Source organism: Polyergus mexicanus, unplaced genomic scaffold (assembly GCF_030449975.1).
Source record: "Polyergus mexicanus isolate NDT 795.1 unplaced genomic scaffold, iyPolMexi1.0 SCAF_2, whole genome shotgun sequence".
Lineage (NCBI taxonomy): Eukaryota > Metazoa > Arthropoda > Insecta > Hymenoptera > Formicidae > Polyergus > Polyergus mexicanus.
The window spans coordinates 7,300,097-7,372,185 of NW_027223322.1; the positions used below are offsets into that span (position 1 = coordinate 7,300,097).

The 72,089-nt window shown below is 36.1% G+C and overlaps 3 protein-coding genes and 1 long non-coding RNA gene across 6 annotated transcripts; 1 reads left to right on the forward strand and 3 right to left on the reverse strand.

Annotated features, from left to right (window-relative positions):
* Positions 1 to 7,123: 7,123 nt before the first annotated feature.
* LOC138941694 (myb-like protein A) lies at positions 7,124 to 13,027 on the reverse strand. The gene is made up of 6 exons (XM_070311546.1): positions 12,994 to 13,027; positions 11,601 to 12,593; positions 10,723 to 10,883; positions 10,393 to 10,600; positions 9,899 to 10,009; positions 7,124 to 7,374 (listed from the first exon to the last, which is right to left on the reverse strand). Exons 1-6 carry the CDS (start codon positions 13,025 to 13,027, stop codon positions 7,124 to 7,126), a joined length of 1,758 nt encoding a protein of 585 aa, XP_070167647.1.
* Positions 13,028 to 18,221: 5,194 nt separating this feature from the next.
* On the reverse strand, positions 18,222 to 20,788 carry LOC138941948 (uncharacterized). Of its 3 annotated transcripts, XR_011448225.1 has the most exons (4): positions 20,707 to 20,788; positions 20,109 to 20,548; positions 19,878 to 20,045; positions 18,222 to 19,327 (listed from the first exon to the last, which is right to left on the reverse strand). It is a non-coding gene; the product is annotated as an uncharacterized lncRNA (long non-coding RNA). The 3 variants fall into 3 exon arrangements; XR_011448226.1 differs by lacking the exon at positions 20,707 to 20,788 and having other exon boundaries at positions 18,222 to 19,101; positions 20,109 to 20,626; XR_011448224.1 differs by lacking the exon at positions 20,707 to 20,788 and having other exon boundaries at positions 20,109 to 20,626.
* Positions 20,789 to 28,333: 7,545 nt separating this feature from the next.
* Positions 28,334 to 35,131, forward strand: LOC138941701 (uncharacterized). The gene is given in 6 exon segments (XM_070311559.1): positions 28,334 to 30,010; positions 30,013 to 30,198; positions 30,382 to 31,542; positions 32,230 to 32,984; positions 33,091 to 33,177; positions 34,835 to 35,131. Coding segments are annotated over 6 exon segments (3,819 nt in total). The 5' UTR covers positions 28,334 to 28,677.
* Positions 35,132 to 50,060: 14,929 nt separating this feature from the next.
* On the reverse strand, positions 50,061 to 50,694 carry LOC138941714 (uncharacterized protein DDB_G0274935-like). The gene is made up of 3 exons (XM_070311582.1): positions 50,688 to 50,694; positions 50,310 to 50,549; positions 50,061 to 50,221 (listed from the first exon to the last, which is right to left on the reverse strand). Exons 1-3 carry the CDS (start codon positions 50,692 to 50,694, stop codon positions 50,061 to 50,063), a joined length of 408 nt encoding a protein of 135 aa, XP_070167683.1.
* Positions 50,695 to 72,089: the final 21,395 nt, after the last annotated feature.

A 72,089-nucleotide genomic window follows, 5' to 3' on the forward strand; every position in this document is an offset into this window, starting at 1 on the left:
TTCATTTCCCCTACCGAATATAACGGATATATTAGATCAGCTGGGAAATGCCAAGTACTTTACAACCCTGGATTGAGCATCCGGATACCACCAAATTCCGATGGAAGAAGGCGACAAATGCAAAACTGCTTTTTCCACACCTCACGGGCATTACGAATACAATAGAATGCCCTTCGGATTAAAAAATGCGCCAGCCACATTTCAAAGGCTAATGAATTCAATACTGATAGGCATACAAGGAATAAAATGCTTGGTATACTTAGATGACATCGTAATCTACGGAGCGAGCTTATAAGATCATAACAAGAGACTCATCGAAGTCCTACGAAGATTGCGAGAAAATAATCTTAAACTACAGCCTGACAAATGCGAATTCCTACGAAAAGAAGTGACATATCTAGGTCATATAATTACGGAAAACGGAATATCGCCGGATTCATCTAAACTGGAAGCTGTAAGAAATTTCCCGATGCCTAGAAAAGTGAAAGATATCCAAGCTTTTATAGGATTAGCCGGATATTATAGAAAATTTATTGAAAATTTCTCAAAGATTGCGAAACCACTAACGAAGCTAACGAAAAAAGAAAATAAATTCGAGTGGACTCAGGAACAGCAACAAGCATTCGAAATGCTTAAAGAAAAATTAATGACGGCACCCTTACTAAAATATCCAGATTTTGAAAAGGAATTCATTGTAACAACCGATGCATCAGACTATGCAATCGGAGCGATATTATCGCAAGGAAAAATAAGCCAGGATCAACCAATAGCCTATGCCAGTCGAATACTAGCAAAAGCCGAACAAAACTATAATACGACCGAAAAGGAACTATTAGCAATAGTATGGGCCGTTAAACATTTTCGACCGTACTTATACGGGACAAAATTTACGATAGTCACAGACCACAAATCGCTCGTATGGTTATTTAATGTAACCGACCCTGGATCTCGATTAATTAGATGGAGGCTAAAATTAGCAGAATACGATTACGAGATCATGCACAAGGACGGGACAGTAAACAGAAACGCTGACGCACTAAGTCGACACGTGGCGGATATCAACAGCGTCGAGGAGGATGAGAGCCTCGACACGAAGATAACACGAGAATACACGGAAGACGAGAAGCGACGCATTCTATACGAATATCACGATGCACCTGTGGGAGGGCATCAAGGAAAAGAACGCACGATTAATCGAATTCGCCTAGTGCACAATTGGCGAGGATTGACAAAAGATGTCGAAGACTATATAACAAAATGCGAATTTTGTCAAAAAAAACAAATTATCGCGAAAAATTAAGGCACCGCTAATAATAACGGATACTGCCGACAAACCTTTTGAAAAATGTGCTTTAGATATCGTAGGTCCACTAACGATTACTAATAATGAAAATAAATATATTTTAACGTTCCAAGATAATCTAACAAAATTTAGTAAAGCAATTCCGATACCGAACCAGGAAGCCGCGACAATCGCAAAAGAATTCGCGACAAAAATAATCTTTGAACACGGTATCCCAGAAAATATATTAACGGATCAAGGAACAAATTTTTTAAGTGAAATATTTAAAAACACATGTAAACTATTAAAAATCGAAAAGATTCAAACAACCGCGTATCATCCGGAAAGCAACGGAGCGCTAGAACGATCTCACCGAACGCTAGCCGAATACCTCCGACATTATATAAATGCCGATCAAACGGATTGGGACGAATGAATTCCCTACGCGATGTTTACAATACAACACCGCACACGGCGACAAGGTTCACACTTTTCGAATTAATTTACGGGCACCGAGCAACATTACCGACGACATTGTCGCAACCGCCTAAGCCTACGTATACATACGATGGTTACGCGCAAGAATTAAAAGAAAAATTACGCGCCGCACAGCAAGTTGCAAAGGAGCATCTAAGAAATGAAAAAATAAAAACCAAAGAAAACTATGATAAAAAGACGAAAGAAATTAAACTTAAGGTAGGAGAAAAAGTCCTCTTGTATGACGAAACAGTTCGCCGAGGACGATCAAAGAAATTGGACTCCCTATGGACCGGACCTTACACAATAATCGAAAAGAATTCGGAAGTGAACTACACGATAAAAAAGGGAAGGCAAACCATACGCGTCCACATAAACCGATTGAAACCGTTCATCGAAAATTAAAAAAGCAGGAGGAAGAAGGATAAGAAAAAAGAAAAACGCATGAATAAAATAAAAATAGAATAGATGATAAGGAAAACAAAAAACAAAAAATTAAAGAAGTTCCTACCTTAATGTCCTCCACGACCACGTCCAGCACCGCGACCCAGATTCCACTCCCGCATAGCCTGAAGGAGGGCCTGACCACGACCCACAGGATGAGGCTCAGGGTTAAGGAAACGACCACGATCCACAAAACGAGGCGCCGGATCCCAACGGAACTGAAGTCCGCGATCTCGATTGATATGGGGCGGCGGCGCGTCCACAGGCACTTCCGGCACAAACGCAACGTCACGATCGACTACCAAATCTGGAAGACCCAGCAAGTCGACTTCGCGAACAAGCGCGGGCGCCGAGAGTTGATCGCGAAAGGAACGAGCAAAATGGTCCGACAAGTCTGGCACGTCCCCTAACAGAAGCCTGAGCAGCGCTAAAGAACAGCTCGTGGCAGGTAGGAGCCATAAAAAAAAAAAACTTCTGCACAACACCAATCGTATATAACGCTCGTAAAAAACGACAGGACGACGTCGACAGACAGACTGAATAAAAGAATGAATAAATAGCCTGGAGAGGGCTAGGTAAAACAAAAGTAGCTGCATATGCATCCAGAGAAAAAAGGAAGTGCACCGCATGATTCTAAGAAAATATAATATAATACAAAGCTTTCTATTACAGGAGTCTTATTGCATGGAGCACCTGCAAGGAAACCAAACCCGATACCCAAGGAGAAATAAAAGAATTTAAATATGGACCGGGTATCTATTTCGAAAAATTGGGCAAGATAAGCCAAATCGAATCCACATGGAAAATGGTGATAAAACTAGACATCGCCGCAATGGACCATCGACATGAACAATTGAAAAACTATATGGCACAGACGAGAACTCTATGTTACGATAAACCATTGCAAATAAAAATGAAAGAAACCTGCCACAACCTGCTACAGATAGCAGAAAAGGACAGAAAACAAGCAGAAAAACTGCTGAAATGTCTGAAAATCGCGTACCAAGCATCCAGGAAGACAAAACAAGGGTTAATCGACGGTCTAGGAACGATAGCCAAAACACTCTTCGGCACAATGGACGCAGACGACGAAAAAATTATAAAAGAGCAATTAAATCTCATGCAAAGAAATCAGCAAACGCTGTAACACGCGATGAAAAATCAGATTAAAATATTAAACGCAACAATTGCACATGTGGATAATGTTGAGAAAATTCTGCAAGAAAATGAAGAACAATTTCTAAATATAACAGAGAAGATGCGACAAGCCTGGATACAAGCAGAAGTCGGATATGGACAACGAGAAGATCTCGACGAACACTTTATAATATTAAATGCCATAATAAAAGACCTAACAAACGATCTTACGGACATTATCGCGCATCTGACCAACGCGAAAGGAGGAGTAATCGACATAAGATTACTACCCATAAAAAGCATCATAGAGAACCTCAAGGAAACAGCATCACAAATACCGCAGGGAACACACTTCCCATTTCAAATATCCGCGGAAAATTGGAGAACCATCGAAAAGTTCTTAACAATTAGCGCCTACTACGATAATACAAATATATTTACAATTATAAAGATTCCGCTAATCACATACCCCGAGTATGAAATAATAAAGGCAATCCCACCTAACCTACGTACAAATATAACAATACATTTATATTTATAGAGGTAAATCAACCACTAATAGCGATAGACGTAGATAGCCGAACATATTTTACGCCCGACGAAAACGATCTAAATAAATGCGTGCGAAACGATGATCAATACGTTTGCGAACAGAATTATCCCGTACATCATTTAGACGAAGGAGCGCTATGCGAAGTACAAGCATATGTACAATTAGAAACATACACAAACAATTGTAATATTCGACACATACACACGAATACAACAATATGGATAGCGCTGAGTAATGCGAACTCATGGTTATACTCTACACGAGCAAACCAACCGATCGAAATAAACGTGCAAAAACGACGCAACGCGAAAAATAGAAATAAAAGGAAGCGGACGAATCACATTAAAAGAAAAATGTAAATTAAAAAAACAAGACGTCATAATACGGACAAAAAAGCTCGCGATAATAACGATCGTATAGACAAAGCTACCAGACTACAATCTTACGATAACACACAACGAACGAAACGAAAAAACATTGGACAAAATTAGACTGATAAAATTGCGAAAAGTCATTAGAAACCCGACAGAATTAAGGGACCTAAGCGAAAGACTTGACGAAACAAACGAAGACTTAAATAACAATTATTTCCCTACTAACGGACACATTATATATCCCGTAGCTTCAAGTTGCACAGGAATAACAATAATAATAATAATTACCATAATAGCAATTATATACGCTAAGAAAAAATGTAAGACGGAAAAGAAAAAATTATCAGAAACTAACATAAATCCGATGTGCAAACCGAAAATAATTCAAGAGCACATCTACGGTACCGCAAGCGGATCGAATAGAACAGCTGAGATAGAAACCGACACCGCGATAACTAACACTGCGATGTTATATTAAAATAAAGTAAATATAAGAAACAATTGTAAAATGCGAAAATGTATAACGAAAAAATATGTAGGCGAAAATTCACGTATAGTTAATTTTCTTTTTCCAAAAGGGGAGGGATGTCGTAATCCGACCAATTTCTTAATATAATAAAGAATAAAACAATAAAGTGACACAGAAAAGTGTAAGAAAGAGCTGAGTAAAGCAAAGCATTAAAATTAGAAAAGAGATCAAGGAAAATTAGGAAAGAGTAAAGTAATAAAAGAATATTAATAAATTAAAAGTAAGATACGTGACTAAAGAGAAGGAAGTCACGGTCAAGTTCTTGGAAGCTGAGTAAGCAGCTGACGAGACAGACTGACAAGCGGAGCACGAGACATGCTCCGGTCAGGGACACCACACTCCTCCCCAATCAACGACCTAATTAATTAACAGATATAATAAGCGCGAGATGCACCTCGCGAAGCGACTCGCAGACTACTCGCTGACTACTCGCTCGCTCAATATTATCGAAGTACCGTACGTATCGCGCCCGACTATTATAATCTCGAATAAGTGAAAGTGTATTAAATCTTGCAAAATATACTAAATTATACCTAACGTCCGGGAGTGTCTTATTTCGAGCGTGGATCCTAATCCTTTGGGCGTACAAATCCCAAAAGACCTCTTTCTTAGCGGCTAGAGGCACAACACTTCTAAAATTTGTTTCCCAAGAATTTTAACTCTATTTGCATAATTAATTACATCTTCATCACTCTTTTGATATATGCAACCTAATTCTCTTTGTAATTGATAAACGTTTTTTACACGTCCATAAATTTGTTTTAAATATTTAGTTAAATGAGAAACGCTATCAAAATCTTGATCTTGTATAGTGCAACGAGCCTCACCTATTATCCTAGTTTTTATTATTTTAGTAAACTGTGATTCAGCCTCACTAGGCAACATGGATTTCGCTTCTTCACATCCTTCAATAAAATAATTTAGTGGAATATTTTGGCCGCGTATTTCAAAGTAGCCAAAGGATTATTTTGAGTCATGTTGCCGCTGGTACCGCTCGGGTCTTTCTTTTTTCGGATTTATTAAATTCAGGTATAATAGTCTTATCGCAGGAATCGGCAAAATGAGATTTGCAAATGAGAAACTTTTTTTCGAAATCTTTTTCAATTACAGTTTCGTCTAATGAAAAATTAATGTTTTTAGTGGTTTTGTTAGGAGTGGAAGTGTGATGTGTTTCTGATTTGTTAGATTTTGTTCGATTGTATGTTTCCTGAGCAAGCTGAAAATTTCGTTCTACTTCGTCTTTATCAGCTGTACCTCTTGTCCCTTTACTCATTCCAGTTTAAAAGATCGCACATTACTATCCCGGCTGAGCCCCCAAAATTTAAGAACAGTATGTTACGTCCAGACTCGAAAAAGGATGAGTCGATGGGAGGGCGCAACAACTATCTTAATTATCCCGAAATCAGACGCTTTGCGGCGTAAGAATCAGGTCGAACGAACTCTTGGGTCTGAAACCCAGGTAAACGACCGTTCGGGTCGCTATTACGCTGTTTATTCAGACGTTCGCTCGGTGGTCCCTTTTCGGTCAGGGAATTTAATCCCTTTTACGCGGGATGGGACCTAGTGCGATCTTCGTACTGGGAACGAGAGAGGGGTTAAGAATTGTTTATTTAGTTAAATAAAATATAATTTTATTTATTAGAAAAATAAAAGGTTCGAATACATGATATATATATATATATATTTGTAGAAAGTGATAACATTTATCGTGTGAGTGTGAGTATTTGTGTGTAGTTGAGTTTATCGCTCCGTGGGTGTTACAATGGTTCGGGGGACATCAGCCAGACTGAGTTGGAAAAGGCTCTATCGTTAAGATTAGAATTCTGGCTGGTAAATACAATATCTTCTATTATCTTTCAAAAAAAAAAATAAATACATAGTGTAAAAGTAGGTCAGTGAGGAAAATCGTAATCGTGATTGTTAATTCTGTTAATTATTTGCTTTGATTAAATTATGGTTGATTTTAGCGATATATTGTTTAACTATCCTAATCGTTTTTGAGTCAGCTTGCGCCAACGCCCTCCGAGTCCTGCGATAAACTCGATGTATGTACTTGGCTCGCGAATGAAGTCGCTTAATCGAAATACGCAAGGTGATCTTTCTCACTATAGAAAATTATAAGTGATGATTCCTGGTTGGAATTCGCGTAAGGAAAAATTGCTTGGTAGCGACTTACTCTTTTTAAGTAGAGGACGGACGGGCAGCTTAACTCGGAGATTGTCGTTCGTGGTCGAGAGAGATGCTGTTGAACAAGACGTGCCGGACTGATTCGTTAACCGGGTGACTCTGATAAAAACTGAGAGAGTGGAGTCTCGCGGGCTCCCTTTTTATAGTTCGTCGATTGGTCGAAGGTGAACATTTTCCGATGGACCTTTGCACACATGATTTTGAGGTGAATAGCAAAGGTCTATGATTTCTATCGATGATGATGTGGTTATTTTGTTAGATATTTCGTAAGATGATTTCATCGTCTCTTCGCTGTTTATTTGTTCTTTCGCTGGACAGTCTATATATGGAATATCTATTGATTGGCTTAATTTCTTCTTGTTTTTCTCGTTGTTACTCATAGATATATTTACTGATAAATGATGAAATGTATAAAGTTTAAAACATTATGTGGTGCAAGATGTTCTATTTACCGAAAGACTTATTTTTATTGTCAATCGACGATCCTTGCTGCAATTTCGCGGAAGGAAGGAATCGTGGAGTCGGCAGGACGTAACAATATGATAACAGCACAATATGAAAGAACCTCGAAAATTGTAGGCTTACTAGAAGCCTACTTAAAATAAAAATTTCTTAATGTAAAAGTCTTAATGTAAAATAATAAAAATCCAGTCAAATTAAAATCATTGATATCATTGTAATATCGAGAGAAAAGATAAATTAAGTTTCTAACTTATAATCTTGAAATCATTTTAGTTCAGAGATCAGCTCTTAACATCTAGTTATATAATTAAAATATCATGTTTCGAAGTAGTATTTATTAGATATGATTTAATACCTCAGGCTCATTATATTAACCAATAAAAACAGTGGAAGGCCTATTTGAGCTAAATAATTGGGTAGTTTATTATTAATTTATATAAAATAATATATTTAGTGAAAGTGCGTCTCAATTTTTTAATCATTATCATTAAAATTTGGCTAATACTGATTGTATTATTATATATAAATTAATGAATAACTGCCCAAACTGCTCGATTCAAAAACAGGCCTCTCATTGGATTAGTATTTATTAGAAACAGGATTTATACATATAGGAGGATAGAAGTAATGAAAACCCAGTCAAATTAAAATTGTTGATTTATTGTAATACTGAGAGAAGAAAGAAACAAACTTTCTAACTAATAATCTTAAGATCATTTTAATCCAAATATCAGCTCTTAACATCTAGTTATATAATTGCAATATCTTCCGAAGTAGTCTTTATTAGTTCAAAATTAAAATTTATACATATATTTAGAAAGATAGACTCCATAATTAAAAAAAAATTTTATCGGTCCCGGAACATGCCGTATGTTCAAAAATGCAAATAAACTTACTATATTTTAAAACATAAGAATATATCGCTTTAATATGATAACAGCACAATCTGAAAGAACCTCGAAAATTGTAGGCTTACTAGAAGCTTACTTAAAATAAAAATTTCTTAATGTAAAAGTCTTAATGTAAAATAATAAAAATCCAGTCAAATTAAAATCATTGATGTCATTGTAATATCGAGAGAAAAGATAAATTAACTTTCTAAGTTATAATCTTGAAATCATTTTAGTTCAGAGATCAGCTCTTAACATCTAGTTATATAATTAAAATATCATCTTTCGAAGTAGCATTTATTAGATATGATTTAATACCTCAAGCTCATTATATTAACCAATAAAAATAGTGGAAGGCCTATTTGAGCTAAATAATTGGGTAGTTTATTATTAATTTATATAAAATAATATATTTAGTGAAAGTGCGTCTCAATTTTTTAATCATTATCATTAAAATTTGGCTAATACTGATTGTATTATTATATATGAATTAATGATAAACTGCTCAAACTGCTCGATTCAAAAACAGGCCTCTCATTGGATTAATATTTATTAGAAACAGGATTTATACATATAAAAGGATAGAAGTAATGAAAACCCAGTCAAATTAAAATTGTTGATTTATTGTAATACTGAGAGAAGAAGGTAACAAACTTTCTAACTAATAATCTTAAGATCATTTTAATCCAGATATCAGCTCTTAACATCTAGTTATATGATTGAAATATCTTCCGAAGTAGTCTTTATTAGTTCGAAGTTAAAATTTATATATATAGAAAGATAAATACTATAATTTTTAAAATTTTACCACTACCGTATATTCAAGAATGTAAATAAACTTATTGTTATACCTTAAAACATAAGAATACATCGCTGTAATGTAAAAATAAGATAATATAAAAAAAAAACTCGAAATCCTTTTCTTCGTCAAGCTCTCTACACTATAGTTTTATTTATTATAACTTTTATAAAAATTATTTTATAAAAAAAACAAATATATTTGAATATTCAGTAATGTAATACAAAATAACAAATTAATAATAATTAATATTAATAATACACATAATACACATAATTACTGGAACAATTTAGAATTTAGAAATAAAAATGTAATGAATCTCAATCTTATATAACTTATTATCTTACGAAATATAATATATAATATTATATTGTATATATCACTTTACTTACAAGTTATAGTTTTTTTTAAATATAGTATTAACTATTATTACTACATAAAATATAAATGTTCTTGAATATTGAGCATTTTAGTAACAAGTTTTGTTTTTCTTTAACTGGTTGTGTAACCATGTTTTTATTACATCGGGTTTCCTATCTTTTAAGATGTTATATGTCATTTTAACCTTTTCTATTTCTGGTAACGGTGGCACTTTTCCTTTACGTATATATTTTGAAAAATATACTTTTGCATCTGTTATCTCTTTATCTGTCCACCGTTTTTTTTTATATATGTTTCACGGCCTGCAATGCAAATAGAATCTATGATGAAAAATGATTGAAGGAGAGCTTGATGTACATAACATCTATTTATCATATATTTACATGATTGATTTTTCTGTTTCCTTTTTTTGTTTTCATGTACTATACTCTCATTAGAACTACTTGAGCTCGTATTCATTGCATAATCTGATATGTCACTATCCGAATCTTTTCCTATTAAAAACGAAAAAAAGAAAGAAAAATTATAATATAAAAATAACCTGAAATCCAAGCGTAATATGAAAAATAAAGATAAAACTATATTTAAAAAAAAAAACATTTTGTTTAAGCTAATGTTCTCATTTAAATATGAATATTTAATAAAGAAATTTTTGACTGTCAATTTACACATGGGTAGAAATAATTGTGATATACACAATTGTGTACTTACGATAAATTAGACCTTTGTTTTTGGAATAAATATTTTGTTTTTTTCGTGGATTTAAGACCCGTTTGTTTTCTGTGTTTAATTTAAATATTATTAAAAAGTTCTTTAAAGGAGCACATGTTATATAGAACAAAAATATTAATAACAGAAAGCAATAAGCATAATTTACCTTTGCAAAATTTATCTTTGTCTTTATTCTTTTTTTGTACATTTTGCATTTTTTTTATTGTATTATTTTGTTTTTCTCTATTTTGTGTAATTTTCTTTCGCTTTACTTTCTGTTTCTTTTTTTTCCAAACTTCCTTTTTTTCCTTTGCTTCTATTGAAGTATCAGTAAATGCTTCATTTGTATCGACAAATGTCTGTGATACAAATGTCTGATAAACAAAAGTACAGATAATAAATTAATGATAATTTAACTCTTAATTAAAGTTAGTATAGTTGCTAACCTTGATTATATTGAAGAAAAGATTATTGTTTTCACTGTTCACATAATTACATCAGTTTCGTTGGAGGTTGTCGTCATATTCACGCCTTGAGCTTTTTCTAAAATCTTTGACATTTCTAGTATATCAACTTTAGCAACGGGTTGCTTATAAATCTCCTTGTGAATGTGTTCATGATGATCCATAAAGTTTGCTACCCTCGTTATTTGATTATCTGTCAAGTTTAAATCCACACATTTTGTTGCAACATGTTTGCGCAAGGTAGTACCACGCAGTGTGGAAATATTTTTTGCTCCACATTCACTTGCAAAATCTCGCATTAATCTACAAGCTCATAAATGTTTATAGTGTCTTTTATTAACACTAAATAATCCAAACAAAAAAGGATTTCTTGATGGCACCTTAGCATCCTTTCGAAATTGTAACAAGAGTTGAATACTTTTTAACATTTGCGTATCTAATAGCACTGGAACATAGTCTAACATAGTTATGAGTTTTGTCGGTTTGTTTGGAAGATTTACACATAGCATTTGTACCACAGGCGCATACATAGTTTTTATAGTCGTTAATTAAAATCCTTTCAGTTTCTCCGGCTCTGCGACGATTAAATACTTGAATGGCTATAAGAGTTACCTCGACTAATGCTTTCCATGCTTCGTATAAAAATTCTTTTGATAATATTTTACTATTCTCATTTATTTATTTATTTTTTTTTTTAAATAATCGCTTAGAATTTTAATATCACTTGTTCGAGGCAATACTATCTTTTTTTGTCGTTTCATTTTTGTTTGGGTTTCTATTACCACCTTATTTACAGTTCCACTAAAATCTACATCATAAATCTTTATAAAATCCTCAACATCTTTCCGCTTTATTAAATCATTGTCTACCATATATATAACATCTAAGATTTTGCCGATTTTTTTTATACAGGTACCAAGAGTAGATGCATTAGTTGGATGTTTATACATATTTGTATTATAATCAAATTCTGCAACATCATTGACTGCCTCAATGATCATTTTGTAAAATTGTGGAGCATATGCAGCAGCTAAAGTATTAATTTCAGAGTTTCGATTTCTCAAAGCTAATACTAAACGACCTAGGAGACATCGGTGAGCCCGTATATAGTTATTCTGATGTTCATGAACATGGCTTTTGCACATATTATTTCCATAGAGAATAATTGCATGATCATATCTTATAGCTTTGGTTATTTCATCTTCTTGTAAGATTGGCAATATTTCTACTCTCATTCTTCTGCTTATTTCTGGATGATATCTGCCAAGAGCTCTTTGAGCATTTTGTAAAGTTGTTCGAGAACTTGAATTTTCATCCTTATTACATTGTTGGACATGATGTCTTAAATTATTCTGCGCATAAAACCCATTACAGTAAGGGCAATTAACAAAATTCGTACCATTGTGTTTCGTTTTTTGTGTAGGTCTTCTAACAGTTATCAATCTACCATGATTAAACTCCTTTGTCGCATTGAAAATAAAATTTCCTTCTTTTCTTATACTTGCTATTTTATATAAATGTTCAGCACATCCTTTTGGTAAATTTAAGAAATCTTTGACTTGATCCTCATCGCGGTGTTTGTTTTCCAAATGACGCGCTATTTTACTTTGTAGAGTATGGCAAAATACACAAAAATTTTTGTTGTTGTTACCTTTAAGACCATTTGACATTTCAGCAGTTAATTCAAAATTATTACATGCACTATTTCCAGGAACATTAAATTTGAATTGACTATATTCATTGTTTTCGGGTGCACTGCTTATTTCATTAGTATTATTGTTCGAATTTGCCGTTATCTCTGTGTTATTAATTTCTGATGAACTTCGAGTTTCCTCATCAGTTGGTTTGTACTCACTGATATTTTCAGTTACATTTGTTTTTAAACTATCATTATTGCCATCATCTAAAATAGAAACAAAAGTATATATCTAAAAAATCTAGTACAGCTAAAAGATATTCAATTCAAGTATATTAATTTCTAAAATAAATTAATAAGTATAATTAATTTATGAGCATTAAAAAATATTGCTATCTATACTCAAAATCTTTGTATTTAAAATTATTCATTTTCTACTACTTACTATAGCTTGATAAATTTAAAAATGATATAGACTTCTTGTTAGATAATCTAAATTTCGAATATTTATTTTTTGCTGAAGATTTAAGTATTCCTTGTTCATTTTCTTTTTTAGCAATTTTTGTTGGTCTTACTTTTAAGACAGTATATGGTATATTGTATATAATGTCTTCAGTAATGATACATTTTGACACTATATTTTTTTAATTATTATTAGAATCATAACCATCAAAATGTGCAACGGTCTTTTCATGATGCATGTTTTTAGAAATAGAATGCGAAGAGCTTTTATCTTGAACGTTTTTCATTTTAATTAAATTTTCATCTTGATTTGTGATATCAGTTAATTGTTGGAAACAATTTTTATCTGATTGTTGAAAATTGCATGATTGTTTTTTTGATTCTTCACTCATGTCATTTCTCTGAATTTGACAGAGTGCTCTTTCAGCTTTATATATCTGTTTTGACTGTTCATCTATTTTATAAGTTTTACTTAAGGCTCCTGAGTAGTCGCCGCGGCCATATTGGAATGATGACGTCAGAAGCGAGAAATGACACGCTGAGAATTCTTGCGTGCCATTTTAAAATAAAAAGATATTTTTAAAAAACAAGACTACAGATCGCTTTAGTATACTCGTAAAATTGTCCGAAAACTAAGCTTTTCTTTTGACAAGTAATAAATAACTGTAAAATGAGTGTCAAAGTAAGCCTAGTCATACGGGAAAACATGTAGTTTGACAGCTGTCGAAAGAAGTGGAAAATGTTCTTTTTACATAATACTTAACTTACTAAGCTTAGTTTTCGGACAATTTTATAAGTTTCACAAATACGTTACACATCACAGCATTAACATAAAGTGAATAATTACGAAATGGTACGCAAGAATAATTTGGGCTGCCAAAACGTCACTTTTCACGCCTCATAGTTCATCGATTTGCAACGTGAGGCGCTGCATAAAAATTCTGACATATGGGTAACACGCTGGTAACTTGTAGCTAACACGTAACATATATATAGTATATATCTTTTATATATCTATTATATAGTGTAGTACTCTATTAGAAAAATACTTGAGCAAAGGAAGGGCACAATGCTCAGCCATTTCCCAAAAAATTTGATTTTAATAATATTTAAATAATATATTTTCTTATATACAGCTCTGTTAGGTCGATTATTGAGAAGGCGACATAGCTCGGACATTAAAGCGGGTGACTACCACGCATCAGATCCGGGTTCAATTCTTGTCCCTGGCACTTTTTTTCTCATTCTTTTTTATACAATCTAGCAACGAATATTTATTCATGTAAAATAAAGTTAATTAAATTAAATTTTTTTTAATTGCACTTTTGGAAGGCAATTTTTTTTTAATTTATTCAATTTAATTTATTCAATTTTAATTTATTATTTTATACATTCTATCCGATACAAAACGAAGTAAATAAAACGCCACTTTTTGAACATAATTATAATTTTATACAAAATTACAACAAGTAATTACGACAAGTATATCATCCGAATAATTGTAATCGATCTGTAGAGAATGTTGATGTTACTGATAATAAGGATGAATAAGTTTTGACACATTTGTTTGTGATTTTGTATTAAATTATAACTATGTTCAAATAGTGGCGTTTTATTTGCTTTATTTTATATTGAGTAGAATGCATAAAATAATAAGGTTGTAAGTTTAACAAAAATTATGCTCAGTTTCATGAATAAATTAAAAGAAAATTGCCTTCCGAAAGTGCAAATTAAAAAAAATTTAATTTAATTAACTTTATTTTATATGAATAAATATTCGTTGTTAGATTGTATGAAAAAAGAATGAGAAAAAGAGTGGCAGGGATAAGAATTAGGGGAAAGCCATATTGTTTAAATAATGTTCTTGGAAATGGCTAAGCATTGCGCTCTATTCCTTTGCTCAAGTATTTTTCTAATAGAGTACTACATTATAAAAGCCTTTTTCAATTCGGTAATCCTAAAGTCGCATTGATTATAGATATCAACAAATCCTTTTCCACAATTAAGGTACACATAATAACGGAGTGCGGAGTTTAACATTTCATATGAAAAGTTAAAAAAAATGAGAAAATTACAGTTTTGTTATCGGCTTCTGCCGTCAACATTTACTTAATATAACAAATTTGTAATCTGTACGTGCCTAATCAGTAAACTCCGCACTCGGCATTTCATCAAAGAGTATAAGTGAACTTAGAAAAGTGAGTTTAGAAGCTTTATAAAAAAGAGTTTGCAAAATAAAATTTTCGTGCATATGTGTGTGTGCGAGATGGAGGCTCAAGAATAAAACAGAGCAGTAGATTAGTTGCGTGATGTCGCGATAGACGGAGCTGTAATCTTACACGACAAGGACAGACATAATCGTACTACCTTTGTCTCTTTTATGCGTGGGAGAGTAATATACATGTACGCACTAACATTATTGCAGTATCTTTTTTCTCTCGATCATACGCTCTGTCTCTTTCTAATCGCTTGCTCGCTCGCTATGTACTACGTATCGCTTAGCTTCATGTTCCTCGCATATTTACTTACGCGTTCACTCGCGCTTCTCTCTCTCTCTCTCTGTCTCTCTCTCTCTCTCTCTCTCTCTCTCTCTCTCTCTCTCTCTCTCTCTCTCTCTCTCTCTCTCTCTCTCTCTCTCTCTCTCTCTCTCTCTCTCTCTCTTTCTGCTCGTTCATTATTGTATTCTTTTATTTCCATTATTATATTCTTTTATTTGCTCAATTTTTATTCTTTCTATTCTCGCCTCCCTACATGAAAATAAATAAATTTATTTATTTATGTTTATTTGATACATCATAAATGAGAGACACAAGTTATTTTCTTTTTCTATTTAACTATAGTTAAATACAACACATGTACATACAAAAATACACAAAATTAAATACTTTTTCTATTTATGACATACACAATATCTCATTTATGTTGTATAAAATAGAGACGAATAAATTAATGTATTATTATGTAGGAAGACGAGAATATAGAAAGAATAAAAGTCGAAGAAATAAAAGAATATAATAATGGGGATGAAAGAATACAATAAAGAACGAGGAGCAAGCGAGATGACAAACATCAAACAGTTCCGAAGTCTCGTTCGCGAGGCTCTCTTTATCTATAATATCTCGGGTTACATATCGTTCGTAAAATTTCTGTTTTTCGTATTTTATCGATATCAAAATAATTTTAATAGATTAATGAGATTCTTGCGATTAAAATAATACTAAACATGACATAAATCGGATAATTTTTGATCAGTTATGTTATTAAAATTATGATTACTTATTTCATTTAAAATAATCGGATTTATATCGTATTTGGTGTCATTTTAATCGCAAAAATGTAATTAATCCATTACAATTATTTTCAGATATATAAAATGCGAAATACAAAAGTTTTATTTTCTATAGTAAGATGACATATATACGTGAAAGATTACAGATAAAAGGAGTCACGTGAGCGAGGCTTCGGAACTCTTTCATGTTTGTCATCTCACTTACTCCTTCATTCTTTCTCGCTCTCGCTTTTGTCGACTCTTCACCGTCGGGGATCTTTCCTTATCTACAAAATATAAACATCTTCTATATAAAAAGTGAAACTTGTATTTTCCATTTCATCTGTATAAAAATAATTATAATGGATTAATGAGATTCTTGCGATTAAAATGACACGAAACATGACATAAATCGGATTATTTTTAATCAATTATGTTATTAAAATTATGAGTACTTATTTCATTTAAAATTATCCGATTTATGTCATATTTGGTGTTATTTTAATCGCAAAAATCTCATTAATCCATTATAATTATATTTTTATACTAATAAAATACAATATGAAAGTTTCAGTTTTTATTTTATAAGATGTTTATATATAGTAGATAAGGAAAGATCCCCGCGCGATGCTGGAGAGTCGACAAAAGCGAAAGCAAGAAAGAATGAAGGAGCAAGCGAGACGACAAATATCGAAGAGTTCCGAAGTCTCGCTCGTGAGGCTCCCTTTATCTATAATCACGTTAAATTAATATATATAAATTAATATAAAATTTATATATATATATATATATATATATACAGGGTGTCCGGCGTCAATCGCATCACCGGTCGTGTGCAGGTAGAGCAGATGAAATCGAGAAGAAAAGTCCTTTACCTATTTTTTCTATAACACTTAATAAAAGAGTTATTATTGAGTAAAGTCTGGCCAATCAGCGCCGACCTTTAGCCGGGCGCACGTCAGTGAGCCGCACACTGTGAAGTGTGCAGTGTGCACACTATCAGGCGCGCGGTTCCCCGACGTGCGCCCGGTTAAAAATCGGCGCTGATTGGCCAGACTTTACTCAATAATAACTCTTTTATTAAGTGTTATATAAAAAATTGGTACAGGACTTTTCTTCTCGGTTTCACCTGCTCTACCTGCACATGACCGGTGATGCGGTTGACGCCGGACACTCTGTATATATATATGTCATGTTACTATAGAAAATCAAATGTCTGTATTTCGCATTTTATATATCCGAAAATAATTTAAATGCATTAATTACATTATTGTGATTAAAATGACACGTCGTAAAATATTAATAAATAATGTTTTTATGTATTGAATTAATTTTTATCAATATGAAAATAACTTTTTATTCGGTTACAGAATATTCGTTTATAAAGATGCGCATTTGTTTTTATTATTACGCGATATTTGTAGCATGCATGTATCTAAGTATGTATGTACGTATCGGGGAATAAGGCGACTGTACTATTCACACGCACACAGCCAGGCATATGCGATAATATCAGTGCGCGGCAGTACTCAGTCTCAGTCTCAGTCGGGCGTGTTGTGTACATACGCGTAACGAGAGATAACCGCAAAAGTGTGCTTAACCGTTATAACGCGTTATAACGCGTCGAATTTAAAAAACGAGTGTTGTGTTTGTGTAGTTATAGTGTGTTTATATAATGGGGCGAAAATGTAATGAGAAACGCTTGCCTCGCTTTGCCTACAGACTTTCTTTAAAAAGAATAAGGGTCAAAGGGTTAGTATATTTATATACCATAATTCTAGAAGGAATTGTTTTAATGTATACTATATACTAATATGTCGCTAGATATAATTGAATTTTTTTTCCGTGCAGTTTACACAAAAATATAAGTATGATAATGTAATATTATATTATATAAAAATGTAATATTTCAAGTTTCTTTTTTTATTTTTTGATTATATCTTTAAAGCAATTCCTAAATAGAAAACAACAAATAAAGACATTTGTATAAAAAAAATTGTAACATAAAATTAATCTTTAAATAGAATTTAGAATTACTACAATACATGAACATACACATTATATGTATATGATGCACATAGTATTTAGTACTCATATAGTATTTTTGTTATAAAGAAATGGACAGACATGGACAAAAGAGAAAGAGAAAGAGAGAGAGAGAGAGAGAGAGAATAGAAATGAGTAAGCGAGGAAATGGCTGTACAACGATATATCGATTAATAATTCACATTAGTCGCTAAATATTAGTGAGCATAAAGTATTGCTATGGAGAAAGATCCAACTATTTCCTTTTTTTTCTTACTTTTGGCACTTGTATAGACACTTGCTCATTTACACTCATATTCTCTTTCTCTTTGCCCATTCTTCTCTGTCCGCCTCTTTCTGATCCGAGCATACTATATGTGTGTTATATATTATCTATATGCGATCTTTTCGTGAACTGGTTGTAAATATTTCATACCAGATGCGGTTTGCATGAGCGTTCTGGTTAAAAATATATCCCAGAGGCGATTTACGTGTGCTGGTTATTGTAAAAAATATTCCAGAGGCGATTTACGTGTGCTGGTTATTGTAAAAAGTATTCCAGAGGCAATATACATGTGCTGGTTGCTTTACAATATTTTGAACCGGATGCGATAGATATGTAAGATTAGCAATATAACCGTTATTATATATTATAATACATATATATGTATTGTGCTATTGTATGTATGTATGTATGTATTAAGTAATGTGTGCAATTGTGTTCAAATATGCAATAAAGGCAGACACGTGTCTATGTTATACTGTTATCTATACGCTTAGATACGCTTAGATATGCGTGCGAGGCAATAGAGCAGTAGAAATACACGATGTTGTCCGATTTCATCATATTGAACACAAGTCTTTTTCAAATATGCATAAAACATGCAGAAATATTATCGGTAACAGCGGAACTAAAATTATTGATATTATCGATAATTTCGGTCGGTATTATCGATAATTTTAGTTACGCTTAGATGAAGGCGCTAACCCGTCGGAGTCCGCTCGTCATTGTTGGATCCCCTTAATAACAAAAATAATTATTATTCTATTATTAATTACGTATATGTACGTTCTATAACAATTCAAAATATTTATGTTTTATGGTTATCAAAGTATTGTGCTATCACATTTGTGATACGCATGTTCTTGAAACTAAGTGATGCGCTCCTTAGTTACGATTTACGATGCAGTGATGCGTTGCTAAGGAGCGAGGGATAAGAGGGGAGCAGCGAGCAGTAGGCGTGAGCTAAAAAAATCCAGCCGAAAGTTACATATAAATTCCAGTTCACTTATATCAGTGGTGCTGGGATTTACTTGCACATTTCGGCCCGATTCTGTGGCTCATGCCTATTGCCCCCCACTCACCGCTCGTGCGTTAGCAACGAGTCGCCAGATATGCGTGACTAAGGACCGCGACGCTTCGTCTCAGGAGCGTTTATATGTAAGAATGCCCAAATATAATAATAAGGCAATACTTTTCTAAATACACCGCGAAAATTCTTAGAATTAAAAGTTTTTTTTCAATATTTTATAATTTATTGATATAAAATATTGAAGAAAAACTTTTAATTATAGAAAAGTATTGTCTTATTATTATATTTGGGCATTCTTATATACGGACGCTCCTGAGACAAAGCGTCGCGTTCCTTAGTTACGCGTATCTGGAGACTCGTTGCTAACGCACGAGCGGTGAGTGGGGAACAATAAGCGTGAGTCACGAAATCGAGCCAAAATGTACAAGTAAATCCCAGCACTGACTTATATGATAAGTCGTTGAACAGGGTTCTTATTCCTACCGCAGTATCTTTATTCCTATGTCGCCACCGTCAACTCGGAGTTTCACGGTAACTACTCAGGAGCCTTAAAGAAACATTATTTTTTATATTATTACTGCAATCAGTCAAATGATATACATTTGATGTAACATTTTTTCTTATTTTTTAACGCGTTCTTCTTAATTTGATCTAAAAAAAGAAATCATTAAATTTTATATACCAATCTAATGTATAGAATATATTTAAATTTACCTTCTGCATGAATAATAGGAGAATCATCTTTAATCATGTTTAGATTTTCTTTATCTAATACAGTTTCCATTGATATTAGCTTTTCTTTATTTATATGCATTGACGAGACTTCATTTTCAGTATCAATAACTTTATTATTTATATGATTTTTATTTAAATTTTTTCAGTCAATTCATCATTTGTGTTGTAGTGCGTTTGTTGATCAATGTTACAAAGTGACTCACATATTGTTTCTGATTCTGCCAAAGATGTGCAAATAGATTCTTTATTTTAAAATGATATTAAATTTGAATCCATAATATTACTTATATTGCTTATGCTACAATAGATGTATTAGCTTTATCACTGCATTCTGTTTTTTCACTGACATCTAAAATATTTTCTGGCGCACAATTGCTACTTGTAACAAAATTGTTATTATTCACATTTATATCATGTAACTGGAATAATGAAAGTAATGTAAGTTTGAATTAGATTAATAAAGATCTCATAACTATTCACAAGTTGGCTTTTCTTTAAATTAGGGAATATTATATATAGATTTAAAAATATATATTATTGACATTATTCACATTTAAAACTGTATAATATTACTTACATTGGATACATTGATTTTATCATTGTATTCCATTTCTTTAGTGTCAAAATCAAAAGTCCTTTTTGATTCACAGTTGCTGTTTAAAGAATCTTCTTTGTCAGTCTTATTTGTATATTATAATTATAACAATTACAAATATAATCTTGATAATTATAACCTAAATATTAAACTTATAATATTATTTTACTGGTTTCATAATAAGTGCTTACATTTTTGTTGTTTATAATTGTTTCTTTTGCAGAATTTTTGTCTACGTAAAATTGATTCTGTGCATCTTTTACTATAAAAGTTTCAGCTAAGCTTTCTCTTGCCTCTTTGTTTTTATAACATTTTGCAATATCTACTAATCTAATTGATATATTGGGCATTTTAAAAGTTTCTTCTGCATTAACCATTGATTGGATGGAATGAATAATGTCTTTATTAATTGTGGATCGCAGTTTACCTATATAAAAATAATATTTGTATAATAATTTAAATGAATACCTGTATAGAAGCAGTTTAATATTTATATGGAAGTATTACACTCTGTATTAAAAACTAAAAAAATACTTCCTGATATCATTAGACTATAAACATTGTAAACAATATAAACACTATAAACTTCAAAATATTGTAGTATCAATAGTATTACATGAGAAAACGTAAATTATAAATCAATTTATAAAATATTTTTTTACGTTTTGCTGGCATTTTTATTTTTTTTGTTCAAACTGAAATATATAGTTATATTAATGTTAAACATTTTTTAACTTTTTCTAAAGATTTCGAGAAATCTACTTCATATTATTTGATATATTCTGCCTATAACTTCTTTCTGATTAGAGATAAGAGCTAAGATAAAGATAACGGTTAAAAATTTGGTTCGAATAGGACATATACGAGAAAGTGTTTCAACACGTTCATCCCATCCACGAAGTCAGTGGCACTTAGGGCCGTGGCACATAGAAAAACTTAAGCAGTAAGACTTAAAGGTGCCTTTACATGGTAGCGTTAAGCGTTGAGCGTCTGCGCAGAAAATTGCGCAGAATCTAATTTCAACCTAGAATCTATCTCGTTTAAATTCTGTGCATTTTTCTGCGCAGACGCTCGACGCTTAACGCTGCCATGTAAAGGCACCTTAAGACTTAAGAATTTCAACCATATGGAATTTTCAGCGTAGCTTACGTTTCAATATGGCTACCTTACTGTTCGACCGTGATTGGTCAATTCGCTTACGTCTTAAGTCTTACTGCTTAAGTTTTTCTATGTGCCACGGCCCTTATTCTTGCTTATTACTTTCTACCAACTTCTACCAACATTAATTATGTAAAAACATGGCATTAGTACAACTGTTTATTAAGCACTCAGTGAGCGGCCGTTTGTGATTGGCATATGCTTTTCGATTTTGGAGTATACACGAATCACGAACAGTCGCTCAGTAAACGCTCAATGAAAGCTTGTCGTATTAAATGCATCCAGTTAATGATTCCTAGAAACCAAATTCTTTTATTGGATATTAGATGTCGCGTGACGGACATCAGATGCAGTAATGTTAAATAAAAGAAAAGTTAAGTCATCAATGCAGCCTATGAATTGTCCCTCAAAACCCGTAATACATTGCGAAAAACGGCGAGAGTCAATAATAATAATAGTCTACTTTATTTAGCATCTCTTTTCAATAGCGACTACGCACATCGATTCTCTGTATAGCATCCAATAGCATCATAGGTAATGAGGAACTAATGATTTAATCTTTCTTTTATCTAACCTTAAGATGCAGTGTAAATGTAAATCCTTCAAAAGATAATATTAAGGTTCATCTTGACGTGTCTTGCTGTAAATATTGAAAGTGTTTGATTGACCAATCGGGGCAATAATTTCTTTATCCTGATATATTTCTTTATCCTGATAGATAGGACACCTTATATAATGTATGGATATTATTACGATTCGTTAACGTGAGCAAGTAGTATAGCTAGGCCGGTTCTAACTAAGGTCCTCTGAGGGGGGGTGAGGGGCAAGGGGAAACCGGCGCGGCGGAGTATGACGTCACGCGGAGAGGGGGAGGGGGACCGCGGCGGAACGGTAGGCGCATGGGCCGCGGAGAGGGGGAGGGGTACCGCGGCAGAATGGTAGGCGCGGGGGCCGCGGGGAAGAGGGGACGCGAGGGTACGATGCCGCGAGTAGGTGTGACAGAGATAGCGCGAGGCGTCCGCAATGTGTAAGAGAGGAATAGCGCGAGGCGGTGCGAGAGAGAGAGAGAGAGAGAGAGAGAGAGAGCATACGCGAGGCGATCACAGGCACGAGGGAGAAGGATAGCGTCCGCATTGGTGTTGGAAAAGAATGACGTTCGCAGGAGAAAGAGATAAAGAGAGAGATAGTGCGAGGCATGCATGTAGGAAAAGGAAAGAAGAAGGTGTAGAAATAATCGATACTTTAATTATAATAATAATAATAAGTTTATTTAATAATTGTGTTTATAATTCAATGTGTGTATGTGTGTGTGTGTGTGTGTGTGTGTGTGTGCGCGCGCGCGCGTGTGTGTGTGTTAAAATAATAATAATAATAATAATAATAATAAAAATATGAAATATTTGCTGCAGGCTCCTTCTGAAACAGAAAAACATTATATTAATATAAATTTAATATTTTTTTAAATAGATACAATTAATTCTTCGAGTATTTCAATGTGATTCTCACCCATAACAAGACGTCAGCTATGTTTTATATCAAAATCCCAATCCTTGGACGTCACTATATAATGATCTCGCAGACAATGATCCAAATCTATTGTACGAGATTTCTTCAAGCCGATTGCTTGACCTGGCACCATTTGTACAATTGAAGTAACAGGAGTGTTTGTCGATAGCGCCGGGACACGGACGTCTAAGCGTTTATATTTTTTGCGTAACGAATGTCTTAAACTTTCAAGTCGCGTGATTCGGCTAGCCAGCGATTGAATTCCATGCTCCTGTTATAACATCTCGAGTCGGTACTGTTCTTCCAACTACTCGAGACATTTAAGGCATGTTCTTTCCCATAACTCACATGCACACACCGAGTTCACCTATATGAAATCCTCCCATAGAAATTGTTCTAATTCCGCAAAATGTTCGGAGTCCCCTATATTTCCTATGTTGTGCCTCCGGAGAGGCACGGTAGTTGGGATCGTTTGCCGGAAGGAATTTGGGAATTCGGGCTCCGCCTGAGAACTTCACTGTTTTTATTTGTTTAAAGATTGACACCTTTTCAGTTAAATAAATATATTAATATCTATTTTATTTGTGACTTGATTACAATGTTCCCGCACTTTCGCTCGCGTCGCGTATCACGATAACGGATATCTTAACGTGCGCGTGTCTAGAATCGAGTTTCGGTCTCGAGACTCGCCTCTCGCTTCTTCGTATATATTTCTGCCGACTGCGTGGCTATTCAATATTATAATAATTATTGATACTCGTTTTGACATTCGCGGTTGTTAGAGATATTGCTCGCGTAAAGGAATAAAGATTGCCCGCGTAATATTAATTAATGATCAAGACTGCCCGCGTAATATTAATTAATGATCAAGACTGCCCGCGTAATATTAATGGTAAAGACTGCCCGCCGTTCGTTAGCGGTGGGCCTTTTTATTAACTCCCCTTGCATCCCGGGAGGGGGTCATTTAGCGACAAGGCTGTGTGTCGTGTCGCTTGATTTTGGCAATATCCGGACGCAAGCTAAGAAGTTCTAAGTAGGACTTCTTTGCTTGCACTTTCGCAATTTCTTTATTCCTTTTTATTTCGCCTTTAAGTAGGACTTCTACGTTGCATTTTCGCAATGTCCTTCTTCCGCTTGCCCTGATTTCCGCGTTTTCGCAATGAAATGATTGTACGGTCGCTCGGGCTTAGCGCGTGGCTCGCGTTGTCAGCGCTTTGTTCGGTCAACGCTCGTAACGTGATCTGTATTCGCGTTACACGTGAGCAATCATATAAAATAATATGTATTTAGAATAATATATTTAATAATTCGTGTATAGCCTGTTCGGGCTATAACACCTATTTAAGTCTTTTCACAACACAAGTTTTGTCCAGTTTATACAGCAAATTGGGCATATATTGCAGGCATTATCTGGTACAGCGGTTTTCCACATTCTCTGCAAAACGATCTCAGGGTTAGTTCATAAATTGCACTTTCATGCTGTCGCACAACACGAATATTCGAAAATAAGTCTGAAATACGCATAAAACAGCATGTGCAAATTTTTTCGTTGTCTTCACTTTTATAATAAAAGTATATACAGCACATTTTTACCGCACCTAAACTATTTATTTCAACTCGGTATAAAGTACGTTGATTTATGTCCGTAATAACACTACTGCAATCACTATTGTAATCGGAATCCTCCGAAAGCATGCGATTTTCGTCTGATGAATCGTCCGACAAATTCTCGATTTCCATCAAGTTGTCATCTTCGAGAATGACATCCTCATCTTCAATAACAATAACTTCTTCATCAGCCATAACACATATTGTTAAGATCGTCGTAAGGATGAAGACGGTTGCGTATTATAACGTTACACACTCTTCTCGATTATATATATTTTAGTTTCATATCTTTTGTCTCCTTCTAACTGGAGTATCACGTCTCATCTACCTCATCATTTTTCTACATCTTTAGCAGAGTGTATCGAGAGAAAGATTTAAGTTTTGCAGACTGTGCATATCTATTACATCGTTTTATTCATACATAAAGAATGGGATAAATAATTAAATTCACAGATAATTAGTAAAATAACTTATTTATTACAAGCCTCGTGAAGAATATCATTTACAGCACATGTCAATAACTCGCAATCTATGAGCGATTCGCTGTTAAACATATCACTTTCATGTATAGTTTTTGCAGCGTCGCATACATTAGCGATATTATTTTGTTGTAAAACAGTTACAAATTGTTTGAATTTTTCATTTACAATATACGTATTTTCGCATAACCAGTAATACATATGATCTATACATTTTTCAAAATCGAATAAATAGAATAGAGTTGGCGGTTTCATATATAAATAATTATTGGATAATCCTATTTTTATAATATTCGAATCAGATATTTTAACCACTTTGACGAATGTCAAATCTCGAATCCGCAATGGGATTTCAGTCGATTGTAGAAGCCGTTCAATGTCCGCACGTTTCTGCATTAGCGATTTCCACGTTTCAAAAGGCAATATTATTTGATTGCCCCGATTATCGCCGAGAACCAATTCCACGCAAGATACAGCTCCAACGTTTATTCCAATGTCTAAATATTTGTACGACGTCGGGATTAAGGCGTATCGTCTTTCGAGTATACGAATCGCGCGACGAGGCTCGCATGAAATGCTAGGGAGTAAAAAAATATTATTTATATAAATATTTAAAAAATATAAAAAATATTTAAAAAGTATAAAAATATTTAAAAAAAATAAAAATTCTTCAAGTTAAAACTTACTTGTTACATTTCTTCTTCTTACACGGTGAAGTTTCATCAGCATCATGAATCGGAACGTAATAATTCATGCGGCTTCCTTCAGTGGGATACATTTTTATATGAACCTTTCGCACAAGTGGTCGATGCAATACTGAACGTATTGAACATATTTAAAATATGTAGCGTTGCAAAATTGCAATGTGGTGGGGATTATTGATGACGCGATATTTTTTTCAATTTTTCCATTCAAGCGCCGATATACGGCTGCTTCGCGATGACATCATCACCAGGTGTGAGATTTAGCCGAATGCACAAAAATGCAACGTAATATAAAATTTTTAAACGCCGATGTGCGACTGCTTCGCGATGACATCACCCATAGATATCAGATTTCAAATGCGCGTGTCAAAACACGACAAAATCCTAAAATATAAGGATAATCCTCATGATTAAATTGCACTAACATTGGACAGTTGCATGTAATTTGAAACTTTTGTGATACACCTGGGATTTGACATCATCTCTAGACGACAAAAATGCAATAATCGACATTAGTTAAAATGTATGTGACAAATCGGGAAATAAAGATTTAGATAAATACACATGATGGGAAGAGACATCGAGATAGAATATAAAATCGAGATAAAGAGGTATACCCTGTCAGTATTTTCGCTAAGAGTTCCGAGACAAAAGCTATCAATAAGCGCATCTTGTTAGCAAAAATTTTTGGCATAAATTTAGAAATATGGCGGAAAATAATGCCGAACGAATTCTGCGCGAGCAATCTGCAAGGATGAATTCGATAGAGGAATACGTTGCGTGGGAGCAACGATGCGACGAATATATCGAATCGGTGGAAGAGCAAAGTCGAATCAAACGTCCACGATTATCGATCGGGATTTGACAATCGCTGATTGCCCGAATCGTACGACTCGAGGGATTGAAGAACTCGTTACGCACGTGTTTTGTATACGCGGCTGCAGGATGCAGCACGCGACAACACGGATTGATCTGGCGAGAGATCGATACGGTATTTGAGAGCCGCATATTGACTGGTGCAGTTATAAATCATAATCACATCGAGCCTCGCCAATTTTTCGAGAACGCTAAAGACATTGTGCTCGAACACGTGCAAACCGTGCTGAACAAACACTTTAATGTGAAAATTAATACAGTGTTCAATGGTGAATTTGTGACGGGTGATAAACGAGCAAATAAAAGTATCAATACGAGAAACTATGAACTCTTTCGCACATCCGATTTACGCGAATGGTACGAGCGGCGCGTTGTCGAGCCCACTCTAGCATCGCTCGAAGAATTTCAGGAACGCGATAGCGGGTGGGCATGGTCGCGAATACTCGATTTAAATGTAAATATAAATAAATATAATCCTTTGCGCGCGGAATGTCATAAAATTACCGCGGGCGATAACGATGAAGAGAGCGGTGATCAGCGTGCAATCTAATGACAATGCGTGTTTCGCATGGTCTGTGGTTGCCGCTTTACATTCAGCCGAAAGAAACGCGGATCGGGAATCTTTGTATCCTCATTACACGACAGTGCTGAATCTTCAGGACATTGAGTTTCCAGTGACTGTGAATCAAATTAAAAAGTTCGAACTTGCTAACAATATCTCAATCAATGTATTGTAAGATGGAAGTTACATTAAGAGCACCCGTTATCAAACATACGGTTAGAACACCCGTTAGGTCTAAGATCCGTTCGAGTTCGAGATATGTCGGGCCGACGAGAGCGAATAGGGACACGCCACGAGGCATATCGATAGATATCGAACTATGAGGGAGACGAGAAGTTGAGTATAAAACTGCGTAGCTCAGCGAACAGCAGAGAGATCTGAGAGGAATCTGAAAGTAGTTGTCGAGTTAGTAAAAACGTTAATAGCAAACTCTTAGCGGTTCAGACTGTATTCTTCTTACAATAAATAAAGTGAATCTTTTAAATCTTACAACAAAATATCAGAAGTGGGATTCACCGCACTTTCAAAGAGGAACAGAATGGATCGCGCCGGTCTTGAGAATTTGACCTACGAGCAGCTAAGAGAAGAAACTCTACGTTATAGACTGCCCCTCGTAAGTGACCGCGACAAATTAATTGATCAGCTCATGTCCAATTTTGAGTGCAATAGCCCAGCAGTGGATTTACTCACGCTGGGGCAACCTCAAGGAGCAAAGCAAGCCGATCAACCGTCTGGGTCACAAGAGGAGCGGCCAGGGTCAGCAACAAATATGCTGGCGGCAACGATTTCCTCCCAATTGCAGAGAATGCAACAGGCGATGTTGCAACAGCACTAGCAACAGCAGGAGCTGCTTCGCCACATGTTGCAAGCCTTCGCAAGGAACCAGCCGCAAGCTTCGTCTCAGGAAGCAATCCCGTCTTCCCGAGAAGCACCATCTCCGATGACTCAAGATACATCATATCATTCCATTCCGCCGAACACTGCCGCCCCATCGCCATCAAATCCGAGTTCACCACATCAGTCGTCGATCGGTGCCGCACCGTCGACTTAAGCCGTCTCCATGTTAGCCTCTCAAATACCGGAATTCGGAGGCGGAGAGGATGAGAACGTGGAACTGTGGATTAAGCGCATAGAGCAGGTATCACGTATCCATAGGGCTCAGGAGGACATCACGTTCCTCGCGGCATCCAGCAGGTTAGTGAAAACGGCACGTAAATGGTTCGATTTGGGCTCAGGCTCAATGATTGAGTCCTGGACCGGCTTCAGGGAAGCCATTCTAAAGAGATTCATGAGAAAAATTCTATACCATCTAGCCATGCAAAAGGTTGAGGCGCGCAGATGGAATTATACTAAGGAATCGTTCCTGGAATACTCGATGGATAAACTGGCATTAATCGATAATCTAAATTTGTCTCAGGACAGCACCATCCACCTATTAATTAGTGGGATCGGTAGCAGATCCTTAAGAGAAATAGCAGCCTCATTAAAAGTCGATTCGGTCGATCTTTCCCTGGAATCGATGTATAGAATCACTTCGGTTTCTGGGGAGACTGACAGCAAATTGTTACAGACTAACAAGAATTCTAAATCAAAGGAGCTAGCCGACAATTGTGGATTCCGCGGAAAATCAGGGCATCTGCAAAAGGATTGCAAAAAGAGTAGCCTCTTCTGCGCCTACTGCAAAACACCGGGTCACCTTCGTGCGGACTGTTTCAAACTAAAGAGGAAGGAACAAGCGACCACGTCAGCACAAACAGCACCGGTAGCAGCAGTAACAGCAACAGGAGTCACCCCGAAGGACGAGGAGACAGTCGCTGTTCAATTCGACAACGGCAGGAATCTCACCATACCCGACGCGCTCGCTAAGATAACAAGGTTAAATATGAAAGACTGTTTATTATTCGCGCTCGTCGACACAGGCAGTCCGATTTCTTTTATAAAATCAAATGTACACAAGAAATTCTTGGATCATTCGGTCGAATTTCAAAGCCCTTCAGGTTTCTCATTTAAAGCCTTAAATAATAAACCGATTGAAGTTTTGGGATCAACAAAAGCTACATTAACATTAGAGCAATTACCTTATTTGCAGCTAGCAATAACGTTACATGTTTTAAGGGAAAAAAGTATAGCAGCGGATTTTATTATTGGTCGTGATTTCTTAAATGATCAAAAAATAACTGCGATTTTTAATCCGAGTTCGTTGAAAACAAAAGAGAATGCTCAGGATTTCCCTGTATCGCTTTTGCAATTATTAGCATGCCAAGTTACTAATTCCTTAGAGGATAGGATAGAAGATATCGTAATTGACTTTGACTTATCGGCAAAGAAAAGCTTAAAAGATTTAATATTGGACGTTAATAGCTCAACGGCAGCCGCTGTAAATGACGATTTTTCAATAAAGTCACGCTAAGAGACGACTCTGTTTACGCGTATGCCCCGCGCCGTTTCGCATGGGCAGAGAAAAACCAAATACGCGAGATTGTTGACGATCTGTTAGCTCGCGGTATTATCAAAAAAAGCATTTCACCTTACTGCGCGAGAATAGTCCCAGTTAAACGGAAAAATAAATCTTTACGATTGTGTATTGATTTACGTCCGTTAAATTCGAGAGTTTCAAAACAAAAATACCCGTTCCCGCTAATCGAAGATTGCGTAGCGCGATTAGGGAATAAAGCTGTTTTCACGCTGTTAGACTTAAAAGACGGCTTCCACTAAATTAAGGTACACAAAGATCATACTAAATATTTCGCTTTTGCGACCCCAGACGGGCAATATGAGTATACACGTTTGCCATTCGGTTATTGCGAGGCACCGGCCGAATTCCAAAAACGACTTGTGTACATACTTCAACCGTTAATAAGAGAAGACAAGGTCATTGTTTATATCGACGATATTATGATAGCGACCGAAACGGTAGAAACGAATTTAGAAATACTGCGTGAAGTATTATTTCAATTGAAGCATTATAATTTCGAATTAAATCTCGATAAATGTCAATTCCTCAAGAAAGAGATAGAATATTTAGGATATATTATATCAGCGAACAAAATCACTATAAGCTCGCAACATGTTGAAGCCATAAAAAGCTTTCCGCAACCGAAAAATGTGCTCGAAGTCCAGCGATTTCTGGGATTAGCTAATTACTTTCGTAAATTCATTAAAGGTTATACTGATAAAGCCAAACCTTTGTATAATCTGTTAAAAAAGGCAACACATTTCGATTTCGATATACACTGTGTACGGGCGCTAGAAACATTAAAAGATGAATTAACCACAAGCCCGACTCTAGCTATTTACAATCCGCAGTCGGAAACTCAATTACACACAGACGCAATTGTACAAGGATTGGGAGCGATATTATTACAGAGACAAAAAGATAATAACTGGGCTCCTATCGCGTTTTTCAGTCAAGCAACAAACCAAGCGGAAAGAAATTATCACAGTTTCGAACTCGAAATGCTTGCGATAGTCCGCGCAATAGAACGATTTCACATCTATTTATATGGAATAGAGTTTACCGTGGTAACAGATTGTAACGCGTTAGTTTTCGCCGTGAACAAAGCAAACCTAAACCCCAGAATCGCTCGGTGGACGTTAAGCCTTCAAAACTATAAGTTCAAAACGACACATAGACCAGGTCAACGTATGACACACGTCGGTGCTCTCAGTCGCCAAATAGCGTATATAGAATCAATGCCACTCGAGAGAGAACTGGAGTGTAAACAACTTCAAGACTCACAATTGAAAAGCATTGCCCAACAATTAGAGTATTCGGACAATGAAAAATTCGAGTTGATAGAGGGATTACTTCATAAAAAAGCGACTGACCGTCCACGTTTTGTCGTACCGGACTCTATGATTAACAATATAGTAAGAGTTTACCATGATGATATGGGTCATTGCGGCTTTGAAAAAACGTTTCAAGGCATATTCGCCTCCTATTGATTTCCGTTGATGCGGAAAAAAATATATGATCATATAGACAATTGTATCACTTGCCTCACGACGAATGCTTCTCGCCAGTGCTCGGATTTAGTTGCACATTTCGGCCCGATTCCGTGGCTCACGCCTATTGCCCCCTACTCACCGCTCGTGCGTTAGCGACGAGACGCCAGATACGCGTAACTAAGGAGCGCGACGCTTTGGCTCAAGAGCGTTTATATGTAAGAATGCCCAAATATAATAAATAAGACAATATTTTTTTAAATGCACCGCGAAAATTATCAAAATTCTAAAAGTTTTCTTCAATATTTTATATTTCATTGATATAAAATATTGAAGAAAAACTTTTAATTATAGAGAAGTATTGTCTTATTATTATATTTGGGCATTCTTATATACGGACGCTCCTGAGACAAAGCGTCGCGGTCCTTAGTTACGCATATCTGGCGACTCGTCGCTAACGTACAAGCGGTGAGTGGGGGGCAATAGGCGTGAACCACGGAATCGGGCCGAAATGTGCAACTAAATCCGAGCACTGCTTCTCGCCATTCCCGTGAGGGAGAAATCCAAGATACCGGGCAATCATCCAAACCATTCGAGACTTTACACATAGATCATTTTGGCCCCTTGCAACAGACAGAAGACGGCTTTAAACATATTCTGGTTATAGTGGATTCATTCACAAGATTTACATGGCTTTTTCCTACAAAATCTACATGCACGAAAGAAGTAATTAAACATCTGAAGTCGGTACTCAACATTTTTGGTAACCCGAGTGAAATAGTTTCGGATAGAGGAACGGCCTTCGCATCTAATGAATTTGCTCATTTTTTAGAATCTTTAAAAATTAAACACCGTCAAGTTGCTGTTGCGGCCCCGTGGGCTAACGGCCTAGTAGAAAGAATAAATAGATTTCTTAAATCTACACTTAAAAGGTTGGTTGATTCTCCGAATGATTGGAAAGAGAAATTAGATAAGGCACAGTATGTGATAAACAACACTAGTCATTCTGCGATTAAGTGTACACCGAGTAAACTACTTTTAGGGTATGACAATAGGAATAACGCAGACAAAAACCTCGTGGAATTAATTCAAAAAAATGCGGGTATAGAAGATAATTTAAATCGAGAATCGAATTATAAGACTGCAGAGGAAGCAACTAAGTCGCTTCGTGACTATAATAAAAAATATTACGATAATAGGCACGCAAAGGCAACTAAATATAAAACTAACGAGTACGTGATGATTCGGGATCTCCAGGTAAAGCCGGGTCAAAGCGCCAAATTGAAACCGGGCTACAAGGGACCTTACGTCATAACTAAAGTATTAGACAAAAATAGGTACGTCGTACAAGACATACCAGGTTTTAACGTATCCTCCAGGCCCTATAATTCAATCCTCTCACCAGATAAACTAAAACCATGGGTAAAACCATTGTAACAAACTAGTATAAGGACGCCATAGACTGAAAAATATTCCGCACGAACACTTAATAAATAAGGCGATTAATATGTTCAAAAGATTGTATTAGATTAAGTCATTCGAGATGAATAACTCGTCAGGATGGTCGAGCTGTAAGATGGAAGTTACATTAAGAGCACCCGTTATCAAACATGCGGTTAGAACACCCGTTAGGTCTAAGATCCGTTCGAGTTCGAGATATGTCGGGCCGACGAGCGAATAGGGACACGCCACGAGGCATATCGATAGATATCGAACTATGAGGGAGACGAGAAGTTGAGTATAAAACTGCGTAGCTCAGCGAACAGCAGAGAGATCTGAGAGGAATCTGAAAGTAGTTGTCGAGTTAGTAAAAACGTTAATAGCAAACTCTTAGCGGTTCAGACTGTATTCTTCTTACAATAAATAAAGTGAATCTTTTAAATCTTACAGTATATAGTATCGAGGGAAAGAACATTGTCCGGATACGTCTGAGTGAGTTAAAAAGAGACAAACACGTCAACTTGCTGTACGTGGAAGATAACAACGTTGGACATTTCGCGCGGATCAAGAATCTATCCCGCCTCGTGAGCTCGCAATTGAGCAAAAAAGAACACAAGAAATATATCTGCGATTGGTACGTATATATTTAATAAAATACATTGCAGAAATAATACAAAAAAAAAAATTATTTCTTTTACAGATGTTTGCACTACTTTGGCTCGAACGACAAATTACAGTCACATACGGTAGACTGTCAAGAGATGAACGAGTGCGCTATCCGATTACCGAGCGATAAGGATAAGTGGCTCACGTTCAACAACTATAATCGGAAAGAGTGGCTTCCTTTCGTCGTGTACGCCGACTTGGAGTGCGTTTTAGAGAAGACGGAGGAAGAGAGAAACTACCAACATCACAAAGTATTTAGCATAGCATATTATGTACATTGTTCGTACGATAATTCGTTATCCGCGTATCATTCCCGTCGCGATATCGATTGCATATGGTTCGTCGAAGAACTTAAAAATTTAGCACTGCGTGTAAAAAGTATTTTATCAGCTAATGTCCCCATGGTAAATTTAACATCTGATGAATGTGAAAATTTTCATAGCGCGACACAATGTCACATTTGCGAGAAACCATTCGTACAAGACGATACACGCGTACGCGATCATTGCCATCTGACCGTGCGGTTGAGAGGTCCCGTGCATTCAAATTGTAATCTAAATTATAAAGATTCTTTTTGCATTCCATTAGTTTTTCATAATTTATCCGGTTACGATGCACATTTTATTATCAAGGAAATAGCTACAGCGTTCGAAGGGGAAATTGAAATACTTCCAATAACAAAAGAAAAATATATATCATTTACGAAAAATGTTAAACTTGCCGAAGAGAAATCGAAAAATAATATTAAATTGCGTTTTATCGATTCGTATAAATTTCTTACAACCAGTCTCGATAAATTGGCATCATTCTTGAATAAAGACAAACTCACAATTTTAAAATCTGAATTTAAAAATTTACCGAACGACGATTTCAATTTATTAACATGGAAGGGCGTCTTTCCGTACAAATATATTGACTGCGTCGACAGGTTGCAAGATACGTGTTTACCACCGCACGAATCATTTTACAGTTCCTTGACCGGTGACACGATATCGGAGAGCGATTATGCGCATGCCGAGAACGTGTGGAAGCGGTTCTCCATTCGAACGCTGGGCGTATATAGCGACTTGTATCTCAAAATTGATGTCTTGTTATTAGCAGATATTTTTGAAAATTTCCGCGAGAGTTGTATTAAAAGTTATGGGCTCGACCCCGCGTATTACTAGACTCTTCCCGGATACACGTGGGACGCCATGTTGAAGCATACAAATATTACATTCGAATTGCTTACGAATATCGACATGATTTTATTTATCGAACGCGGAATACGCAGCGGTTTGAGTCAATGTTCCAACAGATACGCACATGCTAATAACAAGTATATGCAGTCGTACGATCCATCGAAACCTTCAGCATATCTCACATACTTTGATGTAAATAATTTGTACGGATGGGCAATGTGTCAACCCTTGCCCTATGCAGATTTTCGATGGGTCGACGACGTATCCAATTTTGATACATAATCGATCGCGCTCGATTCGCCTATAGGCTACATCCTTGAAGTCGATCTCGAGTATCCGCAACATATTCACGATGCGCACACTGACCTACCGTTTTGCCCGACACGCGACAAACCAACTGGTAAGCGGCAGGATAAGCTGCTCGCAACCTTATACGATAAGAAGCGTTACGTAATACATTATCGCAACCTGCAGCAATGCACGCGACACGGGCTTCGAGTTACAAAAATACATCGAATATTACAGTTTTCGCAGTCTCCATGGCTTCGCAGTTATATCAAACTCAATACACAATTCCGAACACTCGCGAAAAATGATTTTGAAAAAAATTTATATAAATTAATGAATAATGCTGTATTTGGCAAAACGAAAATGTGCGCAATCATGTTAATATTAAGCTCGTGACACATTGGGATGGAAGATATGGCGCAGAGGCGATGATCGCAAAACCAAATTTTCATAGTAGAAGCGTGTTTTCGGAGAATCTGATCGCCGTTGAATTGAGCAATCTCGAGGTGAAATTTAATAAACCAATCTACGTGGGTATGTGTATATTCGACATATCCAAGACATGTTTGTACGAGTTTCACCACGATTATATGATACCTATGTATCGAGAGAAATGTAAAGTCATGTACACCGGCACCGACAGTCTCATATATCACATCGAGCGTGAAGATGTATATGAGAATATAAAGCGCAACGTCAACAGATTCGATACCAGCGATTATGCGGTGGACAATGTGTACGGTATACCGCTCACGAATAAAAAGATACCGGGTTTAATGAAGGATGAAAATAATGGCGCCATCATGACCGAATTCGTCGGGCTTAGGGCAAAAATGTACGCGTTGCGAGTAGATGGTAAGAAAGACACGAAAAAGGTAAAAGGCGTTAAGAGTAACGTCGTCGCGAGAACGATAACGTTCAACGATTACACGCGGTGTTTGAACGATGAGATTGAAATGACGCGTCAGCAGTCTTGTATAAGATCTAAATTACACGAAGTATACACTATTCGCGAGACAAAAATTGCTCTAAGTCCGTATGATGACAAGCGGTATATCGTACCCCAAACCACCGACACGCTACCGTGGGGGCATTATAAAATATCGTTGTAAATAAAAAGCATGTATATTTATTGTAAATAAAAAATTACGTATATTTATTGTAAATTATATGTATATTTTATAAAGTGTACAATTTTGTTTATATATTTGTAAAATATCTTTAATATTATGTATTATCGTTAACATATTTATAATATATTATTTTTATGTATCCAAGAATTGTGCGTTGCATCAAATCCCAGCCATTTCATATAAACCTCGTCGCCCTTTTTGCGTATTACCTTTTCCACGAGATGTATGTCGGGATTAGCAACGCGTTGTAACTCGTATTTGTAAAATCCGCCGGCGACGGGATTTGCTCGCGAATCTTTGAGTACGTAGGTCACGAGATTAGTTTTCTGCACTTTAACGATCTTAAACACTTCGGTCGATCAATTTGGCGTGTAACCTTGTCAAAGATGGTCTTGAATTTACTCACGCGTACCGGATCGCCTACTTTGAATCTTGCTAATATTTCATTGTCGTGGGCATTGTTGCCGGCTTGACGCGAAGCTTCCAGCAATCGCATGCGATCTACCAACTCGTTGGGATCATTCCAATGCACGTAATCGATTAACGTCATAGCGCTCGGTATGTTTATACCTATTCCCGCTTTTTTATTAGAGATTAATAGAGCTATTATATTTTTATACTTGTATCCCTTGTTACTTAACATTGGATTACGCATATCATTGCCACGTCTATGCGCATTTGTCGCCAGTAATATACTTTTGTATTTAATTTTATTATTGTCATTGTATACGTCACCGTCGGGTATTCTATTGAAAATCAACTCGTAGAGACCTGGTGTTCCCACGTATCTTATTCCACCGATACTTATATTGTCATCTTTATCCACATCAAAAATTTTATCACCAAGCATCATTCCTTCGTTGCAAAATACATAATTCATACTGTTATTTTTATCTTGACTCAAAATAGCTCCCACATATTTTTGCTCTAGTAGACCCGGATGTGTGCGCAATGTATTTTGACCCTCGGACGTTTGTAGCAGATGTTGAACCGATATCACAAGCGTTTCAGGCGTGGTTTCGAAAACTTCTTCCACATACGGAGACGATCTTACGTGCAATATTTGACTCGATTATACATCTTTTATCGGAGTAGAAGTAACCACATTCGATAATTGTTTGATTCGCTTACGTTTCGATTGATTTGGAGTAGAAGTTATTTGCGAATCGTTCAATGATATATTTGACCTTGTTCGCTTTGTTCCAGACTCTTTTTTCAGATGCTTGTCTTCGAGTATACTCGATGGTTCGATTTTTGCTCCATTAGATTCCACATTGATTGTATTTTCGACAAGTTGTTTTAGAGGTTCGATAATTGGTTTAAAGTGCCTCTCCAATGCGACATCTTCCTCCATTTGACCGGTTTTTGAAGAACGATATTTTTTGCGGATTGATTCGCTCGTTTCTACAATCTCTCTCGCAATCTTCTCACGATCGTCACTGTCAATCGTCGTCGTCATGTTGCGCTCGGACGAAAATTTTTAGACGTTGCTCGATCGATGTATCGATAACGACTAACCACTTTACGGTATTGCAAAATCGTTAAATCCTTTTCCATATCTTCCATTAGTCCGTAAACTGTCTTTATCAATCACTATAAATCCATACTTGTGTTGCCAGCATTTCTGACAGAATGCGTGAAAATTGCCGTAAGACATGTCAGTATTTACATGATCGTTGTATATATGTTTCAAGTTTGTACCATCTTGTTTAAATAAAATCAGTAAATTTGCATTGTCCCGTATAAGATGCTTGGGTACCTTGGCATACGTTTGACAAAGATAGAAACAGTCGACACTCGAGTGTCGACCCATTGCAAAGTACTCTCTTATCGTATCTTGCTTATCGCACGCCACGTCGTCAAAGATAAAAATGGAATTCGGAAGCGCTTCGCTCGGTGGAATAACGTCACTATTATTAGAGAATGTAAAATAACCAATTTCATCGATCGATAATAGCAAATTTTCCAAGTATCGATATTTCGGTTGTTGAAGCGATTTCGAATATACGTACACATTCTCGAAATGTACATGTTAAGGTACGGTGGAAATCATTTATATCTCGATTGGATTGCACAATAGAATAAAGGTTTTATTTTAACGTTATTACGAAAGATACAATAGCCGGCACGCCACGGCAAGCAAGAGAAGAAGGCACTGTAGCCAACGTATACACATGTACGAGAACAAGCGCTGCCAACTTATACTTGGCGTGCCGTATATGCCCGGAAAATTTAAAAGTTGCGTAGTCTAGCCAATCAACTTCAACAGTACACCGTGTGGACTTTCTATCAAACTTATCAACACGTTAGTCTTACCACAATTCGAAGGACCGCAAATGATACCGCGTATAGTAGTTGGTAGCATGTTTCCATGCTTGCGTATTTCTTTCTCGGACATTACTCGTGTTTTATCATCAAAATTTATCACTTTGATTATTGTCATATTGTTTATAATGGCGCACCGAATCGAAACCGCTCAGTCTCAAAAATGTTTCTTCTTCTATCGGTTGACAGCGATATTCTCGAGCTTACCACCGAGCAGTTACAGATTATCCCCAAGATTGTTTTACTGTGAGACTTTGGTAGCTACGTGGAACAATTGTGGGACAAGCTTCCCGAACATATAAAAGCTGACTCAGAGGTTCAACAGTATCGTCGATGGGCGCGACATTATAATTTGTCGTGGCAGCAAACACATTTCGACGGTCCAACACCGTTAATAAAAAATTGTGACAAATGTCAGCAAAAATTATAAGAGGTAGCGGTTTGTTAAATCGTGCGATAAACGCACTTCCTATCGAATTACATATTCCAGGCTATCAGTTTTGCGGACCGGAAACTCATTTAGAAACACGATTGGCTAGAGGCGATCGAGGTATCAATCCATTGGATGCCGCGTGTCGCGAGCACGATATAGCTTATTCCCGAAGCAACGACCTCGGTCAACGATACGTTGCGGATAATATACTCGCCACGAAAGCGCGAACGCGTATTACCGCGAGAGATTCGACTCTTGGCGAAAGAGCAGCCGCTACAGCTGTTTGGGCGGCTATGAAGGCAAAGACAAAATTCGGTATGGGACTGAAAACAAAAAAATCATCGATGAAGAAAAAGACTGCGAAAAAACGAATACTTCCTATAGCGAAGCGCGGTGGTATCTTACCAATTTTACCATTATTGGGAGTTCTCGGTTCGTTGGCTGGCGGAATAGCGGGAATCGCGAAGGCGGTGAACGATAGCAAGGCGACGCAACGTCAGCTCGAAGAAATGCAGCGTCATAATCGCGCCATGAAAGGTCACGGACTTTATCTCGCTTCATACAAGCGTGGACGAGGGTTCTCAACAGCAGCCAAGAAAAAAAAAGTCAAAATAAAAATGCCTGCCGGTGTAACAACCAATGTACAATTGGAACAGCTTGCAAGACGTATGCGTATACAATTTTTTAGAGGTGTTTTCATGCGCAATAATTTACCGATAAACGGTGTACGACGAAATGAGAGCGGTATCATCAATTTGGATGACGTCGATGGTTCCGGTACTCATTGGGTTGCGTATGCAAAGAGGGGAGATCGTGTAGTATATTTCGATAGTTTTGGAAATCTGCGATCGCCCAAGGAATTAGTGCGATATTTTGGACAGAATATTGCAAATATAGAATACAATCACACGGCCTATCAAAATTATAATCAAAGTATTTGTGGACAATTGTGTCTTAGATTTATTCAAACGGTCGATGATCGATATGAATTTAAGAGGATGCCGGATTACCGACAGAATGCGAATATTAGTAGGATTGCAAAATCTTTTTGTTGATTATAGATATCAACAAATCCTTTTCCACAATTAAGGTACACATAATAACGGAGTGCGGAGTTTAACATTTCATATGAAAAGTTGAAAAAAATGAGAAAATTACAGTTTTGTTATCGGCTTCTGCCGTCAACATTTACTTAATATAACAAATTTGTAATCTGTACGTGCCTAATCAGTGAACTCCGCACTCGGCATTTCATCAAAGAGTATAAGTGAACTTAGAGAAGTGAATTTAGAAGCTTTATAAAAAAGATTTTACGATGCTACACTTTCGTGTATATGTGTGTGTGCGAGATCGAGACTCAAGAGTAAAACAGAGCAGTAGATTAGTTGCGTGATGTCGCGATAGACGGAGCTGCAATCTTACATGACAAGGACAGACATAATCGTACTACCTTTGTCTCTTTCATGCGTGTAGAGTAATATATATGTACGCACTAACATTATTGCAGTATCTTTTTTCTCTCGATCATACGCTCTGTCTCTTTCTAATCGCTCGCTCGCTCGCTCGCTATGTACTACGTATCGCTTAGCTTCATGTTCCTCGCATATTTACTTACGCGTTCACTCGCGCTTCTCTCTCTCTCTCTCTGTCTGTCTGTCTGTCTCTCTCTCTCTCTCTCTCTCTCTCTCTCTCTCTCTCTTTCTGCTCGTTCATTATTGTATTCTTTTATTTCCATTATTATATTCTTTTATTTGCTCAACTTTTATTCTTTCTATTCTCGTCTCCCTACATGAAAATAAATAAATTTATTTATTTATGTTTATTTGATACATCATAAATAAGATACACAAGTTATTTTCTTTTTCTATTTAACTATAGTTAAATACAACACATGTACATACAAAAATATACATAATTAAATACTTTTTCTATTTATGACATACACAATATCTCATTTATGTTGTATAAAATAAAGACGAATAAATTAATGTATTATTATGTAGGAAGACAAGAATAGAAAGAATAAAAGTCGAAGAAATAAAAGAATATAATAATGGGGATGAGAGAGAAAGAATACAATAAAGAACAAGGAGCAAGCGAGATGACAAACATCAAAGAGTTCCGAAGTCTCGCTCGCGAGGCTCTCTTTATTTATAATATCTCGGGTTACATATCGTTTGTAAAATTTCTGTTTTTCGTATTTTATGGATATCAAAATAATTCTAATAGATTAATGAGATTCTTGCGATTAAAATAATACTAAACATGACATAAATCGGATAATTTTTAATCAATTATGTTATTAAAATTATGATTACTTATTTCATTTAAAATTATCCGATTTATATCATATTTGGTGTTATTTTAATCGCAAGAATCTCATTATTCCATTATAATTATTTTTATACTAATAAAATACAATATGAAAAAGTTTCAGTTTTTATTTTATAAGATGTTTATATATAGTAGGTAAGGAAAGATCCCCGCGCGATGCTGGAGAGTCGACAAAAGCGAAAGCGAGAAAAAATGAAGGAGCAAGCGAGACGACAAATATCGAAGAGTTCCGAAGTCTCGCTCGTGAGGCTCCCTTTATCTATAATCTTTCACGTTAGATTAATATACATAAATTATTATAAAATTTATACATATATATACACAGGGTGTCCGGCGTCAATCGCTTCACTCGTGTACAGGTAGAGCAGATGAAATCGAGAAGAAAAGTCCTTTACCTTTTTTTTCTATAACACTTAATAAAAGAGTTATTATTGAGTAAAGTCTAGCCAATCAGCGCCGACCTTTAGCCGGGCGCACGTCAATGAGCCGCGCGCTGTGAAGTGTGCAGCGGCGCACACTATCAGGCGCGCGGTTCACCGACGTGCGCATGGCTAAAGATCGGCGCTGATTGGCTAGACTTTACTCAATAATAACTCTTTTATTAAGTGTTATATAAAAAATTGGTACAGGACTTTTCTTCTCGGTTTCACCTGCTCTACCTGCACATGACCGGTGATGCGGTTGACGCCGGACACCCTGTATATATATGTCATGTTACTATAGAAAATCAAATGTCTGTATTTCGCATTTTATATATCCGAAAATAATTTAAATGCATTAATTATATTATTGTGATTAAAATGACACGTCGTAAAATATTAATAAATAATGTTTTTATGTATCGAATTAATTTTAATCAATATGAAAATAACTTTTTATTCGGTTACAGAATATTCGTTTATAAAGATGCGCATTTGTTTTTATTATTACGCGATATTTGTAGCATGCATGTATCTAAGTATGTATGTCGTATCGAGGAATAAGGCGACTGTACTATTCACACGCACACAGCCAGGCACATGCGATAATATCAGTGCGCGGCAGTACTCAGTCTCAGTCTCAGTCAGGCGTGTTGTGTACATACGCGTAACGAGAGATAACCGCAAAAGTGTGCTCAACCATTATAACGCGTTATAACGCGTCGAATTTAAAAAACGAGTGTTGTGTGTTCATATAATGGGGCGAAAATGTAATGAGAAACGCTTACCTCGCTTTGCCCGCAGACTTTCTTTAAAAAGAATAAGGGTCAAAAGGTTAGTATATTTATATACCATCATTCTAGAAGGAATTGTTTTAATGTATACTATATACTAATATGTCGCTAGATATAATTGAATTCTTTTTCCGTGCAGTTTACACAAAAATATAAATATGATAATGTAATATTATATAAAAATGTAATATTTCAAATTTCTTTTTTTATTTTTTGATTACATCTTTAAAGCAATTCCTAAATAGAAAACAACATAAAGACATTTGTATATAAAAAAATTGTAACAAAAAATTAATCTTTAAATATAGAATTTAGAATTACTACAATACATGAACATACACATTATATGTATATGATGCACATAGTATTTAGTACTCATATAGTATTTTTGTTATAAAGAAATGGGCAGACATGGGCAAAAAAAAGAAAGAGAGAGAGAGAGTGAGAGGGGGAGGGAGAGGGAGAGGGAGGGAGGGAGGGAGGGAGGGAGGGAGGGAGGGAGGGAGAGGGAGGGAGGGAGGGAGGGAGGGTGGGAGGGTGGGAGGGAGGGAGGGAGGGGGAGAGAGAGAGAGAGGGAGAGAGAGAGAGAGAGAGAGAGAGAGAGAGAGAGAGAGAGAGAGAGAGAGAGAGAGAGAATAGGAATGAGTAAGCGAGGGAATAGCTGTACAACGATATATCGATTAATAATTCACATCAGCCGCTAAACATTAGTGAGCATAAAGTATTGCTACGGAGAAAGATCCAACTATTTCTTTTTTTTTCTTACTTTTGGCACTTGTATAGACACTTGCTCACTTACACTCATATCCTCTTTCTCTTTACCCATTCTTCTCTGTCCATCTCTTTCTGATCCGAGCATACTATATGTGTGTTATATATTATCTATATGCGATCTATTCGTGAACTGGTTGTAAATATTTCATACCAGATGCGGTTTGCATGTGCGCTCTAAATATTGCCGAAATATTTGTTCCCAGAAACGATCTTTTCGTGAACTGGTTGTAAATATTTCATACCAGATGCGGTTTTGCATAATATATTTTGCATTATTATTTGCTTTCCATTATATCTATTTAGCAAACAAGTCATAAATTGTGACTTGTAGAAAATTATACACAAATATTGCTAATATCCTTATATAGATATACAATATATACAATATATATATATATATATATATATATATATATATATATATATATAATAAATATCGTTGGAAAGAAACGCCTAAATGCAAATTTAAATCGGAGAGACGAAATATGTCAGATTAAGATATAAAAAAAACTCAAAAAGTACTTAATAAAAAATATTTTATTATAGTGTTTTGAAAAGCTCTCGAGATAAACTACAAGAATATGCAATAAAAAGTAGGGGTTTCCATTAAAAAGATTCAAGGTGACTTTGTCCTGATCTTGGCGACGCTACCCAATGTCAAACTTATAGTATCTAATAAATAGATCTTTTGAAACCCTACAACTTTTATTTGAAACATTTTTTTCTAAAATGCTTAGTTTTTCAGATATTTCACCGTCCCGGTACTTTTTATACACCCTGTATATATATATATATATATATATGGTATATTAATTTCATATCTTTTGTCTCCTTCTAACTAGAGTATCATGTCTCATCTATTTCATCATTTTTCTACATTTTTAGCAGAATGCACAAAAAATGAAATTCTAAATTTTTCAACTGTTGATGTACAGCAGCTTCGGGATGATATCATCCTCAGATATTAAAATCCAAACACCCGTGTCAAAACATGACAAAATCGTGAAATGTAAAAATAATTATCAAGGTTAAATTGTGCTAATATACAACTAATTTGAAACTTTTGTAATGCATCTGAGTTGAGATGACATCACTACTAGGTGTGAAATTTAGCTAAATGCACACAAAAACATGCAATGTAATATAAAATTTTCAAGCGCCGATGTGCGGCTACTTTGCGATGACATCACTCCAGATATCAGAATCCAAACGCGCGTGTCAAAACATGACAAAATCGTGAAATATAAGTGTAATCCTCATGCTTAAATTGCACTAACATACTTGGATAACTGCATGTAATTTGAAACTTTGGCAATACACCTTGACTGAGATGACATCATCTCCAGAGACAAAAATTACAAAAATCGACAGTTAATCAAAATGTACGTGACAAACCGCGGAATAAAGATTTAGTTGAAATATGATACACAGGATGGAAAGAGACATCAAGATAGAATATAAAATCATGGTAAAGAGACACATCCTGTCAATATTCTTGCTAGGAGTTCCGACACAAGAACTATTAATAAGCGCATCTTGTTAGCAGAAAGTTTTGGCATAAATTTGGAAATATGGCGGAAAACAGTGCCGAACGAAATCTGCGTGAGCAATCTGCAAAAGTGAATTCGATAGAGGAATACGATACGTGTGAGCAACGATGCGACGAATATATCGAATTGTTCGGGCAATCAGCGATTGTCGGGATTCGACAACCGCTGATTGCCCGAATCGCGTGACTCGAGGGATTGAAGAACTCGTTACACAGGCGTTTTGTACATGCGGGTGTAAGATGCAGTACACGACAACATGGGTTGATTTCATAAGAGATCGATACACCGTTCGAGAGCCGTATATTGACTGGTGTGATTATAAACCATAATCACATCTCGTCAATTTTTCGAGAATGTCAAAGACATTGTGCTCGAACATGTGCAAAACGTGCTGAAAAAAACACTTTAATGTGAAAGTTAATACGGTATTCAATGGTGAATTTGTGACGGATGATAAACGCGTAAATAAAAGTATCAATAGGAGAAACTATGAACTCTTTCGCACATCCGATTTACGCGAATGGTACTAGCGACGCGTTGTCGAGCCCACTCTAGCATCGCTCGAAGAATTTCAGGAATGCAATAGCGGGTGGGCATTATCGCGAATACTCGATTTAACCATAAATATAAATAAATATAATCTTTTGCGCAGGGATGTCATATAAAATTACCGCGGACAATAATAATGAAAAGAGCGGTGATCAACGTGCAATCTAATGACAATGCGTGTTTTGTGTGATCTATGGTCGCCGCTCTACATCCAGCTAAATTGAAAGTGGATCGGGAATCTTCGTATCCTTATTATACAACAGTACTGAATCGCCAGGACATTGAGTTTCCAGTGACTGTGAAAAAATAAAAAAATTTATACTTGCCAACGATATCTTTATAAATGTATATAGTATCGAGAAAGAGAACATTGTCCTGATATGTTTGAGTGAGCTAAAGAGAGACAAACACGTCAATCTGCTGTATGTGGAAGATAACAAGATTGGGCATTTAAAGTGGATCAAGAATCTATCCAGGTGAGCTTGCAATTGAGCAAAAACGATCACAAGAAATATATTTGCAATTGGTACGTATATATTTTATAAAAAACATTGCAGAAATAATTGAACAAAAGAATAAAAAATTATTTCTTTTTACAGATGTTTACACTATTTTGGATTAGACGAGATACAATCACATATGGTAGACTCTCGAGAGATAAACGAAGGCGTTATTTGATTACTGAGCGATAAGGACAAGTGTGGTTAGGTTAGGTTAGGTTAGGTGAGTGTGGCCCACATTCAACAACTATAATAAAAAAAAGCGGCTTCCATTTGGTATGTACGTCGACTTGGTGTGCGTTTTGGAGAAGATGGAGGAAGAAAGAAATTACCAACATCATAAGGTATTTCATATTATGTACATTGCTTGTACGACGATTTGTTCTCCGTGTATCATTATCCTCGCAGTATCGATTGTATGTCATGGTTCGTCGAAGAACTAAAAAATTTAGAGCAACATGTAAAAACAATTTTATCGGCTAATGTCTCCATAAAAGACCCCGCACCATTCTTATGGGAAAATGTCTTTCTGTGAATTTGACTAATTTTTGGATATGTTGTAGTTCTCGTCATTCTGAACAAATGTCTCAATGAGCATAACTTGATCCTATGAGTCGTCTCCGCGCTACAAGCCCTCGAAGGTCGAGTTTTAACATGTAAAAGTATAAGCTTTTCGACTCGATATATGTGATCTTCGGTCGAATATATGTATGTGCGTGCGTGCGTGCAAACGTGCGTGTATGTGTGTGTGTGTATATGTGTCACAGCAGAAATAAGGACTCCACGGTTTGTCACTCCCGTAACATTTTTTTACTCCAAACCCTCTCTGCTGTATGTGTGTGTAACAGCAAAGATAAAGACCCCACGGTTTGTCATACTCGTAGCATTTTTTGACTCCAAACTCTTTTTGCTGTGTGTGTGTGTGTGTGTGTGTGTGTGTGTGTGTGTCTGTGTGTGTGTGTGTGTGTGTGTGTCACAGCAAAGATAAAGATCCACGATTCGTCACTCCCGTAGCATGTTTTGACTCCAATCCTCTCTGCTGTGTGTATGTGTGTGTCTGACTCTGTGTGTGTGTATGTGTGTATGCAGTGATGCCAGAATTGAGACGCGAGCACATGCAACCGAGGTGGAAGGGATAACACACACAAGCGCAAACCGCGTACGTGTGAGCTCGGTGCTTCGGCTAGCTTCGGATAGCAGAAGAGGACAGATATACTGTTTTCTGTCTCTCTTCTTTCTATCGAGCCGGCAACTATAGCGACGGGCGTACGGCCGTCGGCGACGAGCGATGTGACTCGCTTTTCGATTCTTTATATACATAAGCGTTAAATGTTCTTTTTTACAGCCTTTTTATGTCATATAATAAATGTTTTTTCCAACTTTTCTTCCTACATTATATATTAAATGATTTTTCACGCTTTCGATATTATATATTTATATTAGACTTATAAGAGAAAGTACATTATTATATTAAAACAATATTGCCTTACTTAATTTTTTTTTTATTTAAGTATACTGCATATAAAAGTATTCGAGTAAAATACTCGAAGATTGAACATTATATTAAATATTTCATATTCTATATACCGAGAAAAAAAATAATTTGATAGTAAAAATTTTTATTTTACTCGAGAAAACTATTTATTCGGTGAATTTTAATAACGTTTTTGTTTATATTTAAATCTTTAAGTTTCTTAAGTAACATATATTTATTTAGTAAATATGAAATATATTTTTCTTATCAAAAACAATATCTATATTATTAAAAAATATTATTTAAATGAAAAGAAATTATACAAAGATAAAAAATGAATATTGTTAGAACAAATCAAATAATTTTTGTTAATAATATACTGGAAGAATAAAAATATATATATTATGCGAGCACTTTTATATATTTAAATAAAAAAATATATATTAATTAAAGCAGTATTGTTGTAATGTAATAATGTATTTTCTTATAACTCTGGTATAATATATGGTATTAAAAGGCTGTAAATATATTTTTAAATTAGAAAAATAATATTTGCAATTGTAAATATATTTAGAAAGCATTGCGGTTTAACTTAATAAAATAAATAATAAATTTTGAAAATAGTTACAAATTTCATTTATACAATTCGAGATATATCATTTATATGGGAATTAAACTCCTACTTTTTGTGCTTCAAACAAACAGTTTACAAATATTTACCGTGCTCAATTGAATCAGTTTAATATTCTGAATCTTGTATTGGGCTTATATCAGATATAATCAGAAATTAAACTGATTGGACACTACTACGCTTTAAATCTTACATTACTAGCCAAACCTTGCAGACTTTATATTCATTTGCAAGAATACAAGAAAATACATCATCTAACGAAGAAATTAGTAAATCGTTCGCATATTTAAATGAAATCGATTTTTAATAACAAAAAATCTAATTGTCTAAGATATATATTTGATTAAATATTATATATTCATTAATATTATGTATTTGGGATGGCTTTACATAATGAATGGTGCTTTTCCACACCACCCATGGGGTATCACCAATGGCGCGTTCGGTTTTTTAAAGTGGACCTTCGCCTAGAGCCCTATTATACCATTGTATGTTATCAGGGTTGGGAAAGTTACTTTATAAAAGTAACTCGTTACCGTTACCGTTATTTTTTCTTAAAAGTAACTCGTTACCGTTACTCGTTACTAATTTTAAAAAGTAACTCGTTACCGTTACAGTTACTAAAAAGTAACGAGTCGTTACAATTTCCGTTACTTTTTTACAATACAAACTAATAAATTATTTTGCATAAGAAAAACTTTTAAAAAATTGTAAGCAAGATTTCATTCAAGGTTTATTACAAAATAAATGATTAAATTTTATCGAAATTCTTTATTAATTTTTAATAAAATTTATTGCTCCATAGTATCATCATTTAAATGCTCTCTTTGTGGTGTTAATACAGAGCCACCGATGCTAAACATTCTTTCTACACATGCACTGCTTGGTAGAGCTGTATTATATTTAATAAAAAGTTTTTTAAGTTTTGGATAGTCGTTTAACATTTCTATATTACAATTATTTGATTTTAAAAACCGTTGCAATTCTTTTTGTTCAAATTCATTTTGCACCGTTTTTTGCTCAAAAATGAAAAAATCATCGTGATCGTCAGATTTTCCAGCTTTTGAAGAATTTTCAGTTGATCGGATTCCCAATAAATCCTCCAAGTAATTTTCAGCACGTTTTCTTTTTTCTCCGGTTAACCAGTTTAACTTAAATTTTGGATGTAAACATGCTGCTATTATTAATTCTTTTGTTTCAAATATTGTAAGAAATTTAAAATCAAATATAGTAAATTAAGCGACATTGTTTGTTTTATTGAAATTAATACTTTTGAATCAATAGTTTAAAATAAAATAATATTTTTCAATTAAATCCTTATTTAAAATTAAATAACATATGTATTAATCAAATTAATAAGTTACCTTTTATTTAAACCTTGCTGAATAGCTTCAACTAATGAATGGCAATCTATAAGGTCAGATTTATTGAGATTTTCTAAGTTTCGTTGCAAGGTACTTAGAACTGGTAGTAAATGAGAGCTCTGCTTTTCCGAAAAGATAAAGCTCTCATTGGATATCGCGCGTCGCATCATCGCACTGGTCTGCAAGAGCCATAAGTTGATCAATCACATTCAAGCATTTTTACAACATAATAAGAATGCTAATTGGTCGATTTGCTTACGGCTTTACGGTTAAGATAAAAATTTTATCACGCACAATAGCAAGAATAATATCTTAAATAAATCAAAAAATTTGAAAAAAGTAACGATAAAAGTAACTGTTAAATTCGTTACTCGTTACCGAAAAATGTAACAAAGTTACTTTTTCCGTTACAAATAAAATTTGTAACGCCATTACCGTTACAGTTACCGAAAAAAAGTAACTGTAACGGTAATGGCGTTACAAATAACGCGTTACTTCCCAACCCTGTATGTTATATATTATATTGTACCAAGGACAAGAAAGATAAATAATAAAAATGTGGGGTAAAAATAATTAATCCCAAAATTATTTATATTTATTTTTTATTATTTTTAAGATTTTTAATATTTAATATAAAAATTTTTTACAATGGTGATACCACTTCTGCCTCTGCCTCTTCCGCGGCCGCGGCTGCTTCCAGGGCCGTCTCTACTGGCCTGGCCGCCACGTACGCCCCATCCTCTGCCCCCTCGCTGGTTGTACCAGCGAGCTCGCGATTTACCGCGACCTCTTTTTTTTCTTTGTCTGAAAAATAAACATATACATTTATAAATAATAATTAAATTACAATAATCATGCATATAAATTGATAAGTTAATAAGAAATAATTTACCATTTTTATTATTTTTCGGCGGCTGTTGCTGCGGCGGCTGTTGCACTTCTTGCGGCTGTATTTGCTGCTGTTGCTTTTGCATTTGCTGCTGCTGCTGCAGCAAATATTGCAGCTGTTGCTGCAGTTGTTGCTGCATTTCTCCCCGGATTCTTTGTTGATGCAACAATTGTTGCATCAACTGCTGCATGTTGCCACTTTCGTTTTGCAGCACCAATTGCGACATTTCTTCATTAATTTCTTCTGCAAAATATAAAATATGTAAATAAAACTTTGATAAATAGATTATTATGTATAATTATAAAGAAGAAAAACTGAAACTGAAACTTTCTTAAACTTTTCTAACAGATACAAATAATAATGATTTAATTTACTACTTACGAGACATGATATGTTCTATGACAGCACGTTTCTTAGTGAACTGAAGTATTCGGTATTTTTTGATTTGTTTCGTACGCCGTGCATTTGTTTCATATGCGATCTGTTGTTTCACGGCGCACGGCGCTTCTGTGAGATAATTTCGTTGCTTTGTACTTGCGAGTCAACGTATTTTTTGATACGTGTCTGGTGAAATCTTGATATCTAAGAAGCTGAATCAATTCTGGTTGTGAGTCCCTATTGTTTATTGTTTATCTTTTACTTGATTCATTCTTCTTTAATTCTTTGTTTCTGCCTGTCTTTTGCTGTATATAAAAATGTGTGATGAATTAAGAAAAAAATCTAAGCGAAGCTTTTCAGAAGCTTGGCTTAGTGATGATAGAATTAAATCTTGGATACGTAAAGTATCTTCTGATGATAGTTTTTATCATTGTATTATATGTAATAAAAATATTTCGTGCAACACACATGTTTTAAGACATACGGATTCTGCGTGCCACAAAAATAATATGAAAGAAAGTACATCATTATTATTAAATGCTGACAATAAGAGTTTAAATAAAAAATTAACAGAAAAACATAAATTTAAACAACAATGGCTAGAGATCGAATTATTTAAGCCATGGCTACGCGAAGTATCACATGACAAAAATTCGTTTTTTGCTCATTTTGTAATAAATCTATGATTGGTGGTTTATCACAAATTTATCATCATGCAGAATCAATAACACACATAAAAATATGTCAAAATAATAAAACAGAAACAAAGAATATGGATGAAAGTATCAACATGGCGGACGAATCACTTTTGTCATTTGAAGAGCGAAAGAAATCAGCAGAAATTCGATATGCCGCGTTAATTGCTGATAAGAATGTTTCGCATCAAACGGCAAAAGAAATTTTTAGTTTTTTCCAAGAAGTAGGAAAAGATCGTAACGTATTGAAAAGTATGACCATGGGTCGAACAAAATGTAAAAGTATAATTTCCAATGTATTGTGTCCGGTTGAGACGGCCCGTGTGATTAATAACATTCAAAATACGAAATTTACAATTTTTATTGACGAAACGTCTGATATTAGTAATGAAAAATGGATGACGTTTCTTGTTCGATATGTTGATTCTGAAACATTAGATATTCGCACGCAATTAGTTAAATTAATTAATATTGATGCGAGAAATAGCAGCGCGGAAAAATTATTTAATGCATTTAAATGTGAAATGTGGAAATTAAACATTCCATTTTTAAATATTGTTGCCCTATCATACGACAATGCGTCTGTCATGATAGGAAAACATCTATCGTTCAAAAAAAAGTTACAAGAAGTTTGTAAAAATTTATTAACATTTTCATGTCCATGCCATTCCGCTGCATTGGCTGCACATGCTGCATGTGCAAAAATACCGGAATATTGTGAAGAATTTTTAAAAAGATGGCGAATTATATTAACAGTAGTCCCAAGCGTGCTGCTAGTTATCAAGAATTTAGCGAATGTTTTCAGGAAACAAATCATAAAATTTTAAAGTTGTCTGATACACGGTGGCTTTCTAGCCATTCATGTGTTGAAAGACATCTTGAGTTGTGGGATACTACCAAGCTTTTTTTGACCGAAATGGTCGTAAGTGAAAAATCAAAGTCAGGAGAAAATTTATTATCTATAATGCAAAATCCTGATGTAAAAGCATATTTGCTATTTTTGAAACATATTTTGAATTTTTTTAATTCTTTCAATGCATTTTTCCAAGCTCTGCAAACAAGAATTCATTTATTGCAGCCAAAATCAGTAGAGCTTTTAATAATAGTTTGTAAACACTTTTTGAAACCAGAGCTTCTAAAATATGTATGTAATGATGATTTTAAATTTTCTGAAAAAGAAAACCAAAAATCTTTAAATAATATAAATGTAGGATTTGAATGTGAAGAATATCTCGAGAGTTTAATGAAAGAAGGACACGCAGACGTAATTGGAAATGTTCGAGATAATTGTTTGCAATTTTACGTGACAGCTGCCGAGGAGATTAGTAAAAGATTGCCCATTAAAGATAAATTTTTATATAAATTAAAGGTTTTTCAATTAAACGCAGCATTATGTAGCATCGATAGAGAAACATCATTTAATGATGTTTCTTTTATCGCTCAAACCCTCGGTGGTTTTGACGAAAATGCATTAAAAAAAGAGTGGCATGCTTTACATCTCGATTTTACAATAGCAGAAAAAGAACATTTTTCTAAATTAAACTTTGATGAGATGTGGAAAGAAATTTTAAAACGTAAATATGCCAAACTGAAGTCTCTTTTGAATGCTGTAAGATCACTTCCAAATTCTGACCCAGAAAGAATGTTCTCTTTTCTGATATAAAAACAAAAAAACGAGATAAACCTTCGCGTGTGTAAATGCTATTTGTGTATTAAAATCAGCACTAAAAACGATAAAACAAACTGTTCTAGACATGGAGATTAATGAAAAGCATTTATCACTCATGTCATCGGAAAAATTATATTTTACTTGCCCTAAGAAAATGAACAGTCTTACATTATATGCTGCTGACATTGATGACATTGCTGGTCCATCATCGATTAATGATATGTAATAATAATGTTGAAAATAAAATAAAAAGTATCTTGTCTTTAAAAGACATCGCACTTGTAAATGAAAGATACAATAAAATATGTAACATACAGTGGTATAATAGGACTCCAGACGAAGGTCCACTTTAAAAAACCGAACGCGCCATTGGTGATACCCCATGGGTGGTGTGGAAAAACACCATTCATTATGTAAAGCCATCCCAAATACATAATATTAATCAATATATAATATTTAATCAAATATGTATCTTAGACAATTAGATTTTTTGTTATTAAAAATCGATTCATTTCATTTAAATATGCGAACGATTTACTAATTTCTTCGTTAGATGATGTATTTTCTTGTATTCTTGCAAATGAATATAAAGTCTGCAAGGTTTGGCTAGTAATGTAAGATTTAAAGCGTGGTAGTGTCCAATCAGTTTAATTTCTGATTATATCTGATATAAGCCCAATACAAGATTCAGAATATTAAACTGATTCAATTGAGCACGGTAAATATTTGTAAACTGTTTGTTTGAAGCACAAAAAGTAGGAGTTTAATTCCCATATAAATGATATATCTCGAATTGTATAAATGAAATTTGTAACTATTTTCAAAATTTATTATTTATTTTATTAAGTTAAACCGCAATGCTTTCTAAATATATTTACAATTGCAAATATTATTTTTCTAATTTAAAAATATATTTACAGCCTTTTAATACCATATATTATACCAGAGTTATAAGAAAATACATTATTACATTACAACAATACTGCTTTAATTAATATATATTTTTTTATTTAAATATATAAAAGTGCTCGCATAATATATATATTTTTATTCTTCCAGTATATTATTAACAAAAATTATTTGATTTGTTCTAACAATATTCATTTTTTATCTTTGTATAATTTCTTTTCATTTAAATAATATTTTTTAATAATATAGATATTGTTTTTGATAAGAAAAATATATTTCATATTTACTAAATAAATATATGTTACTTAAGAAACTTAAAGATTTAAATATAAACAAAAACGTTATTAAAATTCACCGAATAAATAGTTTTCTCGAGTAAAATAAAAATTTTTACTATCAAATTATTTTTTTTCTCGGTATATAGAATATGAAATATTTAATATAATGTTCAATCTTCGAGTATTTTACTCGAATACTTTTATATGCAGTATACTTAAATAAAAAAAAATTAAGTAAGGCAATATTGTTTTAATATAATAATGTACTTTCTCTTATAAGTCTAATATAAATATATAATATCGAAAGCGTGAAAAATCATTTAATATATAATGTAGGAAGAAAAGTTGGAAAAAACATTTATTATATGACATAAAAAGGCTGTAAAAAAGAACATTTAACGCTCATGTATATAAAGAATCGAAAAGCGAGTCACATCGCTCGTCGCCGTCGGCCGTACGCCCGTCGCTATAGTTGCCGGCTCGATAGAAAGAAGAGAGACAGAAAACAGTATATCTGTCCTCTTCTGCTATCCGAAGCTAGCCGAAGCACCGAGCTCACACGTATGCGGTTTGCGCTTGTGTGTGTTATCCCTTCCACCTCGGTTGCATGTTGCTCGCGTCTCAATTCTGGCATCACTGTGTGTATGTGGTAATCAATAACATTATTACTCATCAATGAGTATTGGATCATTTGGATTTTGTTGCAGTGGTTTTTGACCAGCATCTAGTACGGAATGAAGTAGAGATGTGTTAGGGTATATTTTGTTGGTGTCTTTCGTAGCCCTCTATGACATCCGATATACAGGGTGTTTCAGAACAACCTTCCATCCTTAAAATGACGTATTCCTGATACGATTCTAAGACGATTTTTCCTTTACCAAAATTTGAATTGAAGCGTAATTTTTGAGTTATAAGCAAAAATAGTTAGCAAATCATGCGTCGAGTACAGAAGGCAGGCAGGAGCGGCGCAACGCGCCGCAGCTGACCGTCCGATGCGTGATTACCACCGCATGAGTCGCTACCTTATAACATAAAATTATGCTTTAAATAAAATTTTGGTAAAGAAGAAAATGTCTTAAAATTACATCAGGAATACGTATTTAAAATAACGTCACTTTAGCGAAAGTGTTCCGAATCGCCGCTCGTCGGATGCTGCGATCAGCTGATTGCTACACGCGATATGTGTATAGTGGAGTGTGTGCGTAAAAGGAAGGAAGAAACAGATAGAGAGAGAGAGAGAAAGAGAGAGGATGAGGAACGGAAGGAGGGAATGAGGGAGAGACGTTTATACAGACGCACGCACGTAAGCATACACTTTTTTTCTGGCCCTCTTTCTCTCTTTTACACAACACTTATACACTCTCTTATTCGGTCACTCATTCGGTCACTCATTCACACACTCACTCACTCACCTGCTCACTCACAGCGTAGCGAATCTTCATACTACGTATTATCGTTAACTGCTGCACGATTATTATTTAGCGACGGACCGCGGAGACTGCGCGATCACATTGTTACGTTGCCTAGCGATGCGAGAAACGCGACATGTACCGTGCAAGTGGCGACGTGCGTGTGACGCGTGGCGCGTGATTGACGCGAGATAAGACGTACGATCTTCTAAAACCTTTGCATTACGAATGCGGTAGAAAACATGAAACCTATAATGACGTACTTAAAAAAATTACTTATTTATAAAAATTATAACTATTTCTAAATAATTATTATTTTGAAATCGTCTTATCTCGCGTCAATCACGCGCCACGCGCCACTCGCACGTCGCAACTTGCACGGTACATGTCGCGTTTCTCGCATCGCTAGGCAACGTAACAATGTGATCGCGCAGTCTCCGCGGTCCGTCGCTAAATAATAATCGTGCAGCAGTTAACGATAATACGTAGTATGAAGATTCGCTACGCTGTGAGTGAGCAGGTAAGTGAGTGAGTGTGTAAATGAGTGACCGAATGAGAGAGTGTATAAGTGTTGTGTAAAAGAGAGAAAGAGAGCGAGAAAAAAAGTGTATGTGTACGTGCGTGCGTATGTATAAACGTCTCTCCCTCATTCCTTCCTTTCTTTCCTCTTCCTCTCACTCTCTCTCTCTCTCTCTCTCTATATATATATATATATATATATATATATATATATATATATATCTGTGTCTCCCTTTCTTTTACGCACACATTCCACCATACACACATCGCGTGTAGCAATCAGCTGATCGCAGCATCCGACGAGCGGCGATTCGGAACAACTTTTGCTAAAGTGACGTTATTTTAAATACATATTCCTGGCGTAATTCTAAGACATTTTCTTCTTTACCAAAATTTTATTTAAAACATAATTTTATGTTATAAAATAAAATAGTTAGCGACTCATGCGTGGTAGTCACACGTCGGACGGTCAGCTGCGGCGCGTTGCGCCGCTCCTGGCTGCCTTCTGTACTCGACGCGTGATTTGCTAACTATTTTTGCTTATAACTCAAAAATTACGCTTCAATTCAAATTTTGGTAAAGGAAAAATCGTCTTAGAATCGTATCAGGAATACGTCATTTTAAGGATGGAAGGTTGTTCTGAAACACCTTGTATAGAAAAATCCTATACATGACAAAACATACATTATATTTTGTTCGCATATATAAATCTATGCATTTCTACACATATACGCGCACACACACACACACAATACACACAGCAGAAAGAGTTTAAAGTCAAAAAATGCTACGGGAGTGACGAACCTTGAGATCCTTATCTGTGCTGTGACACACGCACGCACGCACACGCACCACACACATACGCACACACACGCACGCACGTACATTCGACCAAAAGTCACATATATAGAGTCAAAAAGCTTATACTTTTACATGTTAAGACTCGACCTTCAAGGGCTTAGCGCAGAAACGGTTCATAAGATCAAGTGCCTATTGAGACATTTGTTCAGAATAACGAGAGTTACAACATATCCAAAAATTAGCCAAATCCTCAGAAAGACATTTTCCCATAAGAATAGTGCGGGTTCCTTTAACACCTTGTAACATTCCGCTTTCGCGAGACGGAGGGAGGACAGCTTGGTCGGGATCAGGGGCTCGTGAAAAAGTCGCGAGATACGAACAAGGACACCTGTCAGAGAACTCCTTGCCGCGTGAACGATGTCAGTGCACGTAGATGGTTGCATACTTGAGAGGTGCCAAGAACTCCCGGCGGGGTCGAGCACGCCCAATCCTATTTGCTTTTAACTCGTGGTTTTTCAGAAGGATTGCTTCTAGAGATGCCGCAAACTGTCGGTGGAGGCTGACTACACGTAACCCCGTTTTTCTTTCTCTTTGGAGCATTCTAGGATCTCGGATATTTCCAGGCGTCTTACAGACTCTGGCGGTTTTGGAAGATCTGATCTCGATATGTGAAAACGCGCTCTATTTATATTCATTTTTAGCGCGCGCGTCTGCATATTTCGGTAATTATTCTACCGGTACATTATCATCGTTGTACCGGCGCACGCGACTCGGGTATACTCAGTATCGGTCGGGCGGTTACCGGAGCGCGTTACCAGCTCTCGGCGGTTTCGCGCGCCTAACGACGGTTGTTTGTTTACGCGTTTGTTTAATGTTTAAAAATGGGCGCTCGACGCCTCGGCTGTTGCCCGACCGGTGTTCGTCGGGCGGTGGACTTCTGGCAGATCGGCGGCCGGGTAACGATAGAGGGATGCATTATTACATCATCCCCCCTTCGCAGATTATGCCTGAATTTTGAGGCATTTTTTACATGGTGTTTACGTTTCACTCACATTTAATTAATTCGGCGCTGTATCTCAATTCTCTTATCTTTGAGAAACGCATTACCCAATGTCCCTGGGTTCACCGGATTTTGTACTTCCGGGCAAGGTGTACTGCGAAGTGGGACACGTCAAATTTGATGCCGGGTGGCACACGAGCGGGCAGGTAACGGTGGTGCATAAGTTGCTCTATCTTCCGCTGGTTCACCCGGTCGGATCGTTGTATGATCGTACCGATTTTCGACGGCTTGCTCGGGAATCGAGCGTTCGGGTCAATCGGAGGTCGGCCGGTGGTCGGTGGTAGCCCATTGCCGGTTCGGCTGTTGTTGAACGGTCCTGGTAGCGACGGATCGAGCCCGAAATATGGGTTGTCCAAGATCTCGTCGATAGCGGCGATGATGTCTCTTGGTTGAGTCATGTTCGCGTTCTGTGCCGTTACATTTTGATTTCGGCTGTTTATCCGTCTTCGCCGGTGGGGGTATCTTTCTTGTCCTCGATGTTGTTGTTAGCTTCCCCTTGTTGTGTTTTGGCGGTCTTGTATGTGTACGTGTCGGTACCATTTATCTTTCTTGCTCTTCAGGTCTACGATTACCGGTGAAAAGATTCGGTGGTAGCGTACCGATATATTTCGGCGCGAACTTTGTGTTAAATTGTCGGCTTTTTTAGACAGTGGGTGGTCCTTCTTTCACACCCACTCTCCTATGCGTGGTTTCTAGTCGCGGCATCGGAGATTATAATATTTCTCTTACTTCTAGAAGGCTCTGGCTAATTTAATGCAGACGATTTTGTATGCGTTGTCGGGTGATATCCGGTGGTGCACCTTTGGTTGCTGGTGCGGTGCAGTGCGGTGGCACGAGCTCTCGTCCGTAGTTAATGTATACTGATGTGTAATCGGTGGCGTCGTGCACGACTGTATTAAACGCAAACTAGAATGCGGGCAGATGTTCGTCCCAGTCTCGATGGCCCTTGTCGACGAATTCGCTGATCATCGTCTTAATCGTACGGTTCGTTCTTTCCACCGGGTTGCAATGTGACGTATAAGCTGGTGCGGTTTTATGCTGTATGTTGAATGCTCTCAATCGTTCGGTAAAGTTTTTTTATGTGAACTGCATATTGTTATCGGTCTAGATCGACTCTGGCTGGTCGTGACGGACTATCACTCTCTCGGTGAGGGCTTTTGTGACCATTCTCGCAGTGGCTTGGCGGAGGGGTGTTAATTCCATCCACTTTGAAGAGCGATCCTACATCATGTACAGCTATGTGTGGGCTGTCATGAGCGTGACAGTGGCCCGACAAGGTCGGTGGTGATCTGCTCCCAGGGCCGCTGGACGTCAATTACATGGAGCTTTCTGGCTGGTTGATGTTGAACCACCTTGTGTGCTTGACACGTCTCGCATGTGCGTACGTAGACGGCAATGTCTCTGAACATTCCTCTCCAGTAGAAGTGTTCAGTGATTTGTGCGATGGTCTTGACAATTCCGAGATGGCCGGCGGTTGGTGCGTCGTGGTAATGACGCATGACTGTTTTCCGCTGATCTTCCGGTACGCATTCCTTCCACTGTTCTTCTGCCGTGTTTTCATTGAAGTCCAAGCTGTGTAGAATGTGGCGGAACAGCTTGCCTTCCGTGATGCGATAGTCTGGTCGGCTGGCTGGCTCGCGTTCGACCTCCTCAAGGAAACGTTGGTACTAACGGCACCGGCCTGTTGTCGCGGCCCGGATCTCTGGTTGCCGCGATAGGGCGTCGGCTACACGGTTGAGCGTACCCTTTCGGTATTTTATCTCGAGGTTGTATTGCTGGAGCTCGAACAGCCACCGGGCGACTCCCGGTGGGAGTCTCCAGACGCTGTAGCCATTTTAATGACTAGTGGACGGTAAGTACGGTGAAGGGGTACCCCTCGAAGTAGTCCTTCATTCGCCGGATGCCCTATACGACCGCGAGAAACTCCAGCTCGGTCGCCATATAATTGCGTTCGGCACTGTTGAAGGTTCGACTCGCATACATGATTATGTGCACCCCCTCATTGAAGTATTGTGTGAAGACGGCTCCGAGGCCGTAGTGCTGGCATTGATCTGTAACACAAATCGGCGCGTGAAGTCTGGACAGGCAAGCATGGGAGCCGAAATGAGCCTACTTTAGCTCGCGTTTCTTTTATCGGGACTCCACGCCCATCGCGCATGTTTTCTCGTGAGTCGGGTGAGTGGCGCGGCGAGAAGTTTGCGATAAACTGCTGATACCAGGACGCCATCCACAGGATTTTTCGGACTTGTTTGACGATCTGTAGCTCGGGCCAGTTGGGGCTGGCGCTGGCCTTGTCGGGGTTCATATCCCTTCGCGGTCGATCATGTGTTCCAGGTATTTTAGCTGGTCGATACAGAATCTGCATTTGTCCGGGTTGAGGCGTAGGCTCGCGCCGCGGAGTCTGCGGAAGACCTCGGTGAACAATTGCAGATGGTCCTTGAAGGTTTCGCTTATGACGATAATATCGTCGAGATAAACGAATACGTTCGGCTCGAAGGCTGGTCCGATTACGGTGTCCAGTCGTTGGAAGGTGGCCGGTGCGGGATGTAGACCGAATGGCACATCGTACATATCCCGTAGCTTGTCCAGCGTTGTGATTACCTGTGGTAACGGGTATACGTCTTTCTCCGTGACGTCATTAACCTTGCGGAAGTCTATGCAAAAGCGGTATTTTCCGTCCTTCTTTTTAGCAATTACTACGGGAGAAATGCTCTTGAATGGTTCGATGACGCAGGCGGCCTCCATCTCTTCTACTTCTTGTTGTTTAATTGGCGTATCGTTCCGGAGTCGTATTTCGTGCTGGATGCGATCGGTCGGGCCCTGGATGCTCGTGAACTTTGCCAGTTCGCGATCAAGGAAGTCCTTCAGCCGTTTTTCTTTAGTTACGGTCCGCGGTGCCATACTCCTTGTGGTCAGCTATGTGAACTTTGTACCGGCTTTTAAAAAATGGATTTTTTAGATACGCATTTGATTATGCTTCGTTTGAACCCGTTTGTATCATCTTTGATTTCGTTTGTACCCCTACGGAGGTGAAAGTAACGGATTTTCAAAATAGAGGTAAGAGATAACATTGTCATTTTAAGAGATATTTCAATACTATATACGGATGCTGTTTTGGAATTGTTTGTACTTATTTGTACCGCTTCTCGTTTCGTTTGTACTCCTACAGGGACGAAAGTACCGAATTTTCAAAATAGGGGTAAGAGCTAACTTTGTCATTTTGAGAGATATTTCAATTCCGTAAACGAATGCTGTTTCGGAATCGTTTGTATCCATTTGTACCGCTTCTCGTTTCGTTTGTACTCCTACAGAGCCGAAAGTATCGAATTTTCAAAATAGGAGTAAGAGCTAACTTTGTCATTTTGAGAGATATTTCAATTCTGTAAACGAGTGTTGTTTCGGAATCATTTGTACTCGTTTGTACCGCTTTTCATTTTGTTTGTACCACTACGTGGGTGAAAGCACCAAATTTTCAAAATAAGGATAAGAGTTAACTTTGTTATTTTGAGAGATGTTTCAATTCTGTAAACGAGTGCTATTTCGGAATTGTTGGTACCCATTTGTACCGGTTCTGGTTTTGTTTGTACCCCTACAGGGGCGAATGTATCGAGTTTGCAAAATAGGGGTATGAGCTAATTTTGCCATTTTGAGAGATATTTCAATTCTGTAAACGGGTACTGTTTCGGAATCGTTTGTACCCAGTTGTCCCACTTTTCATTTCGTTTGTACCTTAACCGGTTTGCAAGTGCAGCATTTTTCAATTTTTGATATAATGCTAATAGGGTTAGGTCATAATTCGGCCATTTTTAAAGATATTGAAATGCCTCTAACGGTAGAGAATCGATTGTATCCGTTTGTATCGACGTTATACTTATACACGTATGTACGGAGTACGAATGTTTCGGTGATTCTATTGTGTACTTACGATAGGGAAACAGATGCTGCTTGCAAATTTCAATTCGCTTTTTAGCAGACTTTTATCGTTTCGAATTCCGTATTGTACTACTCTTTTATTCTGCTTTCCCATCTGTCTAACAATCTCACTGCATGTAACATTGCCTTTGTCTACATTATCCTTTTTCTCCCGCACAGCGCGGCTTCTTTTCACTTCTGCCTATCTAATGTATTCGTATCGATGATTCCTTCATCGTTTCTACATAAACCTATCTGCGAGTCCGTTTGCACATGCCTCTCGGCACTTTTTCTAAGATCATCTCCTATGCCTGATGCCTTCACAATTAGGAAACTAATTTTTCACCAATTTTCTCGAAAGTTGACATTTTTGATTCTCGCGCTTTTTTATCCTTGATAATATTGCCGTCATTGTTGCCTTCTTGTCATCGCCCTTTCCTAACCGCAAATAGAAGGATAACTCTTGACGTGCCTCCTTATCTTTCTCGCCTTCTAACCGCTCTATTCCGCATTTATGCAATTCCTCGCCGTTGGTGCTATATCTACCATCTGCCATCTTTGCCGCCAAAGCTTAGGCAACCTCTCCCAGACCCGCCGTACTTCGTATTTTTAACACTCCTTCAACTCTGTATCCCATACCTGGATAAAACCTTTTTAAGGACTTTCCCTTTATATGGATTATTTTATCTCCTCTCTATTCAACTCACTTTATTAATTTGCACAAAGTATTATAAAAGCCATTCTGTGCTATTGTTATGTCCAGACTCGGGGAAGAATGAGTCAATGGAAGGGTGCAACAACTATCTTTTATTATCCCGAAGTTTAAACGTCTCGTGGCGTTTGGAATTGGGTCGAATGAACTGACAGGTCCAAAAAGCAGGTAAACGACTGAATCTATTACACTGTTTTCGGAAGTTCGCACGGCTGCCCCTTTACGATCAGAGAATTTAATCTTTGTTATGCGGGATTGGACCAAGTGTGATCTTTATCTAGAAATGAGGGAATTAATAAAGGGTTACTTTGATTTAAATTAATAAAATATAAATTTATTCATTTTTAAATGATAAATATACATGATTAATGAAAATTAAGAAATATAAGATTGATGAGTATGTGTGTGTGTATATATGTGTGTTTTAGTTCGCGAGTGTTACACTAATACGGAGGACATCAGTCAGAATGCAAGGGAAAGATTCTATTGTTAATTTTTAGGTTCTGACTGTGTACAATATAAAAATATATTCGATTAAATGATAAAAAAAATAAAATCAAAATCAATATGTATAAGTCAATAAGAGTATATGTTAAAAACGATCAGAAGTATAAAATTGGTCGCTCGCATATGTGTTAGATTAAGATCAGGATTTAAAAATTTCTGACATCGCCGAAACGGGTTGACGATTTAAAAGAATGAAACATTCTTCGGAAAGTTTTGATTTAAATAAGAAACAAGACAAAAAGGAGGAAAAAAAGTTATTCAATTAAACTTACTTTTTTATAAATAGTAATTCACAGGTGGAAGGGTGGCAAATTTACGGTGTTTCGCTTTGCGTCTCATGTCGGTAGTCCGATGTTTGATTCGTGGTTGCTATGGGGATGATGCCAAGTGAGAACACTGGTGGCACAAGTGTCTAACTCGCGAATTACGGTGCAAACGCACAGAGTAAGACTGCGTAAAGCTGAAAACCGGATAAGAAAAAACGTGTATGTATGTATATATATATATATATATATATATATATATATATATATATATATATATGTATGTATAACACATTATATAGAATGAGTCATGAAAACCTGACAATTTTCAAAATAAAATAACAATATGAAATTATATGAATATATAATATCTCTTGATAACCTATTTTTATTTATAAAAATTATTTGTGACTCCCAGGTAATTGTTTTTTCATTATTATTTTTCAACAAGCCAAATTAAATGCATGTATTATTATATTATACAAGTTATCTTGTATACACATTAGTGATTAAACAGAATGTGTACTAATATAAATAGTTCAAAATTATTAATCTAATTTAATAAATAAATTATTAGTACATATGCTCTTTAAAGTATTATTGCATATGAATAAAGAAATTATGGGTAATTATGTATAATATAGTAATACATGCATTTATATATGTATAACTTTGTTCCATGAAAAATAATAAAAATTGTATGTAGGATATATTTATCAATAGAAGAGCAGAGAGAGTTCAAAATTATTAATGTATTATATTAAATATCATTAGAAAACTCACTTGATTTATTGTTGAATCCAGTTTATTAATTTCCTTGCTTTATTGTACAACTTGTGTATATCTACGTATTCTTTGTATCTCTACGTAGATAAAGATCAATTTTTCTTATCCCAGAAAGCAGATTATGAAGTAGAGATACGATTTTCTTTTTGTGGAAATGCTGGAATATAATGAGAATTTCACATAAAAATACATATATAAATATATGTCTTTGATATCAATGTGATAACATATTAAACTTAAATGTTTACCATCATATTTTTAAACTGATTTAAAAACATTGTACAATAGTATTTCTATACATATTTATGATGTAAATCAATTCAAAAATGTGATTGTAAACATTTAGATCTAATGTTATTTCAAAAATTATAAGAGACATATATATGGAAGGTATACTCCCATCAATGACTCGTTCTATTCTGTTGCTTGTTGCTTCATGCAGTGTACTATAACAACGGAACAAATCATTGATGGGCAGTGTACATAAATAAGCAAGAAAAAAGTAGAAAGACATAAAAGATGTAAAGGAAATAAAAATGTAATTTTTTTAAAGATTATTGTACTTATTTCTTGCTTTGTATCACAGCTGTATATGTGTGCTTTCTATACATATAAGTAGAGTTTTGTATAGAAATAGATTGCGCTTTTTTTGTGGCAATGTTGAAATATAACGAGAGTGTTAGATAATAATAAAAGTATTTTTTATCTATGAAATATAAACTTACGATAAATAAACAAATTTTAAAATATCCGATTTTGAGGTTATTTTGCAGTAGCAAAGTATTTTATCGAAAATGATTAAGTATGAATAAAAAATATGAAAAATATCTTTCATGCGGAAGTATCTTTTATGTTTAGTAGTGTAGTTTAAAAAGAAAAGGATTACCTGTGATTAATCATAATGTGTATAATCGCACGTCGTCACCAGTAAAGATGTACAAGAAGAGATAAATGCCGGCAACACCGGAAATTACGTATCTAAAATGACATGCTACACATATATCCGCTAATAAATAAATTCGCGTAATTCAAAAGTATATTCTGAGAATATACGAGAAATAATATACTGTAAGAGATAGTAAAGGTATATTCTGAGAATATACGAGAAATAATGTACTATAAGAGATATTAAAAGTATATTCTGAGAATATACGAGAAATAATATACTATAAGAGATATTAAAAATATATTCTGAGAATATACGAGAAATAATATACTATAAGAGATATTAAAAATATATTCTGAGAATATACGAGAAATAATATACTATAAGTGATGTTATAGAATATTCTCAGTATATTATACCTGTAACGTATGTTCACAGTACGAGTATAGAATATTCAAATGATATCATGTGCTGTTAGGGTTATTGTATATAAGCTTGCCTATATTTATAGAAAATAAACTTTTTCTAAAGCAAAAATTTAGAAATTTAATTTTTGTCGTAAAATATTTATGAATAATGGTTTTATGTATCGAATTAATTTTAATCAATATGAAAATAATTTTTTTATTTGGTTAGAGAATATTCGTTAAAGATGTGCATTTGTCTTTATTATTATGCATTATTTGTAGCGTGCATGTATGTAAGTATACCATATATGTATGTATCGGGGAATAAGTCGACTGTACCATACACACACAGGCAGGCACACACAATCATATCAGTACGCGGCAGATACTCAATCGCGCGTGTTGTATACATACGCGTAACAAGAGATTACCTCAAAAGTACTCAACTGTTATAACGCGTTATAACGCGTTGAATTTAAAAAATGAGTGTTATGTTTTTGTAGTGTGGTTTTAATAGTGTGTCCACATAATGGAACGAAAATATAATTTCCGAGAGACGCTTGCCCGCAGACTTTCTTTAAAAAGAATAAGGGTTAAAAAGTTAGTATATTTATATATCATAATCTTAGAAGAAATTGTTTTAATGTATACTATATACTAATATGTTGTAGATATTATTTAATTTTATTTCCGTGCAGTCGACACAAAAATATATGATATATATATGTATGTATGTATGTATGTATGTATGTATGTATGCATGTATGCATGTATGCATGTATGCATGTATGCATGTTTGCATGTATGCATGTATGCATGTATGCATGTATGCATGTATGCATGTATGCATGTATGCATGTATGTATGTATGTATGTATGTAGGTATGTAGGTATGTATGAGGAAAACAAAAGAAACATATTTCTATCTTTCTTTTTTCTTTTTATATTTTATATTTTATATGCTGTATACATCTAACATATATTATATTTTTATATACATATTTCAGATACTTTATATGTATTTCATATTTTTTTATATGTTAAGAAAATAAAATACAGTTTGTACGAATTAAACCATATTGTCCTTGTGTATCCAAGAGTTGTGCGATCCATTGAATCTCAACCATTTGACGTAAACCTCGTCACCTCTCCTGCACAGTACTTTCTCCACGAGATACACATCCGGATAAGTCGCGCGATGCAACTCATACTCGTAGAAGGCTCCAGCGACAGATTTGTTGCGATAGTCCTCGAGTAGATAGGTTACGGGATTAGTACGCTGCACTTTAACGATCTTAAACACCTCGGTGGTCCAATTTGGCATGTAACCTTTCTCGAAGATCATCTTGTACTTGCGTATCGGGTCACCTACTTTGAACTTTGCCGGACCCGCAATCTTTATCGCGCTGTACACAGTAGCCAAGAGTCTTTCGGCGATCGCGGGAGTAACACCGATGGGTCGCATACCGATAGTAACGCTTCTTATCGTACAGAGTCGCGAGAAGCTTGTCCTGCCGCTTGCCGGGAGGTTTATTGCGCGTCGGACAGAACGGCAGTCAGCATGCGCGTCGTAAAGATGTTGCGGATACTCCAGATCGAACTCGAGAATATAACCTGTGGGTGAATTCATAGCGATCGCCCTAACGTCAAAGTTAAAGATGTCGTCGATCCATCGAAATTCGGCATAGGGTAACGGTTGACACATCGCCCAAACAAGTTGTTTACATCGAAATACATCGTGTACGACGATGGTTTCGCTGGATCGTAAAACGGCGTGTACTTGTTATTGGCTCGCACGTATTTGTCGGAACATTGACTTAGGCTACCGCGTATTCCCCATTCGATAAACATAACCATATTGATATCAGTAAGTAATTCGAATGTAATTTTCGTATGTTTTAGCATGGCATCCTACGTGTATCCGGGAAGAGTATAGTAATACGCTGGGTCGAAACCATAATTCTTGATACATTTGTCGCGAAAATTTTCAAAAACGTCGGCCAGTAACAAGATAACCATTTTTAAATACAAGTCGCTGTATTCGCCTAGCGTTCGAACAGAGAACCACCTCGAGACGTTTTCGGTGTGCGCGTAATCGCTCTTGGACACAGAATCGCCGGTCAAGGAACTGTAAAATGATTCGCGCGATGGTAAACACGTATCGTGCAACCTATCGATACAGTCAATAGTATTCGTATGGAAAAACATTTTTTCGCGTCAATAAATTGAACTCTTTAATCGATAAATTTTGAGATTTCGATTTTAAAATTTGGAGTTCATCATTATTTAGAAATGATGCCAATTTTTCGAGACTAGTACTGAGAAATTTTTACAAATCGATGTACCGCAACTTTATATTGTTACGCCATGGTACGGGACTTGCAAAAAAATAGTGAAAGAGAACAAATCCGTTTCTCAGTATCGCTACTTCCTTCACGACAAAGTTTCGCCCGACAATGAATCCTTGCAGATCCACAAACGTTGGCGCGATCATGCTGATAATATTACTGTATGATTGCAAGAATGATGTACGACTGCTTTCAACCGTCAAAATTTCAATCTTTATATATTTTTGACATTGGAAGGGATATTTGCTGTTCTAGGTAATTTTACGAACTACGTTAGTCAATGGGCAATATTCGACAACGCGATCGTGCAAGATGAGACAATAGGTGGTAGTATTTGTCGATATATCCTCCTTGCACTCAAACTCTAATCTCACGTCCACGGTGGAATTTTTGACAGACTTGTTTTGTCGCGAGCAATCGATAACCGCGAGAGGACCGCAATGTAGAAATTTTGAAATGTTTAATAGCACATCATCATTATCACATCCGTAATAAGATTTGCGAAAACGAGAGTACATATCGAACAAGAGGGCGAACCTATTTTTTTATCGAAATCTAAATTCAAATCATCGTAGGCATAAAATTCCGAGTTTAGATAGAGTTTAACGTTGGTCAATTTGCAGTCGTCGAATGTAGTAATACCTTTTGACACAGCATTTTTTCTGCCAGTCTGCAGCGTAAAGATCACGTATCACGGTTTCTCCAGCTGAGAGACGGCTTTCACGGTCCACGAATGCTTGGTCGTATTATGCAATAGAGGAAATTCGTATAGATCCCAAGAGCGAAAACTGATATTCAAGTATCGCCCACTTTCCAACGCGCGCAGCAAGGATAGTTTATTGACCTCGCTCAATATTACATGTGGCATATGCCATTGTATCTTGAATAATTCGATATCAGCTTCAGCCGAAGCATGTCCAAATATGCAATTGTTATCGTTGCGCGAACGTATCAGAATTAATTCGTGACGAGCGTTGATCACAATTCGCTTATAATCTTCGCAAAAACCCAATAGTATGTTTAGCGGCATGCAAAAATTGAAGTAAGATTCAACAGCATTATGTGACATATTCCACGCAGCATTCCCCAAGATTTTACCTTTCTCGGTTGTTAGAGAGATATAGTTTTTAATCGTGGAAGTTATTCCAACGTTTCTGTTGCGGTCAATCTCCACACCGTCGAGTTCATCAAACATAAACGCGACACAATTGTTTCCCAATACCATTCTTCCCTCTTCAGCTACTTTACGCACCATCAACTTTCCTTATAGAAAACTTTCACATGGTAACGTGTACAAATCTTGATGTTGTATCGATATCCGTATCTCGTCGCTATATCCAAGCGTTGTGTTGGCGTATGGATTGTACGTATGAGTCTCAATCTTGATGATACGGTCGTCAAAGATCGGCTCACCTCCGATATTCAAGATGTCAATCATATTGTTAAGTATTTCGTACGACGAATCCCAATGATTTTAAAAACTCGCGATTCAACGCGCTGAGCTTCTTTTTAGCGTAAACAGATATCTGATTATTGTCACCCGATACAGCAGTCACTCGCCTTCTCGCAAAAATATTGTCCCTCACAAAGATATTGTCTCTCGCGTGCTCCGTGCTTCCGTTCAACACAAGCATTTCATTTGTCAAAGGCTTTATTTTTGCCGCCGCCGTATATGCAATCTTACGGTAATTTCCTCTCCTCGAAAATCGAGCAAATGTCCTTCTTGATCAACAATGCGTATCGATAAATCAGTAATGCTCCGTGCGACGATCGGTAGATAAATGATCTGTGCTGGCGTTTCGGTGAAAATTCATGTATCGTGTGTACGCGCTTGTCATTGCTGTACGCGCCAGTGGTTACGCTGCATTCTATACGAATAATATTTACGCTTATAATATTTATTGGTACATCCGATTCGTGCCATTTCCGAGGTTGTAATATACGATTCGACGAGAATCCCAACAACGATCTAACGTTGCCCGGTTTACTAAAATTTATCCTATAGACACATTTGATTTCACTTTTTGACGTATTATGATTAGCGCGAAGCATTATTGGATATTCATCGTGTTCTTCGCCATCGTCGTAAAATTGCATGTCGAAGATATTCGTTTATAGCGTGTAATTTGTACGATCCCTCGGGAATCGTAATTTGCTTATCGTCGTTATCAAAATAAAATTTATTATTCCAAGAATTCACGTTCGATATCGTATGATACGTTTCAAAGTCCGTTAAACCAAGCTCGTAATCGCCATCGTCTAAATCAGTGCTGGGATTTACTTGCACATTTCGGCCCGATTCAGTGGCTCACGTCTATTGCCCCCCACTCGCCGCTCTTGCGTTAGCAACGAGTCGCCAGATACGCGTAACTAAGGAACGCGACGCTTTGTCTCAGGAGCGTCCATATATAAGAATGCCCAAATATAATAATAAGACAATACTTCTCTATAATTAAAAGTTTTTCTTCAATATTTTATATCAATGAATTATAAAATATTGAAGAAAAACTTTTAATTCTAAGAATTTTCGCGCTGTATTTAGAAAAGTATTGTCTTATTATTATATTTGGGCATTCTTACATATAAACGCTCCTGAGACGAAGCGTCGCGGTCCTTAGTTACGCATAACTGGCGACTCGTTGCTAACGCACGAGCGGTGAGTGGGGGGCAATAGGCGTGAGCCACGGAATCGGGCCAAAATGTGCAAGTAAATCCCAGCACTGGTCTAAATCTATAGCCGGAAAGTAACTTACAGCAAGCGCGCTACTCTTGCCGGTCAACGTAAGTGTAAGTGACATGCTGGAAAACTGTCAAACGAATACTGAGTCGCGACGGTGAATTGTCAGGCTTTAAATTCATATCGATCATCGACCGTTTGAAGAAATCCAAGACACAATTGTCCACAAATACTTTGATTATAATTTTGATAGATTGTGTGATTGTATTCTATATTTGCAACATTCTGTCCAAAATGTCGCACTAATTCCTTGGGCGATCGCAGATTTTCAAAACTATCGAAATATACTACACGATCTCCCCTCTTTGCGTACGCAACCCAATGAGTACCGGAACCATCGACGTCATCCAAATTGATGATACCGCTCTCATTTCGTCGTACACCGTTTATCGGTAAATTATTGCGCATGAAAACACCTCTAAAAAATTGTATACGCATACGTCTTGCAAGCTGTTCCAATTGTACATTGGTTGTTACACCGGCAGGCATTTTTATTTTGACATTTTTTTTTTCTTGGCTGCTATTGAGAACCCTCGTCCACGCTTGTATGGAGCGAGATAAAGTCCGTGACCTTCCATGGCGCGATTATGATGCTGCATTTCTTCGAGGTGACGTTGCGTCGCCTTACTATCGTTCACCGCCTTCGCGATTCCCGCTGCTCCGCCAGCCAACGAACCGAGAACTCCCAATAATGGTAAAATTGGTTCTTACCAATACGGTGGCATCTTTGCCACCGCGCTTCGCTATAGGAAGTATTCGTTTTTTTGCAGTCTTTTTCTTCATCGATGATTTTTTTGTTTTCAGCCCCATACCGAATTTTGTCTTTGCCTTCATAGCCGCCCAAACAGCTGTAGCGGTTGCTCTTTCGCCAAGAGTCGAATCTCTCGCAGTAATACGCGTTCGCGCTTTCGTGGCGAGTATATTATCCGCAACGTGTCGTTGACCGAGATCGTTGTTTCGGGAATAAGCTATGTCGTGCTCGCGACACGCGGCATCCAATGGATTGATACCTCGATCGCCTCTAGCCAATCGTATTTCTAAATGAGTTCCCGGTCCGCAAAACTGATAGCCTGGAATATGTAATTCGATAGGAAGTGCGTTTATCGCACGATTTAACAAACCGCTACCTCTTATAATTTTTGCTGACATTTGTCACAATTTTTTATTAACGGTGTTGGACCGTCGAAATGTGTTTGCTGCCACGACAAATTATAATGTCGCGTGCATCGACGATACTGTTGAACCTCTGAGTCAGCTTTTATATGTTCGGGAAGCTTGTCCCACAATTGTTCCACATAGCTACCAAAGTCTCGCAGTAAAACAATCTTGGAGATAATCTGTAACTGCTCGATGGTAAGCTCGAGAATATCGCTGTCAACCGATAGAAGAAGAAACATTTTTGAGACTGAGCGGTTTCGATTTGGTGCGCCTCTATAAATAGGGCCCCGATGACTCATTTTCCAAAATCTGATTTGAGATTCGCGAGAGCAAACATGCGGTTCGCGCG

What these genes read in the sequence shown, in the direction of transcription:
- LOC138941694 (XM_070311546.1), bottom strand. Translation starts at nt 13,027, where the DNA reads ATGCATCATGAAAAGACCGTTGCACATTTTGATG. An exon ending in TGCATCTACTCTTGGTACCT is followed by an intron (nt 10,884 to 11,600) that starts GTATAAAAAAAA and finishes TAAACTTGACAG; the next exon opens with ATAATCAAATAACGAGGGTA. An exon ending in GAAACAGAAAAATCAATCAT is followed by an intron (nt 7,375 to 9,898) that starts GTAAATATATGA and finishes ATCATTTATCAG; the next exon opens with TAAATATATCTATGAGTAAC.
- LOC138941714 (XM_070311582.1), bottom strand. An exon ending in GCCGAAAAATAATAAAAATG is followed by an intron (nt 50,222 to 50,309) that starts GTAAATTATTTC and finishes TTTATTTTTCAG; the next exon opens with ACAAAGAAAAAAAAGAGGTC.